This window comes from Scomber japonicus, chromosome 17 (genome assembly GCF_027409825.1).
Source record: "Scomber japonicus isolate fScoJap1 chromosome 17, fScoJap1.pri, whole genome shotgun sequence".
Taxonomy (NCBI): Eukaryota; Metazoa; Chordata; class Actinopteri; order Scombriformes; family Scombridae; genus Scomber; species Scomber japonicus.
The window spans coordinates 1,226,660-1,298,748 of NC_070594.1; the positions used below are offsets into that span (position 1 = coordinate 1,226,660).

Sequence of the window (72,089 nt, forward strand, 5' to 3'; positions counted from 1 at the left end):
CAGATGATAAACTGCTGCTGTGTTGTTTCTTCTTCTCTTCATCAGATTTCTGCGAACTCACACTGGACACAAACACAGTACACAGAGAACTCAAACTGTCTGATAACAACAGGAAGGTGACAGAGGTGGAGGAGGATCAGTCATATCCTGATCATCCAGACAGATTTGACCCCTACCTTCAGCTGCTGTGTAGTAATGGTCTGACTGGTCGCTGTTACTGGGAGGTCGAGTGGAGAGGAAAAGTTGCTATATCAGTGAGTTACAGAGGAATCAGCAGGAAAGGAAACAGTGATGACTGCAAGTTTGGATGGAATGATCAGTCCTGGATTCTGTTCTGCTCTGATGATGATGATGGTCGTTACTCTGTCCATCACAATAAGATAGAAACATCCATCTCCCCCTCCTCCTCTTCCTCCTCCTCTTCCTCCTCCTCCTCCTCGGTCTCTAACAGAGTAGCAGTGTATGTGGACTGTCCTGCTGGCACTCTGTCCTTCTACAGAGTCTCCTCTGACACACTGATCCACCTCCACACCTTCAACACCACATTCACTGAACCTCTGTATGCTGGGTTTGGGTTTAGGTCTGATTCTTCAGTGTATCTGTGTCCTCTGTCTGAGTGAGAGTCTCTTCCTGTGTGTGAAGATGTAAATAAATAACTTTGAGAAGTTTGAGTAACATTATTTTCATTGCTGGTTAAAATTCAAGCAGAAGCAAACACAACGAGCTTCTGTAACATTGATCTGATTATTAAAATAAAAACCAGTTTGAACTTGAAGCTTTTGGTTTTCTGTTTGTTTTTGACACCAGCAGGACTCCGTACATCTCAGCTCTCTGTTTTTACTTCATTGAACAACAGCAGAATATACAAACATACAGGTAAACAATATCATTTAAATATGTCTTATTGCTCCCAGACATCATCACATTGGCTGGGGGACGAGCAGAAGTGAAAGAGTTTAACTCTCTGAAAGGAAAATAGTGTCCAGACATAAAGTGTTCATATTACTGAATCATCACTCACATTATGAATCATCTCTTTGAAATCAATCGTCTTGTGAGCTTGAGGAGCTCGATGTCTCCACCTTGCTATGGGAGTGATGAAAATACGGGAAAATTGGCATGGCCGACGACTTCCTGATGCAGCTAGGACTTGGAGCTGGAGTGGTGTACCATCTTCTGGAGCTGCTGGATGAGAGGAAAATTCATGCTGCTGGGACAGCAAGGGTCTCTCACTTTGCCAGGCCTCCTCTACAGTCTGACAAAGAGATGGCCAAAAAGCTGCAGGGAAGCTATGATGAAGTTGTAAGCCATGATGGTAAGGTGGCACTGGTCAAACGGTATGACAAAAGACAAAGCCCAATTTCTGATGGTGGTTGAGCTATACAACGAAGCAATGGGTGGCGTTGACCTGCTTGATCAACTGGTCAGTCTGTACCGTACAGAAATTAGGTCAAAAAAGTGAACCCTGAGAATGATTACACATGCTTTTGACATGTCTGTGGTCAGCAGTTGGTTGGAGTACAGGCTGGATACCAAGAGGGCCAATATCTACACCAAAGTCCTCCAGGATCTCCTCCACTTCAAGATGAATGTGGCCCAGTGTCTGGTGAGAGTCCATAAAACGTGGAAGACCCAGCATGTCTCCAGAACCACAGCGTGTCCACCAAAGACGAACTCACAGACCAGTTCAGGATGTAAGGCCTCTCCCTGAAGTGCAGTATGACATGGTTGATCACATGCCAAATTATGATGAAAAGAAAGAGGCTACCAGATGCAAGATGCCATACTGTACAGGAATGACACACGTCTTTCGGCACAAGTGCAACATCCACTTGTGCTTTGTGCAAAACCGAAACTGCTTCAAGGCTGCTCATCGAAAATGAGAATACATGAAAACATCCACAAGCTGATGTCTTCTCCAGTTCCAGTTCCATTCCAAGTAAACGTGCTATCAGTTCATTAGAAGAGGGGTAACATACACTACTTAAACAATATTTCTAGCATAGAATTTACCTTTGAACAAACTCCAGTGTCTTTGCAGCTTCTTCTTACTAAAAAAGCAGCAGGTACCAGATACTATCCCTGATGGAGACGAGTCAAGCTAGAACTGTATAGAGGAAAAGCTCCATAACAACATTGTCAAATTTGCTGACTCCACCACCAGAGTAGGACTGATATCAAACAACAAGGAGACAGCCTTCAGAGAAGAGGTTCAGCATTTGACAAACTGGTGTCTTCACAATAACCTGGACTTAAACACCTCTAAAACCAAGGAAACGATAGTGGACTTAAGAAATCAAAGCACACTCTCCATACACTGGGAGGACAGAGAGCTTCACATTCCTCGGTGTCCACGTCTCGGCCGACCGCACCTGGACCACGCACATCTCACACAAGGTGCAGAAGGCCCAACAGAGACTGAACCTCCTCAAGAAGTTAAAACACGCCCACCTCCCTCATCACCTGCTCACCTACTTCTAGCGGTCAGTGATTGAGAGCTTACTGAGCTGTTGCTGCACTGTGTGGTTCTCCAGCTGCACAGTGGAGAACAGAAAAGATGTGCAGCGGGTGGTGAGGACAGCGGAGAGCGTCATCGGATCATCACCGTCCTCACTTACAGACATTTACACGGGCCGACTGAAAAAGAAAGCCAGTTGTTTGTCCAGAGACGACACACACTCTCTGTTCTCTCCTCTGTCCTCTGGGAGAAGATACAGGACAATAAACACCAGAACAAAAACAGCTTCTTCCCACCAGCTTTCACATCCATCACTCCATACTGTTACTGACTAATGATTGCTCTACACTCACCGGACTGACTTCTATTCTATTTTATTCTATTTCTTTATTTTAGTTGATGAATGAATGCATGTTATTTAACTTTGTCTATGTTCTGTTTTTATTGTACTGCCATGCTGAAACTGCCAAACTGTTTTTTGTTGGTTTTAACAATGACAATAAATTCTATCTAACATCACTTTTAACTTCATTTTTAATGTTATTTCATTTTTAATTTCAATTAATAATTTGTTTTTTTATTTGTCTTTTCTGTATTTCAGCTGTTCCTTTATAACAACTTAATAATCTTGGTGTCATGATGTTTGTATAAATAAAAACTGTTGAATAAAAAAACTCCAGAGACTTCCTGGTTAAATAAAGATTAAAAAAAACAAAACCCTCCCACTGTCACTGTTTTTTCTTCTTCTGGTTGGTTTCCTGCTTGAAGCTGCGGATTAATTTCACCTTCACTCATCAGCTTGATTCACATGATTTTCAGCATCTAAATGTGACGTAAGCAACAGTTTCATCATGTTTGTGTCAGCAGTTGTTAAAATGATCTGATAACAGTACAGATGGAAGTTATACTGATGACTTATGTTCATTTCTTAACTGTATTCTTAAAAAGTCTCCAATAATCTGAATTTTATGCTTTAAAATGTTTGAACCACGATTTATTTTTTCAACAAATTGATTCGATTATAAAGTTAATGTTACTTCTATAAAGTTATTTTAACTTCAGTTAAATGTGTGACGCAGCAAATAATCTAAAACGCAATAACAGGAAGTGAACAGGAAGACATGACTATATATGGGGTTGAAACGTGTCTGCAGCCAGTGAAACGTGACTACATGAATGTGTACGTGACAGGCTGAACTCTTGTGGTAGCTGCTGTTTGTGGAGATTGAAAGTATGAAATGTTTGTGTGAGCTGTTTCCAGACTGCAGGACAGAAAAGAGTCTTAACTGGCTCCAAAGCAGTGGCGGGTCGAGCTTCAATGTGCGTCATTTTGTCAGAAAGTCGAGGTGTGCCCGTTCCAGCAGGGGGGAACAGGCAGGGGCGCGTGCACACCACAGTGATAGATTGACTTGACGTGCAAATAATAGAAAACATACATACATAACAGATGTAAATAACCCAGAATACAGGAAATGACATATATTCTGTTAAAAGTCTTGTGGGGGAGGGGCATTGGCTTTTTCAGTGCTTTTGCAAAGAGAGCATTTATAATTAAAAGGGAAGAGCAGCTGTATGATTAGAATTAACAGAAAAGAGGAAAACTGTTGAGAGGCTGCAGTTGCTGTTTTCTCCGGACTAGGGATGCAACGGTATGTGTCCTCAACTCCATAAAACCTTAAATTAAAGGGAGGAGGAAATGTCAGCATTTGACTGATCCTGCAAAAATGTTTGTATCATAGTTTAATAAAAAGTTTCAGCCTTATTTTAATAACATAGTGTGAAGTGTTGATGTGAAAACTGTGAAAGACATTTGTTCAGTGTGTGTTCAGTTCTTTGGGGTTCTGTTTCCATCAGACAGACAACAGTGACATTAGTTTGTGGACAGATGAACATGAGTTTCCAGTGAAATCTGTCAGATTGGTTCATGTCCTCACAGAGAGTCTTGGCAGGTTCCTCCTGTGTGTTTGGAGCTGAACTCTGCTGCAAGCTTCACTGCTTTAATATCATCTTGATGCTTTTGGACTTTGACTGTGAAGTTATGAGAGTGTGACAGCGTCCTCAGATTGATGATGAAGGACTGATGAAGGAGAATCAGCTGCAGCTTCTCTCTGTGTTTCCTCTACAGGTGAAGGTAGAACCACTCTGTGATCACATGTGGATCTGAATTCACCTGGTGAGTATTTTCTTCTTTCTGACACACAGCTGGATGAAAATAGATGCATGTCATCAGTTTTTAAACACAAGTGAACTATAACTTGCTGCATATGAGCTCTGTAGTGGACAAAAATACAACTGTATGAAAAGGAATCTAGTTAATGCAGTTTCTTCAACATGTATCCACAGTGGAAATCTCACAGTAATGACTAACTGTGGCGCCATCTGGTGGTAGAATAAAGAATGACAGTGTGATAGACAGCAGTGTGTGTGTGATGTGCAGCTGGTTGTAATGAATGAGCATGTTGTTGTGTTTGTGTGAAGGTGTTTCTCTGCTATGGATCAGAGTGAGGACAGAGAGGAGGGAGTCCCTCCCTCTAAAAGCTCTCTGTGTGGGGAACATGACAGCCAGACCAAAGCTCAGAGGTGAGATGAGGATCTCTAACTGTCCATCACTGTTCTCCACTCACATCACTCCACCATCATTATTCACACTCAAAACTCTGTGTGTGTTGTGTTGAAGGACAGAGAAGCAGCACAGACCAGACTCTGATGAACTCAGCCTACCTGAACCTAAGAAGTTCAAACATGAACATAAATCTGCTGATCAGAGGTAAGAATGTAAAATCTTTGTTTCTGTTAGTTTCCATCACACCTCAGAAAATGTTGAAGTCTTTGTCATGAAGTCATGAACCACTTCTCATTCTTTCTCTGTAGTGTTAAAAACATGAAGTACAGCACCACATCATCAGATCTCAGTATGTTTTAAGGTTGATATGATCGTTCTGACTGATTGTCTGACTGCAGGTTTCTTCTTACTGATGTCACTGTGGTCCCACATTTCAGAGTTAATGTAATGAGCCCAGTGTTGTTAGTTCTGATAGAAATGAGACCAAACTCATAGCAGGAGATCATGTTTGAGCAGACTGTGTCCTGGAAGATCAGAGATGCATCTGTGCTCTCTAAGCTAGTTAGCCAAGCTAACAATGTCAGTTAGTTGTAGCTGTGTGGATCAGTTTCTTACTGCAGATTTATGTAGAAACACCTGATGTGTCGTAGCTGTCGTCCAACAAAACACACAATCTTCAGGATCAACACTGTAGTTACACTTGTTTTATCTCTTCTCTGTTTCCATCAGGATCCATCAGCAGAGACCAGATTCTCCTGAACCCAGCTGTGTGTCCATGAAGAGTGACTGGTCTAATGGTCGACTTATTAACTTCAAACATGGACATCAGTCAGCTGATCAGAGGTCAGACTGTAAAATGTTTGTCTGTTATTATCCAACTCTCATAAGAAGAAGTTTGATTGACTGAAACAGTTTTTACACACAATGTCCTCATAAACACAAACACACACACTCCTCCTACAAACACTTTTCTAGAAACCACAAACTTTATGTGTATAACAGTTTTTAAACAGAGGTACAAAGTCTTTACAGAGACAAATGATCAGAGGTCAGACAGAACAGCCGAGTGTTTTACCTGGATCCACTGTGATAGAACACAACACCTTTAACACTGAGTGTCATTATTTATTCTGAGACTTCATCTTTTCTTCACAGAGTTCATCAGCAGAGCTCAGAGGTTCTCAGTGGTCAGTCTGTCCAGCAGCATCAAACACAGCTGGACTCCATATTTATGGTGTGTAAATGTAAAGCACAGCTACTACTGCTAACTACAACAGCCACAGACTAAATACTAAACTACCACTCTGGTCCTAACAGTCTCCATGCTGCACTCTGTAGACCAGCAGCTTTTCAGTCTGTCACTGATCATCTGATGTTGACTTCTACCAGTTACATTTACATTTGATTGTGTTCCAGCTGCTGGAGGAGAACATCAGCAGGTTTGTGAAGAACGAGCTGAAGAAGATGCAGAAGGCTCTGAGTCCAGATTACCCAGAATGCTTAGAGAGTCAGAGTGAGGATGAGGAGGTGTTGGACGGTGAGGAGGAAGAGCAGAGGAGAAGCAGCAGAGAGGCATTTCTGAAGATCACAGTGCACTTCCTGAGGAGAATGAAGCAGGAGGAGCTGGCTGAGCGTCTGCAGAGCAGTAAGAGGATTTTAACAGATTTAACATGATGGAGAGGAAATGGAGGCAACATGGGAGAGGTTTATATTTCAAACTCTGCTGTTAATTTAATTAATTTAAATCCAATGCCTTTCTTGTCATTGCACAGCAGTACAACAAATTGTGTGTCCCCATAACTAATACACATAAAAACAGCAACAGACAATAAATATAAAAGAACAGACAATAAAACACTATGGATAAAAAAAGAGAATATAAAATTGGCACTAATAAATATAGAAGCAGTAATAAATAAGAACAGTTGTTACTTAATTGTACATCCGAGGTGCATTTGGAGGGTGTTCAGGTTTCTGATAGTTTTGGGGGAAAACTTTTGCAGAATCATGTAGAGCGTGTATGGATACTCTGGAGCCTCCGTCAGATGGCAAGGTGGTGAGAGGTATCGGATGGGTCAGTTATTATCTTGGTGGCCTTTCAGACACACCAGTCTGTGTAGATGTCTTCTATGTAGAGAAAAGAGACATCTATGATCCTTCCAGCTGCTCTCACTGTTTGGTCAGCAGCTGTATAGTTCCTGTACTACTGTACCAGACAGTGATGCACTGAGTTAAAATGCTCTTGATGGTTCCTCTGTAGAATATTGTCATGATGGATGGAGGGGAGTTCACAGGAAGTGGAGGCACTGCTGGACTTCCTTAGTGAGGGCTGTGGTGTTGATGGACCAGTTCAGATTGTCTGCCATGTCCACTCCCTAAAACTTGGTGATGCTGTCTCGTTTGACAGTGGCCCCATTGATGGTCAGCAGGGCCTGGACATGATGGCCTTTTCTGAAATCAACAACCATCTGCTTGATTTAATTTGTTGTTTGTTCATTCAGGAACTCCTGCTGAAAAGTGTCAACGTGAACTCAAGTCTAACCTGGAGAAGAAGTTCCAGTGTCTGTTTGAGGGGATCGCTAAAGCAGGAAACCCAACCCTTCTGAATGAGATCTACACACCGCTCTACATCACAGAGGGAGGGACTGCAGAGGTCAATGATGAACATGAGGTCAGACAGATTGAAACAGCATCCAGGAAACCAGACAGACCAGAAACAACAATCAGACATGAAGACATCTTTAAAGCCTCACCTGGAAGAGATGAACCAATCAGAACAGTGATGACAAAGGGAGTGGCTGGCATTGGGAAAACAGTCTTAACACAGAAGTTCACTCTGGACTGGGCTGAAGACAAAGCCAACCAGGACATACACTTCACATTTCCATTCACTTTTAGAGAGCTGAATGGGCTGAAAGAGAAAAACTACAGTTTGGTGGAACTTGTTCATCACTTCTTTACTGAAACCAAAGAAGCAGGAATCTGCAGGTTTGAAGAGTTCCAGGTTGTGTTCATCTTTGACGGTCTGGATGAGTGTCGACTTCCTCTGGACTTCCACAACACTGAGATCCTGACTGATGTTACAGAGTCCACCTCAGTGGATGTGCTGCTGACAAACCTCATCAGGGGGAAACTGCTTCCCTCTGCTCGCCTCTGGATAACCACACGACCTGCAGCAGCCAATCAGATCCCTCCTGAGTGTGTCAGCATGGTGACAGAGGTCAGAGGGTTCACTGACCCACAGAAGGAGAAGTACTTCAGCAGGAGATTGATAGATGAGGAGCAAACCAGAACCATCATCTCCCACATCAAGACATCACGAAGCCTCCACATCATGTGCCACATCCCAGTCTTCTGCTGGATCACTGCTACAGTTCTGGAGGATGTGTTGAAAAGAAGAAAGAGAAGAGAGCTGCCCAAGACCTTGACTGAGATGTACATCCACTTCCTGGTGCTTCAGTCCAAACTGAAGAACGTCAAGTATGATGGAGGAGCTGAGACAGATCCACACTGGAGTCCAGAGAGCAGGAAGATGATTGAGTCTCTGGGAAAACTGGCTTTTGAGCAGCTGCAGAAAGGCAACCTGATCTTCTATGAATCAGACCTGACAGAGTGTGGCATCGATATCAGAGCAGCCTCAGTGTACTCAGGAGTGTTCACACAGGTCTTTATAGAGGAGAGAGGGCTGTACCAGGACAAGGTGTTCTGCTTCGTCCATCTGAGTGTTCAGGAGTTTCTGGCTGCTCTTCATGTCCATCTGACATTCATCAACTCTGGAGTCAATCTGCTGACAGAACAACAAACAACATCTCAGGCACATTTCTACCAGAGTGCTGTGGACGAGGCCCTAAAGAGTCCAAATGGACACCTGGACTTGTTCCTCCGCTTCCTCCTGGGTCTTTCACTGCAGACCAATCAGACTCTCCTACAAGGTCTGCTGACACAGACAGGAAGTAGCTCACAGACCAATCAGGAAACAGTCGAACACATCAAGAAGAAGATCAGTGAGAGTCTGTCTGCAGAGAGAAGCATCAATCTGTTCCACTGTCTGAACGAACTGAATGATTGTTCTCTAGTGGAGGAGATCCAACAGTACCTGAGATCAGGAAGTCTCTCCACAGATAAACTGTCTCCTGCTCAGTGGTCAGCTCTGGTCTTCATCTTACTGTCATCAGAAAAAGATCTGGACGTGTTTGACCTGAAGAAATACTCTGCTTCAGAGGAGGCTCTTCTGAGGCTGCTGCCAGTGGTCAAAGCTTCACATAAAGCTCTGTAAGTGGATGAAACACTGGATATTTGAACAATATCAAATATGTTGAATAAAACATTTTGTGTTTGTTACTAACCCTTTCTTCAGGTTGAGTGGCTGTCACCTCTCAGAGGGAAGCTGTGCAGCTCTGTCCTCAGTTCTCAGCTCCCAGTCCTCTAGTCTGAGAGATCTGGACCTGAGTAACAACAACCTGCAGGATTCAGGAGTGAAGCAGCTTTCTACTGGACTGGAGAGTCCAAACTGTGGACTGGAAACTCTCAGGTCAGGATAGAGCAGCTATAATCTTGTTCTACTGAACAATGACAATAAAGTTGGTTCTGACTTTTTATACAATTGCTGTTTTACATTCAAATTAAAGTCAAATATTCTGTACAACATCTGTAGGATTCTGATACTTATATCATTAAACCATTGTGTTATCAACCTTTTTATATTTCCAGTCTGTCAGGATGTCTAGTCACAGAGGAAGGCTGTGCTTCTCTGGCCTCAGCTCTGAGCTACAACCCCTCCCATCTGAGAGAGCTGGACCTGAGCTACAATCATCCAGGAGACTCAGGAGAGAAGTTACTGTCTGCTGGACTGGAGGATCCACACTGGAGACTGGACACTCTCCGGTAGGTGTTGAGAACTTTAAAATATAGATAAATGTACAATAATGAAAGGAAGTGTGTTTTCTGTAAACTACAGATAAATTAATTCAAAGACTACATTTACCATGATCCTTTGTTTTCTTGTCGGTTTCTGTCCTGTTTGTTGGGTATGTTCAGTATGTTATGAGTGATGTAATCTAAACCAATCAGAGATCACTTTGGGGGAGGCAGACTGTAGCCACATGTGTGTGAGGAGAGCTGTGTGTGGGTGTGAAGGAGAAAACTAAGGGTGAGGCTGAATAGTGTTTTTTGTTTAGGAAGCTTCCTAACTGAGTGAAATGACCCAAAAGTATCTAAATGGCATCTATGACAAGAGCTGGTTGAATTCTCTAAATGCTAAGGAACCATGATTCAGTGCTTCCTTTCTAACCTCCTTTAGCACAGAGTACACCTGACCATCCTTTATGAAAGGAGAGGAGATAATACTGTCCCACAATTCCTTGTGGCAGCAATATTTAACACGACCAAGTGACGCGGCATTCACAAACTCAAACCATTAAACCCACATTAAATGTCCACAGTGTACTCTGTGTGCCCTCTGTCCAAAGCTGTGTTCAACATGTTTAATAACTGGATTAACTAATATTAGGGGAGGGGAAATATATCCATTATACGATGCATCACGATGCAGACGTAGTCGACTCTTCATCAATTCACAAAAGTCAAGAATCGATTATTTAAACGTTAGTTTATAACTTTATGTTGACGGTATGGACAGACAGGTCTCAGGTACGGACTAGGGCTGCAGCTATCGATTATCTTTGTAATAGATTATTCTATCAATTATTTAATCGATTAACCGAGAAATCTAATAAATGATTTTGCTTCATTAAATAGCAAAACTAAAAATGAGAAAAAGGACAAAAAAGACAATCAAGTGGGTTTTATTCCAAACTAAACCCATTTATTGCATTTAACTTCAGTACCTTCTGAAACAAATACATGAACTTACTTTTAGTGTGACTGATTTTAATTTTTGCATCATTAGGCCGCCGTACATTTTAACCCTGTAAGACCCAGATATAGAAAAAAATGAGGAAAACATTTTTTGACCCCTCAGATATTTTTTTAGGAGGCATCTGATGTAGAAATGAAAGAGTTTTCAAATTTAACATTTTAGTAAGTTTTTAGGTAAATGTTGGGAGCAGGATTTCTGTATTTGTCACTTTGTCTGAACAGATATACAGAACATTTAAGCATTCATTTGCAGGGTTGATTGCTTACTTAGCCCCATAACAGTATATATCATCAGTAATAATCACACATCAATCATAATTTTATGAATAAGCAGTTATTGATAAAAATACTGGAAAAAATGTTTTTACAAAACTTTTTTGCCATGTTCACTTTGAATGTGGTTTGAATGAAGGTTGTCTCAGTCCCAGTCTATGTTGACTAGCAGTGATAGTATTCTGCTCTCTACTTATCATACTAAAAGGAACACATGCATCCCCCCAGAGCACTTACAGGTTCACATTCAGGACCATTGGCAAGGTGCTACTTCAGCAAACCCTCAGAAAAATAGCTCAGGATCATTTAGAAGTTAAAAAATTGAAAATCACATTTAAAACTTGAATCATGAATCATCTAACACTTTAAATGTCTACTATAATTTGTTTCAATTAGTGAACGTGTGAGAAGTGCAGTGTCCTTATGTAATGTGTAAGGAGCACAGGCTAGTTTGACTACCACAACATAGACATAACAAGCTCTAATATTATGTGGAATAAAATACCAGATGGAGTTTGGTGCTTAATCCACTTTATTTTGAAAGTATTGTTTAAGTCAATAAAATGTAATAATTCAAATCCTTCTTTTTTAGGTGATGGTGTCATCTCTTTAAAAATAGAAATATCTTGTATGTTGCTGTTTAAAACCTGAAATGATATTAACTCTTCAACTCTCAAGCTAATTATTCCTTGTTTCATCGTTGTTGACATTTCTTCCTTATCGATACATTCAAGTAAAACTCAGTTAAACCATCAATCTCAGGTATGAACACACAGGTGGACACTCTCAGGTCACATTTAAGGGTTCATTTTAACAGTAAATGTAGTTTTAGTCATCATTGAGTCATGTACATTGTTTTAGTTTTAGTGGACTAAATATCATTAGATTATAGATTATAGTCTATATAATATAATAAAGTTTAAAGGATAATGCTTTTTTAAAGTTAGTGTTGAATGAGTGAAGTCATTATTCCTACTAGATGAAATGAATGTTATATTTATCTGTTATTGAATGGTAGGAAGGTTTGAATGGTTCATACACACAGACATATCTTTATTTACCTGGCTTGGCCATAAAAGAGCATCTCAATAACAATAATCAGCTGCTAATGTTGCTTCAAGTTTGAAGTGGAGACAGATGACAGAATAAAGTCCAGTGTGTCTCTCTGTTATATTTAGTTTTCTGATTCATCATCTAGTTAAAAATCTGTTAATTATCCGTCTGATCAACAAAAGAAACAGAAACAACTTTCTTCATTTATCAGACACATTTTTCTTTTCATGTTATTTCCTCCATTAACTGTTATTATGGATGGATATTATATGTTGTTATGGATCAAATGAACATAAGGAAGAGTTTGTCTGTCACATTTTAAACATATTTATATTTGACATAATGTGTCATCATTTCCATGTGAGCGTCTGGTTTGATATGAGTTTACTTAGTTTATTGAGTTACATCATATCAATTATTCCTCAAACATTCAACCTAATAAAACAAATCACTATTTAAAAACACTCTGGTCATATTCAGAGTTATTAAATAATTAATTCACAATCAGAATATCAATAAATATCCTTCAGATACAAATAATGAATAAATAACATTCTGCCAGTAGTAATGTTTCATATTATAAGCGCTATCTTTTCTTATAAAAGATTAGCTTGTTTCTCTCGGTTCACATACATCCATGTCTGATGCGCTCCATCATGTTCAAGACATTTTATTTCCACAAACTTATATGTTTCAGGGTTCTTACCACAGCTATGATTGATTGACAGACAGATCAAATCTGGTCATTTGTGTTTTTTCCATAAGCTCAAACCAAACAAAACAAAAAAACAAATACAACACTAGCCTGCAAACCGAGTGCCACACCAGCCCCAATAGCCAACACCAATATATCACAGGTGCTGCAGTCACCTGTCCATAAAGAGGAGGCGGAGGTGAGAAATGGCATCAATTATCCACTCAACTCATAATTCAAATCAGAATATTTCATGTTAATATCTCAATAAATCAGATAAATAATAATAGTAAAGAAGAACAAAAAAAATCAATATTAATCAAAACAAAAATCAAGCATTTGGCTCCAACACATATGTTTCTAAGCAATATAACATAATATAATATAATATAATATAGTTTAATGTAATATAATATAGTTTAATATAATATAATATCATATAAAAACTAGTAAGTGGACCTAAAGTTGTTGTTTAGTTAAATCTTCATGATCTCCTGGTGTCCCTGAACGCATCAGTTTCAGACTGCGGACCAGGACGTAATCTCCTGGTTGGAAAGTATGTGTGGGTGTGTCAGCTGGGGAGGGAAGAGAATCTATCACCTGCTGAGAATATTCAGAGACAAAAGAAAATAAATGTTTAACATAGTTTTGTTGCAGTTCCTGTAATTGTGTTAGGTCTTCTGCTGGTCTCGCATTCATCTGAACACCTAAAGGAAAAGGACGGGCCATTAGTACTTCATGTGGTGACAAACCAGTAGTTTTGTTAGGCATTGCTCTAATGGACAAGAGTGTAAGAGGTAAAGCTTCAATCCCAGTAATTTTTGTCGATTGATGAATCTTCATCAATTTGTCCTTTATGGTTCTATTCGTACGTTCCACCTGTCCTGAACTCTGTGGATGGTATGGAATATGGAAAGTCCATTTGATTCCTAATGCTAATGCTAATTGTTTAGTTACATGTGATGTAAAGGGCATGTCGTTATCTGAATCAATGCCTACAGGTATCCCGTATCGTGGAATGATATGTTCCATTAAGCACTTAACTACTGTTTGTGCATTTTCTTTTCTAGTAGGAAATGCTTCTGGCCATTTTGAAAATCTATCCACTATTACCAAAAGATACGGATAACCTCTACATTTTGGCATATGTGTAAAATCAATTTGCAATGATTGAAAAGGTCCTTCTGGCTTAGGCAGGTGGTCATGTTTTGGTCGATTTACATGTGGATTACATCGGGCACAGATCAAGCATCTTTGAATAAATCTTCTAACGTGTTCTTCCAATCCTATTGTAAAAAACAATTTAGAAATGTAGTCTGTTACTGCCTTGTAATTAACATGCGTTACACCATGTACATAGGAAATAAGAGAATCATATGCTAGTTTGGGTAAAACTATGCGATTATCTCTAAATTTCCATAGATTGTCAATGTCTTGGTGGTATCCTATTTTCTGCCACAATATTACTTCAGCATCTAGGGCTTGTTTCTGAAAGGTAATCAGATCGTCAATGGTAAAAGGTGGATCCGAAATCTGTGCAGCAATCACAACAGTATTTAGCCAAGGAGGGAAGGGAGCATTTATAGCTGCATCCTTAGCATATTTATCAGCCAAATTATTACCTTTTGCTACATCTGAATCTGCTTTTGAATGTCCTGCGCATTTTACTATAGCAATTTGGGCTGGTAACATCAAGGCTGACAATAATTCTTTGACTAATTCGGCATGTTGAATTGATTTTCCTGCAGTTGTGACAAAACTACGATTTTCCCAAATTTTGCTAAAATCATGCGCAACTGAAAAAGCATATTTTGAGTCCGTATAAATAGTGACAGCTTTATTTTTTGCGATTAATCATGCTCTTGTCAAGGCTATCAGTTCTGCAGCTTGTGCTGATGATACTGGTAACCTGTATGCCTCTACACATTGATCGTCGCCATTTACAATAGCATAACCTGATTGTCGGGGCGCATGGAAGATCCATCACAATATAAAATAAAGTCACAATTTTCTAAGGGCATTTGTTGTAAATCGGCTCTTATGGTTGATGTAGAATTGATTAATTCCATACAGTCATGAGTATAACCCTCATTTTCTTGGTCTTTACCATGCAGCAATGTTTTTAAATGTATAGCTGGATTTGTGTGGGTAGTAATGGATATGGTGAGGTTTTGGGTTCCTGTTAAAATGTGTTTGTAATTACTACGCCATTGACTAGTCATATGCTGTGTGCTTATAAAGAAGAAGAATGATGTGTCTGCATGTGTCGTATGAAGCGTTAATGGATGTCCTAAAACTATGGTTTGTGATTTTTCTACGATTATAGCAGCTGCAGCGACAGCTATTAAACATGGGACCATTCCTTGAACAAGGTTAAGGTAAAGGTAAAAAAGGTAAAGTTTTCGAGTAATATGCCACTGGTCTTAACCTGTCATCATGCGTCTGAGCCAAAACAGCAGAGGCAACAAGTCCATTTTCTGCGATGTATAGATGAAACGGCAGTTTGTAGTCAGGCAGGCCCAGAGCTGGAGCGGTACAGAGGAGGTATTTGATGTGACGGAAGGCTTGCTGCATTTCATCAGACCACTGAATATTGTCCAAAGAGCCTTTAATTGTTGCCTTCCGCAAGATGGAGTCATACATTGCATATTCTGCAAGCCAGGATCGACAATAATTTACAAGACCCAGAAAGGATAAAAGTTCTGTTTTTGTCTGAGGTCTTTTGATGTCCTGGATTGCTTTCACTCTGTCCGGTGAGAGGTACCGGCATCCGTCTCTTAATACATATCCCAAGTAGTTGACATCTGGTTGACAGAATTGGAGCTTAGCAAGGGATGATCTATGTCCACCCATAGCAAGGTGTGTTAGGAGAGCAAGAGAGTCTTGAACACAATCAGACTCTGTCGGTGAGGCCACTAGGATGTCGTCAACATACTGTAATAGCGTAGACGGGCCGGGTAAGGTTAATTGAGCCAGGTGCATATTAACTGCAGCAGAATACACAGCGGCAGAATCAACAAAGCCCATTGGTAATCTGCACCAAACATATTGTTCGTTCTTGTAGGTAAAGGCAAACAAATCCTGTGTATTTTCATGTACTGGATCAGTTTGTATCAGGTACAATTAGAGCTATGGGATAGACTGCTTCGTTAACCTTCCTTAAATCCTGTGTAAATCAATATTTATTTGTTCCAGGCTTTAAGATTGGGTTTATAGGAGTGTTATTTTGTGATTGTCTTTTGACAATTACACCTTGTTGTAATAAACTCTCAATAACTGGTTTAATTCCCTCTTCTTTTTCTTTTGACAATGGATATTGCTTCACGTATACAGGATACTTATAACTTTGGCCTGATAAGGCGCAACTTTCAATAAACCCACATGATTGGCATGTAGTGCCCATAAATCTGCGGGAACTGAAGGTGGTTTTAATGAAATCTCAGTGACATCTTTGATGTGAAGATGTGGTTTACTATTAATAAAAAAATGTGACAGTTGAAGTCCATACGACCAGTTGATGATGTTTTTGTTTTGATCCTCATTATCTGGGGTTTTATTAAGATGAACTTTACATGATTCCATTAAGAGATCAATATCAGTAAAATCTGTGCGTACTGCGCACACAAAGGATTCAATATTTTCAGACTGGACGGATTCTTTACTCAAAGGACATTTTAAGGGTAGAGCATAGCTCAGTGGGTAGAGCAACCGCCCCATGTGTTGAGGCTACAGTCCTCGCTGCAGGCGACCCCGGTTCAAATCCCGCACAGAGTGGTCCTATCCTGCATGTCATTCCCCCCTCTCTCTGCCTCCAGTTTCCTGTCTCTCTCTACTAATCTGTACAATAAAGGCAAAAAGCCCCAAAAAATATACTTTACAAAAAAAAGGGCATTTTAAATCCTTTTGTCTTTGGCCTGATATTTGTAAACTTAATTGCGATATTTCTGATGATTTATTAGAAATATGGAATTGCGGAGCGTTGATTATGAGTTAAAAGTTACCATCCGTGTCCCCCTGTCAGTTGTCCTATTTATTCCATAATAAATATACTGGTCTATTTTCAGAGGATACCTGAGGTTGTTGATGATTACTTGATGTAACCTGTTGTTGTGGCTGAAAGTTGGTGTTAGCCTGTGGGGAAAACGAAGCTCTATGCTGGACAGGAGTATGGGGTTGCGTTTGAGATCCTCCCATCATTTGATATTCATCCTGTCTCTTAATTATACAATCTCTGGCCCAATGTCCTATTTTCAAGCAATAATAACATGTGTTAGTGTCTGTCATGGGTCTGCGATTTCTTCTTCCCCTGTTAAAACCTCTACCTCTTTGGAAAGGGTAGCTAAAGCCTATTTTGGATGTGAGGGGCCCCATCTGACCTGGGCCTCCATACATCGTATTTCCACCCCTGCCTCTTGGTGGAATCTGTTGAAAAAGCACAGTGTTATTTCCATCGAATTCTGAAAGCATTTGTGATCCCTGTATCTTAGGTTTGACAGTTGTAAATAATCCCACAGCATCTAATTCTCTTATTTTCTTTAACAACTCACTCGGGCTAAGTGAATAAATGTCTGGTGTGGATAATTTTAAAGTGTAGGCAGCCGTTTGATCTAACCCGTTCAAGAACATTGATATGAAAAATGGATCTTCATCTTCTTTCATTTCCAATTTAGCTTGCTCCTTCCAACATCTCTGAAATCTGGATGCATATTCATACATTGGTTAATTCGGTTTACATTTACAGTTTAGAACTTGAGATACATCTCTATCATGTGCTGCATTTTTCTTTAAAAAGTCAGTTCTATTAAATTATCTGTTTTTAATATGTATAGATTTACATTATGAGGTTTTGCTAAATGTCTTCCACATTGTTAAATGTTATATACTAACAACATAAAAACACATGCATACATGTATAAAGCAAGAATTGGTATATACATTTAGTTTATGAATACCATTTCATAATTTGTGCCGTTTAAATTTATGGATTGGATTTAATTCTGCTGTGTTTCAAATGCTGCTCGATCGATCGAGACTTATACTTGCCATTGTTTATATAATTAAGAATAGTTATTCTATTTATTACCACTAGACAACCATTCTATCTTTCTCACAACATCTCAACACCTGTCACCAAAAACCGGGGCTGTCTGGTCAGTCCGTTTAAGAGCTTAACCTGCTTAACCAGGATCGGGGCCGTGTTGCGGTCAGTCCGTCCAAGAATAGCAGTGTTCACGCCCCACTCTCAATAGTGAACGTTTTTAAAGTCCCTTTGCCTGCAAAGTACTTTTTAATACATAATAGCGCATTCTTCCAACCGCTTTTTATTGTCCCGCCCGTAGCGTACAATTAGGCCTTTCATTATTTCCAACATATATATTACTTACAACATAGCCAACTATATCAATCACTTCAGTACACCAAATATTACTGTCTGCCTATCAAATGAGCATGCTCATATAGTGTGTGGCAACTTTTAAAACACAGCAATTATTTAAACTTTAAATCAAGTTCATCAATCCAGGTAGAGGTCAATTGTAAAATCATACACAGTTCACACTTTCCAGGTTCTTTCTTGTGCAACGTAAAAGTAAGCAGAAAAATCTATGCATCAAAATGTATAGGTAATTTGCTTACCTTAGCACATATCCTGTGTTCGTGACGCTATTTGATAGTGCGAAACTGTGTAGATAGACGGCAAAGATAAATCAAATCAGAAGTTCTTTCTTAATACATGTTTTAATACGAGCTTGGTTCATGTCTGCATGCTTGAGACACTGACAAAGATTCAGAAGTCTTATACAGTCACAGAGTGGGTCAAATATCTTCAGTACACAGTTTGAGCAGAATGTGATATCCTTTGTGAGGCACCTCAAGTTATTCTGGACTATATCAATCATTCTTTGGCATGTTTCTTCAGACCTTATGGTGCCCTGCTGAGTGGGGTATGTTAAGAGAAAATACATACTAACAATATTGAAGTGATGACTGGCTCTATCCTCAGGACAACATGCAGAGATCAATATTTAATCTAGTGATTTATCATGTGGGAGGACATATTTGTTCATCACATCTTCTTCTTCAGGTCTCTTCCTCTCAGACTTCAGTGAAAGAATCCAGCAGACAGTTGAGACATGAGTTTCAGCCTGTTTCTGTGTCACTCTGACAAACTGAGGAACACTGCTTCATGTTGAACAGCAGTTAGGACTCATGTTGGATAGAAAATCATTCTGACTGTTTCTTCCTCCAGGGTGGACCATGGTGGAGAGCAGTGGTTAAAACCTGGTCTGAAGAAGTGTAAGTGTGGATTGAATTTGATTCATGACAACTAAACAGCACACAGTCAGTTTCTCTTTAAATACAAAGTTGGTCTTTGTGGTATTTATTCATTAAAACATTACTGACAAAATGTGTCATCATGAAACTTTATAGAAATGAACAACAGATCAGAAGTTAAACAGAGAATAAATCCATCAGGTGTGTCAGATGATAAACTGCTGCTGTGTTGTTTCTTCTTCTCTTCATCAGATTTCTGTGAACTCACACTGGACACAAACACAGTAAACAGATTCCTCAAACTGTCTGACAACAACAGGAAGGTGACATACGTGAAGGAGGTTCAGTCATATCCTGATCATCCAGACAGATTTGACCCCATGGCTCAGCTGCTGTGTAGTAATGGTCTGACTGGTCGCTGTTACTGGGAGGTCGAGTGGAGAGGAAGAGTTATTATATCAGTGAGTTACAGAAGAATCAGCAGGAAAGGAGACGGTGAAGACTGTTTGTTTGGATGGAACGATCAGTCCTGGATTCTGTACTGCTCTAATGAAGATGGTTACTCTGTCTGGCACAATAAGAGACAAACATCCATCTCTTCCTCCTCCTCCTCCTCCTCCTCCTCCTCCTCTGTCTCTAACAGAGTAGCAGTGTATGTGGACTGTCCTGCTGGCACTCTGTCCTTCTACAGAGTCTCCTCTGACACACTGATCCGCCTCCACACCTTCAACACCACATTCACTGAACCTCTGTATGCTGGGTTTGGGTTCTGGTTTGGGTCATCTGGTTCCTCAGTGTCTCTGTGTCCTCTGTCTGAGGGAGAGTCTCCTCCTGTGGAGACAAACAGTCACACTGCTGACTAAAGACAGCTGCTGGAATCACTGTTCACTCTGTTCAGCAGTGAACAATAGAAACAGGAAGTGACAGCAGCTTCCTGTGTTTAAATGTTGATGGTGGACGAGGTTTCACTCTGGTTTCATTTGGATCACTGACTGTGCTTTAATGTCAGAATATAGTTTCTATTAGAAGTAGTGAAATGATCTCCTCTGGACTGAATTGATGTGTAAAAACTGTGTTGACTCTGATATTCACTTGAGTAAAGTGTTCTTGGAGCAGCATCTAGCAGCTGTTAGTGGCTGTTAGTTATTCCATTTTATCAGGATCTTAAAGTGAAGTTTTTCCTGAAAATGTCCACCAGACATCCCAGTCTGTTTGACATCAGCTCAGTTTGTGTTCAATCATTAACATCAACGTATGTTTCTATGTGATGTATGTATATAATAACATGTATGGGCTGCTTTCCTTTAGGTTTTCTTGCCTCTGCAGCTGATGTAAATATTGGGCCAGATCCAAGAACCACCCGTACGCACAGATTCGTTCTTAAACCATGCGTATAAGTGATTTACGAGGGTTTGCTGCATTCACCAATTTTCTCGTATTTTGGATTTTCTCTTAGGTACGAACAAAATTTAGGAGTGGTGCATACCTGTCGTACCTGTCACACACAACCAACCGGCAGTCCTCCAGAGCAATAAAACATGACTGTTACTATCTAATTGTCTGATGGCAGTGTGCCAACGATATTATGTCTTTTGGGGGAACTCAAATTTTCCAGGGTGGGGTGACATCATATACTAGAAAACAAGATATGATAATCAATTGATGAACACATAACACCTCCACACGGGTATCAAGACCAAACAACAACTGTATGATACAATACAGCCAAACACGTTACTGTAGCTATAATATGATGTAACCTACTGTGTCAGGACAAATAAGACACATAGAGGTCGAGCTGTTGAACTGTTACCCTCATCTCCAACTTCTTCTGCCAGCTTGCCCTGCCTTATCATCCCGGGTGTTAGCAGGTCCGTCAGCAGGTGTAACATCAGTGGTTGAGCTTCAGAGTCAACTGACATCACTGTATGCTGACTACCGCTTAACAGAGAAATTAATAATATATACAGTATATATATATATATATGTTGTCAGTATTTTAGAGACCCCTGAGTAATGGGTGTGAACTGCAGATGTAGGCATTGAGCAAGTATGTCCCGTTCATTAAATTGCACTTCTGAAACCATAATCATGATGACATTATTCTGTTTGTAAATTATTAGGTTATTTAGTATAAAGAAGTAGGCTATAAACTGACAATTGAAACTGATATAATGCAAGTGTAGCGAAACATCTGGCTGATTCAAAGGAGACAGAAGGTCTGAATGGAATGCCCTTATCTGGTTAAGGTGGCACCTCAACCACATGTGGATTCACTGAAACATAAATGAGCTATGGTCCTCCCCAATATACGTCTGCTCTGAGACGTACCTTTAGAGATTGTGAGCGACATGTTAAATCCGTTCTGTCATTTTTGAAGCAAAACATGAACATTTGTTGCTCAAAAAAACATTCCTTTACCTTCCCCTCCAAATGAACTCTTATTTCTGCCCCTAATGCAGTGGACAATCAAAACACCTCTTTGAATAAGTAATAAGCCACTTGATACATGTAATAATGTTTTTAACTCATTACATTTCTTTGATGTCTGTTTTAACTCTGTGATTTTATATTAACGGAGCCATGCTTAAGACTATCATCTTCTGTAAGTACAAACAGTGTTAAAAGTCCGACAGGAATTCAGAAAACGTAATATCGTTAAGTTTGTTAAACCTGCTAAGGTAAACACTGTATAATCTTGTTTGGGAAGATCAGAAGGCCGTTAATAACTATTTCTCAAATATTATATGTGTTCCAATTGATTGTAAGCTTGTGACCTAAGAACATTTATATAAGATGTCAATTCATGTCTGTTATACCTGTACTAAAATGAAGGATGCATTTTTGTTTAACTTGTACAAATGTGACAGCAGTGATGAGACATTAAAGAATTAGGTTTTACTATTTTAATTAAAATAGACAACTAATTCAACTTTCACCCCCTTTTTCCTCTCTCTCTCTGTGGGAGGGGAAGAGGCGCTCACACACAGGAGGGTGGGCGTGTCTCTCCGCCTCTCTGAACAAAAAGCGCAAGCGTTCAAACTCTCCTCAGAGTTTATCAGAGTTTTATTACAGTTTTATATAGTGAGAAGTTTTCGGAGTTTCAGAGTTTATCCAGATTTTTAGTAGAGCTTATATCAGTAGTATTGTGCATTCATCAGTGTGCTTTGTTTCAAGTCAGTCAGTTATATTTCAGTTAACTTTTTGTTACCCTTTTTACTCTATCCTTGTTTTAGTCTATTTGATTTTTGTCTGCTTATTTTTATCTTATTATATTTTTCTTACCCAGACTACAATTCTCAGTTTAATACCTTGATTCAAAGACTCATCACGGCCTTAAAGATCTTTTCTCTTGATAATTCAAGCTGAATTCAAGAGACCCGTTTTGATTCTTTTTCATTAAATCAGTTACGTTGATTAGCTTTGACTTTGCTGGCCAGCCTTAATCGAAGTTATTAGACGGTAACTGAGTCAGCTACTGCTCTTCTTCACCGCCTGAGTACAACACCTCCAGAAGAAGCTTCACAACCGGCAACTCCGAGGGCCAGCTGGACCGAGCCATACTGCAGCCGAACCGGGGATCCTGAGACGAAGTCTACCGAGACAAACCACCTGCTAGTCTTCGCTAAACGGGCCACCTGTCAGTGCTGACGATCCAAAATCTTCTGCAAAGTAGGGTGAAACTATATCTAATTACCAGGCTGGTGACCAGGGCTGACTACCCACATTCCACTTTTGCATAATTTTAGTACCAATAGAATAATCTTAATATTACCTAGACGTTTAGACCTCTCATTTATCACTGCTGTGACATGAGTAGAGCCTGCTATTAACCTTCATTTGTGAATATTTAACCTCTATAGTGCTCATGACATAATCTTGATTGTTCATTAATTCATATGCTTAAATAAATAGTCTGTTAGTATTATTGACAAACTGTGTGCGTGTACAAGTTATTTCTGGTGTGAATACATTTTTGGTGCCCTGATGCCTAGAATTCATGAACTTTAAGATATTTGACTGATTCAGTAAATTGACTTTAATTAAGTCTATTAAATTGAGTTACGGTATTAAATTGTGTCTAATTAAGTATCATAATTTCCGGATCTTGCGTCTGGTGGTGCCCCTGATAACGAGTGTTTATTCAAATTTCGCTACACAAGCTTACCAGTGCAAGGGAACCAGTCTCCTCGAGAGGGGTTGGACTCTCTTCCACGCTGGAGTTGCAGGTTGTCCATAATGAACACCATGTTCAAGCATAAGGGTGTCCATATGTGCACTTGGCACCAGGACACCTTAGGTCGCAGCTTGATGATTGGCATTGTAGTCGTGTCGTCGGACTTGCGGCTGCATGTCTTGGACACTCGGGTGAAGAGAGGGGCGGAGCTGTCAATTGATCACCACCTGGTGGTGAGTTGGCCACGATGGTGGGGGAGGATGCTGGTCAGACCTGGCAGACCCAAACGTATTGTGAGGGTCTGCTGGGAACGTCTGGCAGAGTCTCCTGTCAGAGAGAGTTTCAACTCCCACCTCCGGGAGAGCTTCAACCATGTACCGGGGGAGGCGGGGGACATTGAGTCCGAGTGGGCCATGTTCCGTGCCTCCATTCTTAAGGCGGCCGACCAGAGCTGTGGCCGCAAGGTGGTCGGTGCCTGTCGTGGCGGCAATCCCCGAACCCGCTGGTGGACACCGGCGTTGAGGGATGCCTTCAAGCTGAAGAAGGAGTCCTATAGGTCCTTTTTGGCCTGTGGGACTCCAGAGGCAGCAGGCAGGTATCGGCAGGCCAAGCGGAGCGCAGCTAAGGCGCTCGCTGAGGCAAAAACCCGGACATGGGAGGAGTTCAGTGAGGCCATGGAGAACGACTTCTGATGGCTTCGAAGAGGTACTGGACCACAATCCGGCGTCTCAGGAGGGGGAAGCAGTGCACCGTTAACACTGTGTACAGTGGGGACGGTGCACTGCTGACCTCGACTCGGGACGTTGTGGATCGGTGGAAGGAATACTTAGAAGACCTCCTCAATCCCACCGACACGCCTTCCGGTAAGGAAGCAGGGCCTGGGGGCTCGGGTGTGGGCTCTCCTATTTCTGAGGCTGAGGTCGCAGAGGTGGTCAAAAAGCTCCTCTTGGGGAGTCCTGTGGGGGGTTCTCCAGGAGTACGGGGTATCAGACACCCTGATAAGGGCCATCCGTTCCCTGTATGACCAGTGTCAGAGCTTGGTCCTCATTGCAGCAACCGGAAAAGGGTGGAGTGCACTCTCCGGGTCGGGGATGAGATCCTGCCCCAAGTGGAGGAGTTCAAGTACCTCGGGGGCTTTTTCACAAGTGAGGGAAGGATGGAGCATGAGATCGACAGGCGGATCGGTGCGGCGTCTGCAGTAATGCAGACTCTGCACAGATCCATCGTGGTGAAGAGAGAGCTGAGCCGAAAGGCAAAGCTCTCGATTTACCAGTCGATCTTGGTTCCTACCCTCACCTATGGTCATGAGCTTTGGGTCGTGACCCAAAGAACAAGATCGCGGGTACAAGCGGCTGAAATGAGCTTCCTCCGTAGGGTGGCTGTGCTCTCCCTTAGAGATAGGGTGAGAAGCTCAGTTATGCGGAGCGGGCTCGGAGTAGACCCGCTGCTCCTCCGCATTGAGAGGAGCCAGATGAGGAGGCTCGGGAATCTAGTCAGGAATGTAAAGTGCTTTAAAAGAGCTCAATCATAAGCTCAGGAGAAGAGAAGTGTTTTTAACCTGGATTTAGAAATGATTCAGTTCTGCTGGTAGTTTGTTCCAGTTGTGTAAAAGCTTCTTCACCATGTTTAGTTTGAACATGTCATTCATGTATTCTGGACCTAAACCATTCAGTGATTTGTAGACCAGTAGCAGAACTTTAACATCTATTCTATAGCTGACTGGGAGCCAGTGTTAAGAACTTGAGAACTGGAGTAATGTGCTCTGATCTCTTCACTGAACCTCTGTATGCTGGGTTTCCTCCTCTTCCTCTTCCTCCTCTTCCTCTTCCTCTTCCTCCTCCTCTTCCTCCTCTTCCTCCTCCTCCTCCTCTGTCTCTAACAGAGTAGCAGTGTATGTGGACTGTCCTGCTGGCACTCTGTCCTTCTACAGTCTCCTCTGACACACTGATCCACCTCCACACCTTCAACACCACATTCACTGAACCTCTGTATGCTGGGTTTGGGTCATGTCAGTCTGGTTCCTCAGTGTCTCTGTGTCCTCTGTCTGAGTGAGAGTCTCTTCCTGTGTGTGAAGATGTAAATAAATAACTGAGAAGTTTGAGTAACATTATTTTCATTGCTGGTTAAAATTCAAGCAGAAGCAAACACAACGAGCTTCTGTAACATTGATCTGATTATTAAAATAAAAACCAGTTTGAACTTGAAGCTGTTGGTTTTCTGTTTGTTTTTGACACCAGCAGGACTCCGTACATCTCAGCTCTCTGTCAGTTAAATATGTCTCTGGATTAAGGACTTCCTGTCTGACTGCTCCCAGACATCATCACGTTGGCTGGGGGACGAGCACAAGTGAAAGAGTTCAACTATCGGAAAGGAAAATAGTGTCCAGACATAAAGTGTTCATATTACTGAATCATCACTCACATTATGAATCATGTCTCTTTGAAACTATTTAGGACACAATAAACATTTGTGTCTGTTTGTGAGCTTGAGGAGCTTGATGACATCATGTTTACTATTTAAAGTGTTGTAGGGTTACATTAATTGGTCTCCACCTTGCTATGGGAGTGATGAAAATGCCAAGAGTCTCCATCTACTGGGAAGCTAGGATAGACATTGGTATTTTTGAAAACACGATGCCCCATGACAGATTCTTCCACCTCTGGTCACATTTGCATTTGATCAACAATTCAAGAAGTCAGCTGAGAACAATGATGTGTTTTTCAAGGTACGTCCTCTCTATGATGCCATACGCAGTAGCTGCTTGGAGCTTCCACCAGAGGAGAACTTTTGTGTTGATGAACAAATGGTGCCATTTCGCAGAACTCTGCCTGCCAAGCAATTCATCAAAGGCAAGCCACATCCATGGGGGGTGAAAATATACTTCCTGTGTGGGAAAATTGACATGGCCGACGACTTCCTGATGCACCAAGGCACTACAATGGAGCTATCACAAGAGCACAGGAAGCAGCTAGGACTTGGAGCTGGAGTGGTATACCATCTTAGCCAACGAATCACCGAGGCCAACTACAAGTTGTATTTTGACAATTATTTCACAACATACAATCTTCTGGAGCTGCTAGCTGAGAGGAAAATTCATGCCGCTGGGACAGCAAGGGTCTCTCACTTTGCCAGGCCTCCTCTACAGTCTGACAAAGAGATGGCCAAAAGACATGATGGTAAGGTGGCACTGGTCAAATGGTATGACAACAGACCAGTTGTTGGATGAAGTGCAGTGGTGGGTCAAAAAGAAAGCCCAATTTTTGATGGTGGTTAAGCTATACAACAAAGCAATGGGCGGCGCTGACCTGCCTGATCAACTGGTCAGTCTGTACCGTACAGAAATTAGATCAAAAAAGTGAACCCTGAAAATGATTACACATGCTTTTGACATGTCTGTGGTCAACAGTTGGTTGAGGTACAGGCTGGATGCCAAGAGGGCCAATATCCAGACCAAAGTCATCCAGGATCTCCTCCACTTCAAGATGAATGTGGCCCAGTGTCTGGTGAGAGTCCATAACATGTGGAAGACCCAGCATGTCTCCAGAACCACAGCGTGTCCCCCAAAGACCAGCTCACAGTCCAGTTCAGGATGTAAGGCCTCTCCCTGAAGTGCAGTATGACATGGTTGACCACATGCCAAATTATGATGAAAAGAAAGAGGCTACCAGATACAAGATGCCTTACTGTACAGGAATGACACACGTCTTTTGGCACAAGTGCAACATCCACTTGTGCTTTGTGCAAAACCGAAACTGCTTCAAGGCTGCTCATCGAAAATGAGAATACATGAAAACATCCACAAGCTGATGTCTTCTCCAGTTCCAGTTCCATTCCAAGTAAACGTGCTATCAGTTCATTAGAAGAGGGGTAACATACAGTACTTAAACAATATTTCTAGCATAGAATTTACCTTTGAACAAACTCCAGTGTCTTTGCAGCTTCTTCTTACTAAAAAAGCAGCAGGTACCAGATACTATCCCTGATGGAGACGAGTCAAGCTAGAACTGTATAGAGGAAAAGCTCCATAACAACATTGTCAAATTTGCTGACTCCACCACCAGAGTAGGACTGATATCAAACAACAAGGAGACAGCCTTCAGAGAAGAGGTTCAGCATTTGACAAACTGGTGTCTTCACAATAACCTGGACTTAAACACCTCTAAAACCAAGGAAACGATAGTGGACTTAAGAAATCAAAGCACACTCTTCATACACTGGGAGGACAGAGAGCTTCACATTCCTCGGTGTCCACGTCTCGGCCGACCGCACCTGGACCACGCACATCTCACACCAGGTGCAGAAGGCCCAACAGAGACTGAACCTCCTCAAGAAGTTAAAACACGCCCACCTCCCTCATCACCTGCTCACCAACTTCTAGCGGTCAGTGATTGAGAGCTTACTGAGCTGCTGCTGCACTGTGTGGTTCTCCAGCTGCACAGTGGAGAACAGAAAAGATGTGCAGCGGGTGGTGAGGACAGCGGAGAGCGTCATCGGATCATCACCATCCTCACTTACAGACATTTACACGGGCCGACTGAAAAAGAAAGCCAGTTGTTTGTCCAGAGACGACACACACTCTCTGTTCTCTCCTCTGTCCTCTGGGAGAAGATACAGGACAATAAACACCAGAACAAAAACAGCTTCTTCCCACCAGCTTTCACATCCATCACTCCATACTGTTACTGACTAATGATTGCTCTACACTCACCTGACTGACTTCTATTCTATTTTATTCTATTTCTTTATTTTAGTTGATGAATGAATGTATGTTATTTAACTTTGTCTATGTTCTGTTTTTATTGCACTGCCATGCTGAAGCTGCCAAACTGTTTTTTGTTGTTTTTAACAATGACAATAAATTCTATCTAACATCACTTTTAACTTCATTTTTAATGTTATTTCATTTTAATTAATAATTTGTTTTTTTATTAGTCTTTTCTGTATTTCAGCTGTTCCTTTATAACAACTTAATAATCTTGGTGTCATGATGTTTGTATGAATAAAAACTGTTGAATAAAAAAACTCCAGAGACTTCCTGGTTAAATAAAGATTTAAAAAAAACAAAAACCCCTCCCACTGTCAGTCTCATGTTTGTTCCTCTTTTCTTAGTTTCCTGCTTGAAGCTGTTGATTCATTTCACCTTCACTCATCAGCTTGATTCACATGATTTTCAGCATCTAAAGGTAACGTCCTCCATCCTCCCTCCTTTCCTTCCCTCCTTTCCTCCTTCCTGCATCTAAAGGTAACGTAAGCAACAGTTTCATCATGTTTGTGTCAGCAGCTGTTAAAATGATCTGATAACAGGACAGATGGAAGTTATACTGATGACTTATGTTCATTTCTTAACTGTATTCTTAAAAAGTCTCCAATCCGATCATCTGAATTTTATGCTTTAAAATGTTTGAAACATTCAAACACGATCAAACTCGATATGAAGAAAACGTTACTTCTATAAAGTTATTTAACTTAAGTTTCGCTTTTGAATGTGTTTTTTTTTAAAATATTTTTATGACAGTAATAACACGCAGCAAATAAACTTCTTATCAGAAGTGACTGTTAGAAAGAGGAAGTGAACAGGAAGACATGACTCCATATATGGGGGTGAAACGTGTCTGCAGGCAGTGAAATGTGACTTTACATCAATGTGTACGTGACAGGTTGAACTATTGTGGTCGCTGCTGTTTGCGGAGACCGAAAGTATGTCAGTGAGGAATATTCACTGTCCACAGTCCAGTACAATGCATACCCTGCTTTATCGTCACATATAAAATCAGGGAGGCCAAAATGTCCCAAATGAACATCATACTGCATTGAAGAAGGCTTTAAACTAGCGATTGAGACCATAAACACATTTTGAAAACGTTTACTGAGGTTAGAAATCAAGTGAGAAGTTGGTGAATTCTCCATTGACTTGTATAGAGACGGTCGCCCCCTGGTGGCGACTTAGTTACTTCATACATTTGACATGAAAATGTTTACTGTAGCTCTGCATTTACTGTTTAGTTTCACACATTTTACATTTTACATCAACATTATGTTGGTGAAGACACCAAAGAGGAGGAAATATTTAATATTAATGTCAGACGTCCAGTCTGCTGTTAAAGTCAGTCACTGATGTCCAATGTAAAGCTGCTCACTGCTCCCTGCAGTAAACAGCTGATACTGAGACTAAAGGCTCACTGTCCCATCATTCACTGAACCTGCTGATACTTAATAAACTAGCTGGCAGCTCATTTGTTCACCTCATCATGTTAGAATCATGTTTGAGTATCAAGTTACTTGTTCCATGGAAACATCATCATATTCTCCACATAGATAATAATCAGAACCAGGATATGGATGATATGTGTCCTCAACTCCATAAAAGAGCCTGATGATAAACAAACATCTACATTCTGAAAATAAAGAGAAATCATTTATTTACTGAGCCAATCAAATCAAAGCATTTTGATGATGTCAACATTTAACCCATACTGCAAAAATGTTTGTCATAGTTTTATAAAAAGTTTCAGCCTTATTTTAATAACATAGTGTGAAGTGTTGATGTGAAAACTGTGAAAGTCATTTGTTCAGTGTGTGTTCAGTTCTTTGGGGTTCTGTTTCCATCAGACAGACAACAGTGTGTGTGTGATGTGCAGCTGGTTGTAATGAATGAGCATGTTGTTGTGTTTGTGTGAAGGTGTTTCTCTGCTATGGATCAGAGTGAGGACAGAGAGGAGGGAGTCCCTCCCTCTAAAAGCTCTCTGTGTGGGGAACATGACAGCCAGACCAAAGCTCAGAGGCTCAACACCTAGCTGTGTACTAACAGTCACTAACAGGCTTGTCCTGATATCTCCTCACAATATTATAAAATAAACATATGATTGAAAAGATCAGTTGTCAGCTATTCTTGATTCTATCCAGCACACAAATAACAGAGAAACAAACAGTACTCAGGTGGAAGACAGAGAGATTTTAACTCCTGAAACCTTTTGTTAAATGTGGAGCTTTATTTAGCTTCTTTCCCCTCTAGCATGTCAGAGTGATAGCAGTGGATGCTTTAGGTTTTCTAGTTTCATTCAGCACCATGGTCTTCTATCTACCTGCAGAAGTGAGCTCGCTATGATTACCAGATGAAATATGGCCACCTGTGATTCATTTTTAATGTGTTCATTTATTTATTTATTTATTGTTCCGTATGAACTTGACGGTAAAATTTAACACCTTAGTTTTAACAGCACTAAACAGCATGATATTTTCATCATCATATCTGCAAACCCGGTTGATTAAAGCTGACTATGTCGTTTCCTAAGAGAGGGCTCAATGTGATCTGTAATAAATGCAGTCTACTGTTTGTGTCCCTGTTACTTCCCAGTCCCTCTGCTGTCTGTCCCTCATCATGTCCAGCCTGTAGATGCTCATCAAGTTCAACTTCCACCTGCTTCTCAACACTTTTGCTGGATGATTCAGAGCTTTGGCCAACATCTCAGACTACATTACTGCTGCTGCTGCTGCTGCTGCTGCTGGCAGTAACTGCAGCCAGAAAGCTTTGTGAGCTTTTTACAGTTTAATGCAATCTCGAGACTTGGCTTTCTTTTCTTTGAACTTTTCCCATCCTTCTTTCTCCTTACGTGTTCTGCTTGACATTATTACCACAACTAATGATTCACTCTTCTTTGTTAGTTCTTTTTTTACACTTGGCAAACAAATGATCATTAGCGCCCCCTTCTGATGGCTGTTAGTGTTGCTTTATCTAACTTTTTGGTTGATGAACTAGGATGGCTGTTCCAGTCTGCCCCTAGATAAGGATCTCTAACTGTCCATCACTGTTCTCCACTTACATCACTCCACCATCATTATTCACACTCAAAGCTCTGTGTGTGTTGTGTTGAAGGACAGAGAAGCAGCACAGACCAGACTCTGCTGGACCTGAACCTGATCCTGGACCTGGACCTAGACCTGAACCTGAACCCAGCTGTGTGTCCGTGATGAGTGACGGGTCTATGGATGATCAGTGGTCAGAATATACTTTTCTTTGTCTGTTTCTCTCCATTTCTCCTGAGAAGAGGTGTGATGTCTTTGTCATGATCACTTCATTGATTTTTCACTATTGACTCTTTTTTATTAATTAATGTCACATTTGCAGATCTCAGTACAAATAGTTGAGACAGTTGAGTTTCAGCCTGTTTCTGTGTCACTCTGACAAACTGAGGAACACTGCTTCATGTTGAACAGCAGTTAGGACTCATGTTGGATAGAAAATCATTCTGACTGTGTTTCTTCCTCCAGGGTGCACCATGGTGGAGAGCACAGGTTAAAAGAAGAGCTGATAATGCGTAAGTGTGGATTTAATTTGATTCATGACAACTAAACAGCACACAGTCAGTTTCTCTTTAAGAGGAGCTTATTAAGCAGGAGCAGGACCGTGCCACAACTGCCCCGCCTCCGGCCATTCCTATAAATACCACCTAGATTTCTCCTCCCCTTCCGCTCTCATATTCTGGGTTTTGACGCTACGATTACTACTCCAAGAACCAACTCACCATGGATCACGAACTGCAGATCAACCGTCTGACTTGACTGAAGGTCAACCAGCAGCAGACCCCAACCAAGCGTCTTGGCCAAGCCGCTGCACTGCCTTGACGTGACACTCCCAGGAGATCTGTGTCTTCCTCTCCTCCATCAGTGAGGCCAAAAATCCAGGGAAGGAACGGGCATAGCTGCTGGAGCAGCAGCTTCAACTCTCCCCTCCAACCTCAGCTACATTTAACTAAAGCGTCATACTCCGCGGCAAAAATAGCTACTGAGTCTCCTGCGCTTCCGGTTTTTCACCAAAGCCAATCACCGCCCGTATCGGCACGCCTGACATCACAGCCCCCCCCCTGCTGGGGCCAGGTCACTTCGGCGATGTCTTTTTCCGTTCACCAGCTGCAAGCTCCTCGTGCAGCTACTTACATGCAGTTGAACATAACGAACACCTGGTTGCACGTTGCTAGTACATCTGATCAATCATCATTTCAGCATCATCTGACATTAAATTCATCAAGTTGCACATTACTAACAATTTATCGCAAATCCAACTAACCTAAAATCGTTTCCATATCATCCGTGGTAGAAACACCAGGTTGCATGCTACTCACACAACTTATCACACATACAACTAATCACTTCTGCATTATAAGCACCTGCTCCAACCGCAGCACTTGACTTAGACCAGAACATCGGCCTCAATCCAACCTTGGCTCCTTGCTTTGTTCGACAGTATGCAGCTTTAATGGGGACATCCAGCTCCAGTTGCCACAGCAGCCTTCTTCTCTTGTGAAGGCTCCTGGCATTGAGGGCTGCCAGCACTCTGCTTCAGCCGGGACATCCAGCACCGGGATACCAGCGCCCCCGTTGTCTCCTCATCGAGGAATCAGGATCACCCATATACACAGCTCCACTGATCCCTGCAGCTCATTTCTCCCGATGTCATTGGCCCAAAGTGCCACTACTGCAACTTCAGCTGGAACCATGCAAACCAGTTTTGACGGTTTCCATGGTGGATGATGGTTGTCCGCCTAATGGCCAGCTGAGTTAGTTCTTGCTTGCGACATTGTCGAAAGGTCTCCACCTTCATGAGATCAACCATCCATTGCTTTCACACTAAGTTTAACTTAACCTACCTGTCGTTCTATCTCGTCACTTTGACTATTTCATTGTCGATGCCTCTTAGAGCCTCTCTTCATCTCCGATTTCAGACAAGTGCCTAATCTTTGCCGGCTGTGCCAGCTCTTTCTCAACGTATCATTGTCACACAATTCTAATGATCCGCTCAGTCTTTACTGGAGGTTTTTGGGGGTCCTCGCTGCCCTGACCTCCTACGAGCCTCTCCAAAACGCAGTTGGCAACAAAAGAACTATGCTCATCAATCGATTTCTTAATTAATACAAAGTTGGTCTTTGTGGTATTTATTCATTAAAACATTATTGACAAAATGTGTCATCATGAAACTGAAATGAACAACAGATCAGAAGTTAAACAGAGAATAAATCCATCAGGTGTGTCAGATGATAAACTGCTGCTGTGTTGTTTCTTCTTCTCTTCATCAGATTTCTGTGAACTCACACTGGACACAAACACAGCACACAGATACCTCAAACTGTCTGACAACAACAAGAAGGTGACATATGTGGATGACAAGCAGTCAGATCATTGTCACCCAGAGAGATTTGACCACTGGGTTCAGCTGCTGTGTAATAATGGTCTGACTGGTCGCTGTTACTGGGAGGTTGAGTGGAGAGGAAGCGTTTATATATCAGTGAGTTACAGAGGAATCAACAGGAAAGGAAAGAGTAGTGACTGTTTGTTTGGATGGAACAATCAGTCCTGGAGTCTGAGCTGCTCTGATGATGATGGTTACTCTGTCCGTCACAATAAGACTAAAACATCCATCTCCTCCTCCTCTGTCTCTAACAGAGTAGCAGTGTATATGGACTGTTCTGCTGGCACTCTGTCCTTCTACAGTCTCTCCTCTGACACACTGATCCACCTCCACACCTTCAACACCACATTCACTGAACCTCTGTATCCTGGATTTGGGTTTAGGTCTGGTTCCTCAGTGTCTCTGTATCCTCTGTCTGAGTGAGAGTCTCCTCCTGTGGAGACAAACAGTCACACTGCTGACTGAAGACAGCTGCTGAAATCACTGTTCACTCTGTTCACCAGTGAACAATAGAAACAGGAAGTGACAGCAGCTTCCTGTGTTTAAATGTTGATGGTGGACGAGGTTTCACTCTGGTTTCATTTGGATCACTGACTGTGCTTTAATGTCAGAATATAGTTTCTATTAGAAGTAGTGAAATGATCTCCTCTGGACTGAATTGATGTGTAAAAACTGTGTTGACTCTGATATTCACTTGAGTAAAGTGTTCTTGGAGCAGCATCTAGCAGCTGTTAGTGGCTGTTAGTTATTCCATTTTATCAGGATCTTAAAGTGAAGTTTTTCCTGAAAATGTCCACCAGACATCCCAGTCTGTTTGACATCAGCTCAGTTTGTGTTCAATCATTAACATCAACGTATGTTTCTATGTGATGTATGTATATAATAACATGTATGGGCTGCTTTCCTTTAGGTTTTCTTGCCTCTGCAGCGGATGTAAATATTATCTTGTAAGTCCATGTTTACTGGGCAGCTTTGGCTGTTTTATACTTCAATAAAAATATTAATTCACTGCTTATTCAGAGTACATCTCCATAACTTTGTTCACATTAATTCTATAATCTTCATTCATGAAGCATCAGTGCAGTAACTTTGCTCTTAAACCAGCATCTAGTTCTGTTTACAGCTTAATCAGATTATTGTGCTGCAGATCACAACCTCTAGACTTTGTGTTACATCATAAATCTCAAATTTCAGTGCAAAACATGATCACTGTTGTTCAACATTGGAGCCATTTCTGAAGAAAGGTGAGCAAACTCTTCATAATGAAACGTGATCCAGTGCAGCGCTGTGGCTCACTGACATGTTTTTAATAGTTTCAGACAACAGCAGAAGAATAAAAAACACTAGTGACACTCTGTACACTCACTCTTCTTTATCAGATATATCTGTGCAATCTGATTCAATCTAATACAACAGCTCTGCTGTAGATTCTACATTTATTAAGTTTTTTTTTTGTATTTTATACATTTAGGGACAAAATCCAGGAAATAATGAAGTTGGTCATAATCATATATTCTGCCAAAAACTATAGTAGCACCTACCTAGACTGGTAAGATCTGGACTGGATTATCTCAGAGAGGCCAAAGTCTCTTTCAAACACAGTTTCAGAATTGTGAAAGTTTTATTCTATTGGTGAAAATGCAAGAAAGGCAGATTTTGTTGAGATTATGCCATGTCGCCCCGTACGCAGTGGAAATTACATCAAAGCATATGAAGTCCTTAAACAGAGGCGTGATATCAGTGATATCAGCTTCCTGTAATACTCACTGCTGAAATACTGTCCGAAGGTAAAAATCTACCTATCAAACACTCTTCATCCACCTCCAATAAACATCTCAAACAATTAACTTTTCACCCCAAAAAAAACCCTTAAAACCCTGCAAGATTCTGTTAAACACTGATGATAAAAACTCTCTATTTAACCCAAAATTGAGAAAAAGTATTAAGTATAGTATTGTAACGGCTCAGAAGACAGGGAACCCAAAAGCACGACAACAGGAAGATTCCACAGATATTTAGTAGGAGTCAAAATCAGGCAGACAAATCCAAAAACCGGGAACCAGGCAAGACGGGCAGGAATGACACAGGCAGAATAACACTGGAAAGTTAGGCTGTGTCCCAATCTGGTCCCAATTGCGAGGCTGCATCCTTCGAAGTACGCAGCCTTTGAAGGATGCAGCCTTCTGAGGAACCTCCGAAGGATGCATCAACCGTTGTTAAATGAGACGGTCTAGCCTTCGAGGCATTTCCTGGTTGCGTCACCAGCTCTTCCCTCCCATAAGACGAGAAAGACGTCTCGACCGACACACAGTGAAAAAGCTGACAAAATTATAGAGAAGAAAGAAGGAAAACACACAAGAGAAAGAATAATAAAATAATAATAATCTCTCTCTCTCTCTCTCTCTCATAAGTCAAGTAATAAAATATAAGTAATTAGTAAAAGTATAAGTAGTAATAAGTAAAAATAATTAAATAAAACAAACCAATACTTACACTTGAATGAAAAGTCTTCACCTGTTGGTGTCGCCATTGTTGTGTTTTCACGGCACTGCACAGCGCCGCGCAAAGGATCTTGGGATCTGGGAGCATCTGGGAGGCCGCGAAGGATAGTAGCGATGCATCCTCGAAAAAGAGGGAAAAGAAGGCCGCATTTCAAGGCTGCATTTGAAGGAGTCTTCGAATTGGGACAGCCTTCGCGCGGCGTTGTGACGTAATCGGCCTCTAAATGCGTACTTCGAGGATGCAGCCTCGCAATTGGGACCAGATTGGGACACAGCCTTAGGCATGAAAACAGTCGACAATCTGGCAGAGGACAAGTGGAAATGGGCCTGTATATGAAGGGGAACTGATGATGATTGCAACCAGGTGTGGAGATGGGCGGGGAAGCACAGGTGAGGAGAGTGAGCTGATGAGGGTGACAGGATCTGAAATGACAGGATAATTAGTGAAAAAACATAACCACAACTGCTCAACCCATGACAAATATACACTACTGACACTAAAATACAACCCAGTCAGTATAAAATGAATAATGAGTAAATATTGCTCAGCTGTAAAAACAAACTGTCGGTGGCTTCAGCTCTGATCTGAACACATCACATAGAGACTCAAAGCAATAACACACAAACACGGTGACTGTTCAAATGTCCCTGCTCTTATATTATTTGCAGTAGGTGTAATGCTCTGTTGTTAGCTTGATCATTAGTTCATTAGCAGCACCTAGTCATAAATTATTTGATTTGACTAGCCAATAGTGTAAACCTTACTTATTTGGTCCTAGTTTTCATACTATAACTGATGCCTGAATTCAATGTGCTGTCTATCCTTTGGTTGCAGTAGACAGACCTCTAGTGGACATTTGGAGTGTTACTTGTACTAATGTCCATTTTCAGCAGCAGTGCTATTATTGTCATTATTTCTTTGTTTATTCAGACCATTATAACTAATTATATATATTCTGTTGTTGTTTAATATCCTTCAAATAACCACAACTTCAAGAAGTCATAATTGGCTGATTATTCATATTGGATAAGTACGATGTACCAGCTGATCAGGGTGACTTTTGAACAATTAAAACATGTACTCGTCCCGGCAGCAGCCCTGTGCCACTCAAAATTTCCCTGGAATTTTCTCATATTATTATTTTCTCCTTTAATTGTTTAGTTGATCAGTGATTCCCAGCTTGTAGTGTCTTCTCAGCATATTTTCATGAATTACAGACACTTGTTTCTGTCAGTGGTTTCTGACTCACCACACTTTGTTTCAACAGATCTTTGTTACATTTCATCACATCCATTTATTTCCATAATGCTGCGTTCAGGATCACAAAACATCACAGATCTCCTCATCATGAGTTCAACCCACCTGTCTCCAATCACTCATTCATTCATAGCATCTGTCACTCCCACCTCTCTACCACAGATGTAATACTTATTAATGGACAGCAGGGGGGGACCTTCAACCACACATATCCATGAATAATATCAGAATAATTAGGTGGGTCTCTTTCAGCCATCAAGGTTATTAAACAAACTATAATTCTTCTGTTTTTTTTTAACTTATGGGGTCATCTCTTATAACTCAGTTGATAGCAGATCATGGACACAGGACAGTATAGAATGATTCTGATTCATTAACATACACATGGTGGTGAAAACTAAATCATCCAGTGTGCACGTCATGAATCTGGCTGTGATTTTGCGCAAGCACTTATTTTGGGAGGAAAGTGAGAATATTTCTGCGCTCATATTAGTGAATGAGGCCCAATGTTGCAGTTTGTCTGGTGGACATGAAATGAAGGAAGAAACAGAAACGTTCAGAATAAACATGATGATTTTAAGAAGTGGTTGTTAGAAGGAGGAACTGAATGTAAGAACAGGAAGCTTGACTCCATCTATGGTGGCGCAACAGGTCAGTAGACAGTGAACTGTTACTGGACATGATGAACTAAACACTTGCGTTAACGGTTGTGTTGGGCGGTGGCTGAAAGTAACCCTAATGTGTGTGTGTGAGCTGGTCAGTGTGTCTCTGTTGCTGCAGAGGTCAGGAAGATTCACTGAAGGCTGTCGGACTGCAGAACATAGAGTCTCAGGTATTTAATCACCTTTCTCACCTAACGAGGCAAACTGATATTTAAGCTGTAATAACCTGTTATTGATGATACAGTGTAAGTGACTTCCTGATATGAGTTATTAAGGCAAGGCAGCTTTATTTATAGAGCGAGTTTCATACAGGAGCAACTCGTTGTGCTTTACATAAAGACAAACATTTAACAGCAAGAATTGGAAACATTAGTATAACTGAATATTGATGACAGTGTTATGAGATGAGGGTTGAAGTCTCCCTCTATAATAAAGCTTTATTAATACAATAGAACAATAGAAGCATATTTTGACAGTCTGGTTGCTTTGGACTGTATGAACACTGACTGTAGACCATCAGTGTAAATATATAAATACACTGTTTGCTGAAGTGAACACAGCGAGCTGGAAGATGTAAAGATGTGGAGGGAAAAGATTCGATATGCATCACAGAGACGTAGCAGGTCATCAGAAACATAGAGGGACTAAATATATCTTTAGAAATGTTTTTGAAATAGAGAACATCAGAAATATTTATATACTGATCATTTATTAACTGTTTATGTACCAAACAGGAAGTTTAAACCTAACCCTTTGAAAGGAGAAAACGTTTAACTGTTTATAAAACAGTTATGAATGCTTCATTAAGAGTTGTAGTTGTTAATAAAGACACATTTCCTTCAATCTGTTTAACTACATTACAATGTGTTTAATAAATGTTTATATTACCAACATTGAGATTAACAGAAAGTGTTTTAAAGAGATCAAACTATAATAATTATCATTATTATTAATATGCAGTCAGTTTAAATGGTTTTAAATTCAGTTGAACTTCTGCTTGACACTGAAACAGCTGTCAGATATGATTTACTGAAGATCATTTTATCCCACAGACTTGTTCTCTGCTGTCATCAGATGGTTGAATATTGAAGGTGAGAGTGACAGCAGACGTTCAGCAGCACAGAGACACAGAGGCTTAACGTCTGCAGATGGATGAACAGGTAAGAACGTCACAGCTGTTTGATGCTTTTAGTTTTTGTCGAGCTCTTCTTTTCTTCTGTAGTGTTTTCAGCCTCTCCCTCTGCTCATGCACTTGCAGGCCCAACATGCGTGGAGGTGCGAGGGCCCATTCATCACTACTTGCAGCTTTAATTCATAATTATCCTTAATAATTATTAACTATTGTGAATAACTAAACCAGCTCCTAACTGAGCTGTTGATTTGACAAGCTGCTATCAAAGCCCTACCTTAGTGTTTGAAGAGTTTCCTGGTATAAAATGATGAGAAGTCAACAGTTGGGATTACTGTAAAGTGTCCTGCATTTCATTTATTTTTAAGAAGATCTTTGTTTTCTAAAGTGCTTCTGCTGAACTCAGCACATCCTTCATGTTGATCTGTTGTGTGATGAAGTCAGGTTAATGTCCATTTCCAACAACAGTCGTGTTCTTCTCACTGCTCTGAAGGTTCGCTGATTAATTCAAGCCACTGTAACGCTGCCGTCAATAAAAGTCGACAAAGTCCTACACACATGTTCAACAGATGTTTTTTGGAAACTTTTAATGGAAGAGTGAGCAGCAGAGTGATGAGATGGGATGTGATGAAATGTATGTTTGTTTAAGGTTTAAAAGGATTTCTTTGTTTCTGACAGGGAGGAAAAACAGTGGACTCTATCCCTAAAGAGGATCTCTTGAGAACTTTACAGAATTTGGGAGAAGATGACTTTAAAACATTTAAGTGGTACCTGGAGCAGCCTGAGGTCCTAGAAGACCTCCCAACAATCCCAAAGAGTCGACTGGAGAAGTCGGACCGGTGCGACACAGTGGATCTGATGGTCCAGACCTACAGTGAATACACTCTGCAGGTGACCAAAAAGGTTCTGGGGAAGATGAATAAGCAATGGTCACACACCATCTCTAAACGTAAGTCATGATTAAACTGATAAGTCTCACATGACAGGGAGATCCAGGCACTGAATGATCTTTTTAAATATAAAAGTGTTTCTGCACAAATATGAAATGTTTTTGTTAAATGTAGTGAAATTAAAGGGCAGCACAGCGAGGCATCATGTGACATACACCTGTCACACAGAAGTTGTCAGGCAGGCTCGAAGTACATGTGATAAATAGGACAGTGGTGTATCCTGAGATGTTTGTGTCGCCTGCAATGAAACACAGTGACCATAGAGGTTCAGGTCTATAGTTTGTCCGGGTTGGCAGTGTGACCCTGCAATTAATTTAAAAAACTCTTTATCATAAGTTGGCTATCTCCCTTCTGTTTTACGTGTCCCATGTATATGAACGGTCTAGAAGCATACATTCCTGTAAGTCCAGGTGGAGTAACAGATTATTGCATTTAAAGGTTGGGTCTGCAGACACCTGATTGTGTGTTGTATGAAACCTTGTTTCATGGGCAGGTCCTTTTCGGAAGTCCCAGTTTTTTCCCAGGCTGACAGGCATGGGTGTGGGATTCCTCATGAACCTATGTTGAGCACTGCTGTGTTTTCCGACAGTTTGGGGGGATTTGGCACATATGACATTGGACATTTTCAAAGCCTCCATTGCAGGAGCAGCTGTCCTGAGTTCGGGCCAGAAGGCTGTTGGTTCCTACCTGAGGGGTCAGTCCATTTGGTGAATCCTCTATTACGTCCAGAGGATTCCCAAAGAGGCTGAAGGGTACCGGGAGGACAGACGGACTTAAGCTTCTGTAGTAAAGGAAGGAAAACTGTTGTGGGATGGTTCTGAGAGATCATGGAGAAGTTGACCTGAATGATGTTCTAGCAAGCAATTGGAAGATATTACTTGACAAAGGCAGCAATGATTTCACAATCTCCTGACCCTGACTGACACCTCTCTACAGAGGAGACTGAGCTGAAACGTTTGAGGGAAGTCTCATCCAGCTCTTGGTTACAGGTACAGGTTATTAAAGTGCTCAGAGAGGTTCACAGTGGTAAGGTGCCAGAGGTGGATGAGGTTTGTTCTGATATGTTGAAGACTCTGGACACTGTAATGTTGTTTTAGGTGACACATGGGACCAGATGTTGTGTTCCAATGATTTGGGAGGCACATTGCTCAGACTATGCCAGAAACCAGTGTGAGAGTAATGAAGAGGAGGCTTAAACCAAACTTTAAATTCAGGAAAATGTTGTAGTGGTTTTTTGACTGTTAAGTGATTCATCACAGTATGAAAAATGTTTTAATCTAAGTTAACATTTTGTTATAAATCAGAAATCTGCACAATTACCAATTATCACTTACTGTAACATTACTCTCTTGTGTATTTTGTCTCTTGCATTCTTTCAGATACTCTTGCCATGTGTCAGCATAAAGTCAAATCCAACCTGAAGGAGAAATTTCAAAATTTGTTTGAGAAAATCACAAAAGCAGGACATTCAAAACTTCTACAAGATGTCTTCACTGAGATCTTCATACTAACACAAGAAACTGGAGAGGTGAACATGGAACATGAGGTCAGACAGATTGAAACAGCATCCAGGAAACCAGTCAGACCAAAAACAACAATCAGACATGAAGACATCTTTAAAGCCTTACCTGGAAGAGATAAACCAGTCAGAACAGTGATGACAAAGGGAGTGGCTGGCATTGGGAAAACAGTCTTAACACAGAAGTTCACTCTGGACTGGGCTGAAGACAAAGCCAACCAGGACATAGACTTCACATTTCCATTCACTTTCAGAGAGCTGAATGGGCAGAAAAAGAAAAAGTACAGCTTGGTGGAACTTGTTCATCACTTCTTTACTGAAACCAAAGAAGCAGGAATCTGCAGGTTTGAAGAGTTCCAGGTTGTGTTCATCTTTGACGGTCTGGATGAGTGTCGACTTCCTCTGGACTTCCACAACACTGAGATCCTGACTGATGTTACAGAGTCCACCTCAGTGGATGTGCTGCTGACAAACCTCATCAGGGGGAAACTGCTTCCATCTGCTCGCCTCTGGATAACCACACGACCTGCAGCAGCCAATCAGATCCCTCCTGAGTGTGTCGCCATGACAGAGGTCAGAGGGTTCACTGACCCACAGAAGGAGGAGTACTTCAGGAAGAGATTCAGAGATGAGGAGCAGGCCAGCACCATCATCTCCCACATCAAGACATCACAAAGCCTCCACATCATGTGCCACATCCCAGTCTTCTGCTGGATCACTGCTACAGTTCTGGAGGATGTGCTGAAAAGCAGAGAGGGAGGAGAGCTGCCCAAGACCCTGACTGAGATGTACATCCACTTCCTGGTGGTTCAGGCCAAACTGAAGAATGTCAAGTATGATGGAGGAGCTGAAAGAGATCCACACTGGAGTCCAGAGAACAGGAAGATGATTGAGTCTCTGGGAAAACTGGCTTTTGAGCAGCTGCAGAAAGGCAACCTGATCTTCTATGAATCAGACCTGAAAGAGTGTGGCATCGATATCAGAGCAGCCTCAGTGTGCTCAGGAGTGTTCACCGAGGTCTTTATAGAGGAGAGAGGGATGTACCAGGACAAGGTGTTCTGCTTCGTCCATCTGAGTGTTCAGGAGTTTCTGGCTGCTCTTCATGTCCATCTGACATTCACCAAGTCTGGACTCAATCTGCTGGCAACATCCTGGTGGCCTGAAGTGTTCAGAGGCAAATCATTTCATTTCTACCAGAGTGCTGTGGACGAGGCCTTAAAGAGTCCAAATGGACACCTGGACTTGTTCCTCCGCTTCCTCCTGGGTCTTTCACTGAAAACCAATCAGACTCTCCTACGAGGTCTGCTGACACAGACAGGAAGTAGCTCACAGTTCAAACAGGAAGCAATCGAGTACATCAAGAAGAAGATCAGTCAGAATCGGTCTGCAGAGAGAAGCATCAATCTGTTCCACTGTCTGAATGAACTGAATGATTGTTCTGTGGTGGAGGAGATCCAACAGTCCCTGAGATCAGGGATTCTCTCCACAGTTAAACTGTCTCCTGCTCAGTGGTCAGCTCTGGTCTTCATCTTACTGTCATCAGGAAAAGATCTGGACGTGTTTGACCTGAAGAAATACTCTGCTTCAGAGGAGGCTCTTCTGAGGCTGCTGCCAGTGGTCAAAGCTTCACATAAAGCTCTGTAAGTGGATGAAACACTGGATATTTGAACAATATCAAATATGTTTAATAAAACATTTTGTGTTTGTTACTAATCCTTTCTTCAGGTTGAGTGGCTGTAACCTCTCAGGGAGAAGCTGTGCAGCTCTGTCCTCAGTTCTCAGCTCCCAGTCCTCTAGTCTGAGAGATCTGGACCTGAGTAACAACAACCTGCAGGATTCAGGAGTGAAGCAGCTTTCTGCTGGACTGGGGAGTCCACACTGTACTCTGGAAACTCTAAGGTCAGGATAGAGCATCTATAAACTAAAATATTATTTCAGTATTTAAGGCAGACAGCAGATGTAAGCAGTATGCTCACATGATGTATGTGTTTTGAATGTGTGACTCTGAATGTCAATAAAAAGTAAATTACAAAAAAAAAACATTTACAGGATACATGTTTATGTTAAAAATTTCATCCTGCTTTAGGTCCATGTTGGTAAAGATTGTAAACATTTTTTTATGTTTCCAGCCTGTCAGCATGTCTGATCACAGAGGAAGGCTGTGCTTCTCTGGCCTCAGCTCTGAGCTGCAACCCCTCCCATCTGAGAGAGCTGGACCTGAGCTACAATCATCCAGGAAACTCAGGAGAGAAGTTACTGTCTGCTGGATTAAAGGATCCACACTGGAGACTGGACACTCTCTGGTATGTGTGGAGACGTTTACAATGTAAATAAATGTACAAAAATGAAAGGAAGTTTGTTTTCTTTAAACTACAGATAGATTCATTCAAAGACTACATTTACCATGATCCTTTGTTTTCTTGTGGGTTTCTGTCCTGTTTGTTGGGTATGTTCAGTATGTTATGAGTGATGTAATCTAAACCAATCAGAGATCACTTTGGGGGAGGCAGGCTGTAGCCACATGTGTGTGAGGAGAGCTGTGTGTTGGTGTGAAGTAGAAAACTAAGGGTGAGGCTGAATAGTGTTTTTTGTTTAGGAAGCTTCCTAACTGAGTGAAATGACCCAGAAGTATCTAAATGGCATCTATGACAAGAGCTGGTTGAATTCTCTAAATGCTAAGGAACGATGATTCAGTGCTTCCTTTCTAACCTCCTTTAGCACAGAGTACACCTGACCATCCATTATGAAAGGAGAGGAGATAATACTGTCCCACAATTCCTTGTGGCAGCAATATTTAACACGACCAAGTGACGCAGCATTCACAAACTCAAACCATTAAACCCACATTAAATGTCCACATTGGTCTCTGTGTGCCCTCTGTCCATAGCTGTGTTCAACATGTTTAATAACTGGATTAACTAATATTAGGGGAGGGGAAATATATCCATTATACGATGCACCACGATGTGGAGGTAGTCGACTCTGCATCAATTCACAAAAGTCAAGTTTCTGTCACTTTGACAAACCGAGGAACACTGCTTCATGTTGAACAGCAATTATGACTCATGTTGGATAGAAAATCATTCTGACTGTGTTTCTTTCTCCAGCGTGGACCATGGTGGAGAGCACAGGTTAAAACCTGGTGTGAAGAAGTGTAAGTGTGGATTGAATTTGATTCATTCAATATGTGTCATCATGAAACTTTATAGAAATGAACAACAGATCAGAAGTTAAACAGAGAATAAATCCATCAGGTGTGTCAGATGATAAACTGCTGCTGTGTTGTTTCTTCTTCTCTTCTTCAGATTTCTGTGAACTCACACTGGACACAAACACAGTACACAGAAACCTCAAACTGTCTGATAACAACAGGAAGGTGACATATGTGAAGGAGGTTCAGTCATATCCTGATCATCCAGACAGATTTGACTACTGGCCTCATCTGCTGTGCAGTAATGGTCTGACTGGTCGCTGTTACTGGGAGGTCGAGAGGAGAGGAAGTGTTGATGTATCAGTGAGTTACAGAAGAATCAGCAGGAAAGGAAACAGTGATGACTGTATGTTTGGATGGAACGATCAGTCCTGGAGACTGACCTGCTCTGATGTTCGTTACTCTGTCCATCACAATAAGACAAGAACATCCATCTCTTCCTCCACCTCCTCCTCCTCCTCCTCCTCCTCCTCTGTCTCTAACAGAGTAGCAGTGTATGTGGACTGTCCTGCTGGCACTCTGTCCTTCTACAGAGTCTCCTCTGACACACTGATCCACCTCCACACCTTCTACACCACATTCACTGAACCTCTGTATGCTGGGTTTGGGTTTTATCCTGGTTCCTCAGTGTCTCTGTGTCCTCTGTCTCAGTGAGAGTCACACAGCTGACTGAAGACAGCTGCTGAAATCATTGTTCACTCTGTTCACCAGTGAACAGTAGAAACAGGAAGTGCCAGCAGCTTCCTGTGTTTAAATGTTGATGGTGGACGAGGTTTCACTCTGGTTTCATTTGGATCACTGACTGTGCTTTAATGTCAGAATATAGTTTCTATTAGAAGTAGTGAAATGATCTCCTCTGGACTGAATTGATGTGTAAAAACTGTGTTGACTCTGATATTCACTTGAGTAAAGTTTTCTTGGAGCAGCATCTAGCAGCTGTTAGTGGCTGTTAGTTATTCCATTTTATCAGGATCTTAAAGTGAAGTTTTTCCTGAAAATGTCCACCAGACATCCCAGTCTGTTTAACATCAGCTCAGTTTGTGTTCAATCATTAACATCAACGTATGTTTCTATGTGATGTATGTATATAATAACATGTATGGGCTGCTTTCCTTTAGGTTTTCTTGCCTCTGCAGGTGATGTAAATATTATCTTGTAAGTCCATGTTTACTGGGCAGCTTTGGCTGTTTTATACTTCAATAAAGATATTAATTCACTGCTTATTCAGAGTACATCACTTGTGTTTTACATGGTAATTGTTTTTTCTCTTTGCTGTAATTGATGTGTCGCGATAGTCTCTGGAAGATTGTGAGAAGCTACGGAATTCCCTCCCACATAGTTAACATTATACAACAATTCTATAACAGCTTCACATGCACAGTAGGAACAAACACCACCAGCTTTCTAGTTGAATCCGGAGTTCGCCAAGGATGTGTGATGTCAGCGCTACTCTTCAATCTTTCTATAGACTGGGTCATGAGAAAAGCAACAGCAGACAAGTCAAGAGGGATTCGATGGACCCTCCACTCCAGCATCGAAGACCTTGACTTTGCGGATGACCTAGCCCTTCTATCGCACACGCACACACATCTGCAGGAAAAGACAGACAGATTACAACACTATGGTCAACAAGTTGGACTAACCATAAATACCAATAAAACTAAAATAATGGCTATCAACACCAATACACCAACACATATAAAAATTGAGGATCAGATCCTAGAAAATACTGACAACTTCACTTACCTGGGAAGTATCATCCACCATGATGGAGGAACAAATGAAGACATTAAAAACCGGATCAACAAAGCACGTACAGCCTTCATAAAACTCAAGCAAATATGGAAATCAAGCCAATACAAAACAAAAACAAAACTCAGAATATATCAAAGTTGTGTACTGTCAACGCTACTGTATGGTGCAGAATGCTGGAAGACCACAGAAAGCGACAAACGCAAACTATCCACCTTCCACACATCATGCCTGCGAAAAATCCTGCATATATTCTGGCCCAACACCATCTCAAACAATAAACTTTTCAACATTACCAAACAAGACAACATGTACAATATAATCACAAAGCGAAGATGGTCCTGGATTGTCCATGTCCTCAGGATGGACGCCGACGCTATCCCAAGAGTCGCACTCCATTGGATCCCAGAAGGCAAAAGAAAGAAAGGGAGGCCTAAAACGACGTGGCGTAGGACCATAGAGAAGGAACTCCAACAGCACCACCAGAGCTGGGGAACCATTGCAAAGACAGCTAAAGACAGACAGAAGTGGAGGGACTTTGTTGCTGCCCTATGCGACAACCGGCGCGACGGGGATAAGTAAGTAAGTAAGTGATTGATGTGTAATGTTATATTCTACATTTCTCTAATTAGAACATTTATTACAGATTCAATTCAGTTAAATTCTAAACACATCATTTGTCCCTGAGAGGCAATACTTGTATAAAAGGCATGAGGAGCAGCATCATTAAAAAAGGACAAACCGAACATCAAACAACATAAAATCATATAAAGTGCAATAGTCAGTATTTTCAGTGAACATCACAGTCAAGGTGCTCTGTGCTTCATGCTAAAGTGCTGTGTGCTGTGTGCATTCAGTCAGTCGAGAGGCAATGATGTTGGGACAGGGAGGGGTCAGAGTTCAGGAGCTGGACAAAGGTGGCAGGGTCAAAATCAGGAAAACAGTCCGTGAATAATTGGTGACAGGTCTGGCATGTAGAAATACAAAATGACGATCTGGCAAAGAGTGAGTGGATCACAAGAGTATATATGCTGGCTTGATTACAGATGGGGTGCAGCTGAGAGTCCAAGTGATTACTGATGAAGCCCAGGTTGGACTGTGGAGACAAAGGTGGTCCCTACTTTGTGTTCTGCAGCGTGGACAGTGCAGCCTGATGGGAGCCACTCAAACACTGAGTGTAGAGTGTGTGAGGAGTCATGTAGGATCCTGTGAGCAGTGCGGATTGTTTGTTGGTCACAGAAAGCAGACAGAGCAGGGTGTCCAATGATTTTAGAGCAGACTGATCTCGAGGCCACACTCTGGATCTGGTTATCGCTAGGTGTTGATATTTCTTCTGTTGATGTTAAGGACTTGGCTCTTTCTGATCATTTCTGTGTGTTCTTTGACTTACAGATCATTGTGTCTGTTAGGAGAAGGTACATAAATGAGAATACCAGTGCAAAGTTTATGGAGGCTATAGCTATGTCACCAACTGTGAGTGCAGAGTCAGTTGATGAACTCCTGGATAAATTGAACAGGAAAATCTCAAATGTCATGGATGCTGTTGCACCTATTAAAACTAAGACAACCTTGAGCAGAAAGAAAACACCATGGAGGAACACTATGATGGTAAAGGCTTTAAAAACAATGCAGCAAAACATCATGGTGTAACAGCTGGTGAGTGTGGACCCAGTTGCAAGAAGGGGAAGCGAGGCAGAGGTACAAAGTCCAGTAAGGCAAGTTCTTTTATCCAAAGAGGAGGCAGGTGGTCATACATAAAAAGGCTAGCAGGAATCAGGCAGAAAATCTGAGGTCAAAAAACAAACCGGTCTTACACAAAGAACCAAACATGAACAACGCTAGGAAGACATGGTGGGGAGGGGTTATATACACAGGGAGGCAAGACACAGGTGAAACAAATAGGTAATCAACTAAGGCGGGAAAAAGAACAAAGAGGGGAAGTAAAATTGACAGCACAGACTAGACTTTCAAAATAAAACAGGAAGTGTCCAACACAACATAAAAACACACAACACAAAATACAGAGTCTGACACATAGAGGAACACTATGATGATAAAGGCTTTAAAAACAGAAAGCTGGAAAGCAGAGCGTAAGTGGAGAAAAACTAAACTTCAAATTCACCTTGACCTCTACAAACAAAGTCTCTGTAATTTTAACTGTGAGTTCCTCAAAGCGAGACAGCAAGGAAGGAAGGAAGGAAGGAAGGAGGGTGCACCGGGAAGAATCCACCAGTAGCCGTGATCTCATGATAAGTTCGTGCACAGTGCAGCGCTCCCACTCATTACTGCCACCTGCTGGCACAAAATGTAAAGTGCATCAAAGTAACGTAAAATGGCCCAAACATAGGCTGTGTCCCAATCTGGTCCCAATTGCGAGGCTGCATCCTCGAAGTATGCATTTAGAGGCCGATTACGTCACAACGCCGCGCGAAGGCTGTCCCGATTCGAAGACTCCTTCAAATGCAGCCTTGAAATGCGGCCTTCTTTTCCCTCTTTTTCGAGGATGCATCGCTACTATCCTTCACGGCCTCCCAGATGCTCCCAGATCCCAAGATCCTTTGCGTGGCGCTGTGCAGTGCACAGCGCGGCACAACAATGGCGACACCAACAGGTGAAGACTTTTCATTCAAGTGTAAGTATTGGTTTGTTTTATTTAATTATTTGTACTTATTACTACTTATACTTTTATACTTTTACTAATTACTTATATTTTATTACTTATTTTTATATATATATATATATATATATATATATATATATATATATATATATATATATATATATATATATATATATATGTATATATATATATATATATATATATATATATATATATATATATATATATGTATATATGTATATATATATGTATATATATATATACATATATATATATATATATATATATATATATATATATATATATATATATACTAAGATGAAGAAATTTAGATTTTAATAAAGAGTTACGTTTGGGATTGTCACTATTATATGTTATACTTCATTATTATGATAATTTTTTGCTATATTAGAACCCTTTTGTCTGTTAACATAGCATCCCTGTGTTTACCTTTTCTCTTGCTTCCCTCTGTGTTTAGAACAATACTGGAAAAGATGGGCATGGAGGGGAAGGTCCAGCCCCACCAGGCCAAAAAGAAGTGGTGATTTTATGTTAATGTTATAAAATAAAAAATATTGTCAATTGTTACACGTTAATAATAATAATAATAATAATAATGCATTTTATTTAAAGGCGCCTTTCAAAGCACTCAAGGTCACCTTACAAGGCACACATAACACAAAAACAGTACATCAAACAATATAAATCAGGTGACATTTAGTTGTCTATTCCATTTAGTATTTACAACTTCAGTACAATTTATAACAGGGTTGCATAAAGTGCTACTGTTCAGGAAGAACAAGGGATTAAATATTTTCTTTTATTATCAAGTGATGAAACATTTAACTATTTACAAAAATTACATCAGGAATAACTATTTACAGATTATTATTATTTTATTATTCTTTCTCTTGTGTGTTTTCCTTCTTTCTTCTCCTTTCCTTTATTCTTCTCCTTTCTTCTCTCTTATAATTTTGTCAGTTTTTCACCGTCTTTTCGGTCGAGACGTCTTTCTCGTCTTATGGGCGGGAACAGCTGGTGACGCAACCAGGAAATGCCTCGAAGGCAGTCTCATTTAACAACGGTTGATGCGTCCTTCGGAGGTTCCTCAAGGCTGCATCCTTCGAAGGCCGCAAAGGCCGCGTCCTTCGAAGGACGCAGCCTCGCAATTGGGACCAGATTGGGACACAGCCATAGAAAACAAGGTGCCAACAGTCAAGACGTATGTCTTATAATACAGGTTCAAACAAAACCAGACTAATCCGGAAGGAAGGAAGGAAGGAAGGAAGGAAGGAAGGAAGGAGGGAGGGTGGGAGGGAAGGCAGGAGCTTGAAGTCAGAGCCTCAGAGACTAATCCTTACAATATGGGAGCATATCAAAACTAATGATGATAGAAGTTAAATGTGATGTCAATAATATGGTTGATGAGAGCACATAACTTAACAATCATAATGAACACAAAGAACTATTTATTCATCAGGTTTTATACAGCGGGTAGGAAGGAGAGAGGGAGGGTGGGAGGGAAGGTGGAAGAGAAGGAGGGAGTGAAGGAAGGAAGGGAGGTGGAAGAGAGGGAGGGAAGGAAGGAAGGTAGGAAGGAAGGAAGGAGGGAGTGAAGGAAGGAAGGGAGGTGGGAGGGAGAAAGGAAGGAGAGAAGGAGGGAGTGAAGGAAGGAAGGAAGGTGGGAGGGAGGAAGGACGGAAGGAAGGAATGAGGAAAGAAGGAAGGAGAGAGTGTGGGAAGGAAGGAAGGAAGGAAGGAAGGAAGGAAGGAAGGAAGGGGAGAAGACCAAACTTTGTGATCCAGCTGATAAAGATTTGTAGTGTCTGTTAATGTTTGACTCTTGTTCCAGATTGTTGGTTCCAGAGTTCAGAGCTGCTGTTCTGTGATCAGATTCCCTTAAAGAAGACTTCAGGTTAAAGATGAATACAGAGAGTTGACACCTTAAAAAGCTCCTGTAAAGTAAAAATTAATTTTTACACCAATAACACACACAATACCTCTTTTGATAAAGAAAAGTTCTCAGCAGATAAAATCAGAGAGTTTTCCTCTTTAGTTAAAAACCTGCACTTACACACCTGGACAATGTTAACACCTATGTCAGGATGCTGTTTGTGGATTTCAGCTTTTAATACTGTTATTCCTCACAAACTGGCACAGAAGTTGAGCAACCTTGGCCTGGGCCGTTCACTGTGCTCTTGGATTCTGGACTTCCTCAGCAACAGACCACAGAATGTCCGGATGGGAAAGTCCACATCATCAACCCTCATCCTCAACACAGGCACGCCTAAGGGTTGTGTCCTCAGCCCCGACTGTTCTCCCATACAACCCTCTAAGAAACCTCAGGCAGAACCAGACTCAGAAGTGGGCGGACATCTGCCTCGACCGGTTGGGTTGAGAGGAGAGAAAGGAAGGATAGAGGAAGGAGAGAGAGGAAGAGGAGAGAGAGGAAGGATAGAGGAGGAAGCACAATGAAATCATTGACATTGACAAATCATCAACAATGAAGCTAGAAGGTCCGGGACTGGTATCCGTCATCCGGACGTCTACAGGCCCAGATTACCTGTGAGGCGAGAAAGCACAGACAACTCCGGGGAAGAAGTTTAGCTTATTGAAGCATTAATAGAACATGAATGTTAATGGATATAGATGGATGGATAGAGAGAGAGAGGGAGGAGGAGAGAGGAGCCCAGTGCATCATGGGGGTCCCCCGGCAGTCTAAGCCTATAGCAGCATAAGCTAAGAGCTCAAAGAGCCCCAACTATAAGCTTTATCAAAAAGGAAGGTTTTAAGCCTACTCTTAAACGTAGAGAGGGTTCTGCCCCCCGGACCAAATCTGGAAGATGGTTCCACAGGAGAGGAACCTGAGAACTGAAGGCTCTGCCTCCTGTTCTACTTTTAGAGATACTAGGAACCACAAGTAGGCCTGCATGCTGAGAGCGCAGTGTTCTAGTAGGTACATAAGGTACTATCAGTTCTTTAAGATATGATGGAGCCTGACCATTGAGAGCTTTAAATGTGAGGAGGAGGATTTTGCCACTGCCATGCTGAAGCTGCCAAACTGTTTTTTGTTGGTTTTAACAATGACAATAAGTTCTATCTAACATCACTTTTAACTTCATTTTTAATGTTATTTCATTTTAATTAATAATTAGTTTTTTTATTAGTCTTTTCTGTATTTCAGCTGTTCCTTTATAACAACTTAATAATCTTGGTGTCATGATGTTTGTATGAATAAAAACTGTTGAATAAAAAAACTCCAGAGACTTCCTGGTTAAATAAAGATTTAAAAAAACATAAACCCCTCCCACTGTCAGTCTCATGTTTGTTCTTCTTCTGGTTGGTTTCCTGCTTGAAGCTGCGGATTAATTTCACCTTCACTCATCAGCTTGATTCAGATGATTTTCAGCATCTAAAGGTAACGTAAGGTATGGAGTTAGATTTGTTTCATAATGTTGTGTGTGTGCAGATCGACAATCTGTGTGTAAATGTGCCCACAGGCATCCTGGTGCCTTTCATACTCAAACAGAAATGTATATGAAAGTGTGTGCTAGATAACATACATAGAACAAATAAACACACTAATAATCACTGTATGACATTAACATGAAACCATGAATGCTTATGAAGCATGAAACACTTATGGCTGATAATTTTTTTTAAAAAGCTCATAGAAAGACTGCGTGCTCTTACTTTGATATGCGGAAATGACGTCACCAGTAGGCGATCATTTGCTATCCGAAAAATGTCCGAGTGATACGAGTGGATTTTCGTTCGGACAGGCGGAAAGTTTGTTTCAAAACTCCGTGTGTGTAAAAAGCAAATCCACAAGCGTAGAACTGAGATCCACAAATGTTTTTTCCATTCACAAATAAAAACAGAGTTCACAAATGCCTGTTTGAAAGCTGTAAATGTTAGGAAGATATTCACAAATGCTTTTCATTTATTTGTAAATTAATTTAATGTATTTTTTATATTTGTGGAATTAGTTTGTGTATTTGTAGATCCGTTTTATATTTGCAAAATATTTTTGTGAGTATACAAATCTTTTTTTTGTATTTGTGGAAGGTGTTTATATTTACAGATTACACATTTACACACAGATTGTCGATCTGCACACACACAACATTATGAAACAAATCTAACTCCATACTGTCATATCTCTGAGTGTAACATGTAGAGTCAGGACTGGTTGTGTAGCAGCTGGAAGACACCAAAGAGGAGGAAATATTTAATATTAATGTCAGACGTCCAGTCTGCTGTTAAAGTCAGTCACTGATGTCCAATGTAAAGCTGCTCACTGCTCCCTGCAGTAAACAGCTGATACTGCGACTAAAGGCTCACTGTCCCATCATTCACTGAACCTGCTGATACTTAATAAACTAGCTGGCAGCTCATTTGTTCACCTCATCATGTTAGAATCATGTTTGAGTATCAGGTTACTTGTTCCATGGAAACATCATCATATTCTCCACATAGATAATAATCAGAACCAGGATATGGATGATATGTGTCCTCAACTCCATAAAAGAGCCTGATGATAAACAAACATCTATGAGCTGAACTCTGCTGCAAGCTTCACTGCTTTAATATCATCTTGATGCTTTTGGACTTTGACTGTGAAGTTATGAGAGTGTGACAGCGTCCTCAGATTGATGATGAAGGACTGATGAAGGAGAATCAGCTGCAGCTTCTCTCTGTGTTTCCTCTACAGGTGAAGGTAGAACCACTCTGTGACCACATGTGGATCTGAATTCACCTGGTGAGTATTTTCTTCTTTCTGACACACAGCTGGATGAAAATAGATGCATGTCATCAGTTTTTAAACACAAGTGAACTATAACTTGCTGCATATGAGCTCTGTAGTGGACAAAAATACAACTGTATGAAAAGGAATCTAGTTAATGCAGTTTCTTCAACATGTATCCACAGTGGAAATCTTACAGTAATGACTAACTGTGGCGCCATCTGGTGGTAGAATAAAGAATGACAGTGTGATAGACAGCAGTGTGTGTGTGATGTGCAGCTGGTTGTAATGAATGAGCATGTTGTTGTGTTTGTGTGAAGGTGTTTCTCTGCTATGGATCAGAGTGAGGACAGAGAGGAGGGAGTCCCTCCCTCTAAAAGCTCTCTGTGTGGGGAACATGACAGCCAGACCAAAGCTCAGAGGTGAGATGAGGATCTCTAACTGTCCATCACTGTTCTCCACTCACATCACTCCACCATCATTATTCACACTCAAAGCTCTGTGTGTGTTGTGTTGAAGGACAGAGAAGCAGCACAGACCAGACTCTGATGAACTCAGCAGACCTGAACCTAAACCAAGATTTAAACCAAATCCTGAAGTTAAACCTGGACCTGGACCTAAACCTAAACCAAGACTTCAACCTAAACCTGAACCCAGCTGTGTGTCCCTGGAGAGTGACTTGTCTCTGGATGATATTATTTTCTTTAAACGTGAACATCAGTCTGCTGATCAGAGGTCAGAATATAAAGGGTTTTTGTCTGTTTCTCTCAATTTCACCTCAGAAAAGTGTGATGTTTTTGTCATGGTCACTTGATTGATTCTTTACTATTTAGTCTTTATTATTAATTAGTGTCACATTTTCAGGTCTCAGTACAAATATCAAACCCAGAATTAAAATCCACAAACAGAATCATGTGACACATTCACAGATCTCAGCATCCATCATTTAAAGTTTTTGTATGTTAGGGCCCCATTTTAAAGATCTATAGGGCTTGTGCAAATCTACTGTGAGTTAAAGGTACTACTTCCTTAAAGTTAGGCCACCCTCATCATCATGACAATAATAATAACCACAGGATTAAAGGTTAGGGGACGATCATAGTTACACTTTATAAAAACTGTCCCGACTCATTGTTGGAAACAGGAAACAAAGTCCAGTGTTGGGTTAATGCCTCCATCCATCCCTCCTCCTCTGAATGAGGACATCTGTCCACATATATACTTCATCTGAACTGCTCCACTGCGCCACCTCACTGTTACTACGGCAACTAGATGGCAGCTGTCACTCAAACTAACTACAGGTTGTGTTCAGTGAAGACCAGCTGTGTGGTTTTTCTTGGTCTCCACCAACATCACTGAGACCTGATGTTGTCCTGCTGTCAAAGGCCTCATAGCAGGAGATCATGTTTGAGCAGACTGTGTCCTGGAAGATCAGAGATGCATCTGTGCTCTCTAAGCTAGTTAGCCAAGCTAACAATGTCAGTTTGTTGTAGCTGTGTGGATCAGTTTCTTACTGCAGGTTTATGTAGAAACACCTGATGTGTCGTAGCTGTCGTCCAACAAAACACACAATCTTCAGGATCAACACTGTAGTTACACTTGTTTTATCTCTTCTCTGTTTCCATCAGGATCCATCAGCAGAGACCAGATTCTCCTGAACCCAGCTGTGTGTCCATGAAGAGTGACCGGTCTATGGGTCGACCTGTTGTCTTCAAACATGGACATCAGTCTGCTGATCAGAGGTCAGACTAACTCTCATATCTAAGAAAACATATGATTAATGTAGAAATTAATTATTGATCTCAATGGCAGATAACTGGTAAAAACTGTTTTACTAACTTAGTTCATTCCAGAACTTTCTGTTGTATCCCATGGTCTTCCTCAGTGAATGGGACTTACTCAGGTATCATCAAGTCAGATGTGAATGTCCTCTTTGATCTTTCTCTGGCTGTTCACTGAGTCTTGGTCGATGACCTCTGACCTCTTCCTAGTGGAGACTGTAACTGGTTTTGTTCTGGTTTTCAAAGACTAGTTCTACTATTAGTTGATTGAAGTTCTTTGTTTAAAGGATCATTCTGCCGGTGTTTTATATTTGTCTTCATATTTGGATCCAAACCAACAAACTGATCTACTAACAAGTATTGTTTGTGTATTAAAGTCTGATATATCTTATTCTTCCACTGTTGTCCAAAAACTATTAAAACAGGTCAGTGAGCCACATCATTTCATTATTAATGACTCAAGTGTTGTTAGTTCTGATAGAAATGAGACCAAACTCAGAAAATAATACCAAACTTGTAATAAACTAGAGTTATCCTTGATGTACAAACTACAGAGTCTCACAGGGGTCAATTATTTGAAGAAGAACATTGAGGAGGAAATCCTCACAAACAGATAAACTGTTCCTGTTTAACACCGAGACATTAAACTTCTGTTCTAGCTCGTCCTGATCTCTGTGATCAAAACTGTGTTTTAACAAAGCTCAACTCATCATATATGAAGTTGTTCTTCTGCTGTATAGTATCTTAATACTCGAGCACATTGGTATTCTTGCTTCTTCATTTCATGAGGAAACATACCAACATGTTGGTCAACATCAACTTCTTCAGAGCTTTTAATCAGATATACTCTGAGAACCTGAGGTGAACAAAGGTTCATTTATTTCCCAGCAAAACTTAATCCAGATGTCCCAAAATGGTTCAAAAATATTTCCACACTGAAAGTTGTGCCAATGTCCAAGAGATTACCTGGAAGTTCCAGCAATGTAAAATATGTTGTTACCATCATCAACTAGAATATTGTCATGGAAATTCTGTGCTCTTGGTGAAGAATGAAAGAGACTTCCGTCGGCCGACAAGGTTTTATTTTCTTTGCAAAGAAAAGGTCAATCAACATGCGAGCGGTTTCAAAATGAAGAAAGACCCCGAGCATGGGGAAACTTGAACATTTATACCTGAGGGAAAGGCCCACCTCTGGGGTGTGTTCAACGTCCTTTGTCTGCTGTGGGGTCGGCCTCTTACCTACGGTGGGCTTTCACACTCTTCTGTCTTTCGCAGGTATCGGCACCGACCCCCTGAAGTGTGAAATTAAGAGGTCTAGACAACATAATTTAAAATACACAAGGGCTTGAATGGGTGTCTCAGGTAGTAGAAATGCAAAGGAATTGAATTTACAATTATATTTAAAAGATAATAGATATCTTGGTGAGAAGGTGGGAGGTTGGGTATTTTACAAAGGAGTTGAAATTACTATTACAATATTTAACTATCTGCTGATGTTTCTGTTAACAGTGTTCATTCTGATATATGTTGAGATCAACAACATTAACTTAGTATTTCCTTAGTTAGGCCACCTTTGTCGTCATGGCAACAATAATAACCACAGGGTTAAAGGTTAGGGGACGATTGTAGTTACACTTAAAAAAATAATAATAAGTGGTAAAATGTATTTATATTCCACATAAAAAGTTAATGTAACAGTCCAAAAATAAAAATAAAGATTAAAAGCTGAAAGCCTGATGTCAATAAGTTAACCTAACACCTGTCTAAACAGATGTGTTTTGAGCTGTTTTCTAAATTCATAAAATGAATCTACAGACCATATGAGTACAGGCAGAGCATTCCAGAGTTTTGTCTAGTACAGCAGATGAGTGGTAAAACTTTTAAAAATAGAGAGAAAGGTAGTAGTGCTCTTATTTTGCACAGACAGTGTTTACATTTGGAAAGCCATGTTGTATTCATCTTTGCATCCAGTGGAGACTCACAATATTCAATTAGGCATAATGTGTTAATTCCACAATAGGAGATATGTGATGTTGTTACCGAACAGTTTTAGTGTAAAAAGCCTGCATATATCGGTATCGGGTAATTTCGGTATCGTAAATTAAGAGTTGGACAATATAAAAAAAACAATATCGAGCATCCCTAGTCACCATGTAAGGAGAGATCAAATAAAATACATTTATGAACACTGATCAGGAGGTCCCTCCCAACGGATATCATCAACATCCAGCCCCAAAGTAAATACAAGGTCCAATGTGTGACCTCCCATATTAGTGGGTTTGCCAACCGTCCCTTGGGAATGGACGGCCCGTATCAGGGGGTCCGGTACCCCGTACTCCCGGAGAACCCCCCACAGAATTTCCCGAGGGACACGGTCGAATGCCTTCTCCAAGTCCACAAAACACATGTGGACTGGTTGGGCCCCATGCACCCTCAAGGATCCTGCAGAGGATATAGAGCTGGTCCACAGTTCCACGGCCCGGACGAAAACCACACTGCTCATCCTGAATCCGAGGTCCGACTATCTGATGGACCCTCCTCTCCAGCACCCCCGAATAGACCTTACCAGGGAGGCTGAGGAGTGTGATTCCCCTATAGTTGGAGCACACCCTCCTGTCCCCCTTCTTAAAAAGAGGGACCACCACCCCAGTCTGCCAATCCAGAGGCACTGCCCCCGATGTCCACGCGATGCTGCAGAGTCGTGTCAGCCATGACAGCCCCACAACATCCAGGGCCTTGAGGAACTCAGGGCGGATCTCATCCACCCCCGGGGCCCTCCCACCGAGGAGCTTTTTAACCACCTCGGCAACCTCAGCCCCAGAGATAGGAGAGCCCACACCCGAGCCCCCAGGCCCTGCTCCCTTACCGGAAGGCGTGTCGGTGGGATTGAGGAGGTCTTCGAAGTATTCCTTCCACCGATCCACAACGTCCAGAGTCGAGGTCAGCAGCGCACCGTCCCCACTGTACACAGTGTTGACGGTGCACTGCTTCCCCCTCCAGAAACGCTGGATGGTGGTCCAGTCGTTCTCCATGGCCTCTCGGTGTCCACCACCGGGTTCAGGTACTGCTGCCACGGCAGGCACCGACCACCTTATGGCCACAGCACCGGTCAGCCGCCTTAACAATGGAGGTACAGAACATGGCCCACTCAAACTCAATGTCCCCCGCCTCCCCCGGGACATGGTCAAAGCTCTCCCGGAGGTGAGAGTTGAAAGTCTCTCTGATAGGAGACTCTGCTAGACGGTCCCAGCAGACCCTAACAATGCATTTGGGTCCCTTTGGCCCCTCCTGCAGGTGGTGAATCTGCAGTAAGGGGGTCCCATGTTGCCTCTTCGGGCTGCGCCCAAGGGGCCCGGCCACCAGGCGCTCGCCACCGAGCCCCACCCCCAGGCCTGGCTCTGGCCCTGGTGACCCACGTCTGGGCGAGGGAAACGTAAGACCATCTATTGTACTCATCATAAAGGGTCTTTGTGAGCTACACTTTGTCTGGTCCCTCCCCCCAGACCTGTGTGCCATGGGTGACCCTACCAGGGGCATAAAGCCCCCGACAACTGAGCTCCTGGGGTCATTGGGACACGCAAATCCCTCCACCTTTATAGCTTTTGTTATTCTCATCGGATGTGCATTGATCTCATATAATAAGGACTTTCAGCAGCCCAATTGACGGAAATCCGTCATAGCAATGGAAAACTTTAATGTCAGAGCATCATCTACATGCAGGTTAAAATCCGAGTAACAAAACTTTGTACAATTTATAAATAGAGGTGAAGTCAGGAAAATCAGTTTAAAAACTGACCTGCTGGACCAGGAGGTCAGTAAATTAAAACACAATAAAATGCTTTAGCCAACAAACATTACTGAGTTGCAATTCGAAAGTGGTGAATTGATCTGTACTCTGTATTAATTAGCAGGCATAATAATTTTCTCCGGACCCCACAGCCTGATAAATGTGGAGGCCTAATATAAGAAGTCCATAGGGCACAATTCATTTAAATGAAACTCCTTACTTCGTTGCCAGGTTTCAATCAGAAATAGAACGTTAATTGTTCTCTCATCAACAAATCGTTCAGTACATGAGCCCTTGATCATGTGATGATGCCAGCGTGTGGGTTAAAGAGGTAGTCGAGCTGCAGGCAGTGAATTTGGTAAATTTAAGTCACATCAGTATGTAAATGAGTGGTAAAGGACGACCAACCAGAGCAACAGCTCAAAGACGGTGATCCACCAAACAGTCGGAGCATAGCAGACAAAGACAATGTTGGTGACACACATGATAACCCCTAATTGCGCTCACCATTTGCTCTCTGAAATGCAAAGTATTAGAGACACCGGCAGTACAAGATGTACTCTTTTAAGTTTGCCTCTTGTCTATTCAACATTTCCACATAAAATGACTTCTGCTGTTCCATCATGTCTCTCATGGTCTCCATAGAAACAAAGTCCTTATCATTCATAATGTCACACTGTCTTAAAAAATTATTGAATTGAAAAAGATTAAAAATATATTATTAATTAGTGTCACATTTTCAGGTCTCAGTACAAATATCAAACCCAGAATTAAAATCCACAAACAGAATCATGTGACACATTCACAGATCTCAGCATCCATCATTTAAAGTTTTTGTATGTTAGGGCCCCATTTTAAAGATCTATAGGGCTTGTGCAAATCTACTGTGAGTTAAAGGTACTACTTCCTTAAAGTTAGGCCACCCTCATCATCATGACAATAATAATAACCACAAGATTAAAGGTTAGGGGACGATCATAGTTACACTTTATAAAAACTGTCCCGACTCGTTGTTGGAAACAGGAAACAAAGTCCAGTGTTGGGTTAATGCCTCCATCCATCCCTCCTCCTCTGAATGAGGACATCTGTCCACATATATACTTCATCTGAACTGCTCCACTGCGCCACCTCACTGTTACTACGGCAACTAGATGGCAGCTGTCACTCAAACTAACTACAGGTTGTGTTCAGTGAAGACCAGCTGTGTGGTTTTTCTTGGTCTCCACCAACATCAATGAGTCCTGATGTTGTCCTGCTGTCAAAGGCCTCATAGCAGGAGATCATGTTTGAGCAGACTGTGTCCTGGAAGATCAGAGATGCATCTGTGCTCTCTAAGCTAGTTAGCCAAGCTAACAATGTCAGTTTGTTGTAGCTGTGTGGATCAGTTTCTTACTGCAGGTTTATGTAGAAACACCTGATGTGTCGTAGCTGTCGTCCAACAAAACACACAATCTTCAGGATCAACACTGTAGTTACACTTGTTTTATCTCTTCTCTGTTTCCATCAGGATCCATCAGCAGAGACCAGATTCTCCTGAACCCAGCTGTGTGTCCATGAAGAGTGACCGGTCTATGGGTCGACCTGTTGTCTTCAAACATGGACATCAGTCTGCTGATCAGAGGTCAGACTAACTCTCATATCTAAGAAAACATATGATTAATGTAGAAATTAATTATTGATCTCAATGGCAGATAACTGGTAAAAACTGTTTTACTAACTTAGTTCATTCCAGAACTTTCTGTTGTATCCCATGGTCTTCCTCAGTGAATGGGACTTACTCAGGTATCATCAAGTCAGATGTGAATGTCCTCTTTGATCTTTCTCTGGCTGTTCACTGAGTCTTGGTCGATGACCTCTGACCTCTTCCTAGTGGAGACTGTAACTGGTTTTGTTCTGGTTTTCAAAGACTAGTTCTACTATTAGTTGATTGAAGTTCTTTGTTTAAAGGATCATTCTGCCGGTGTTTTATATTTGTCTTCATATTTGGATCCAAACCAACAAACTGATCTACTAACAAGTATTGTTTGTGTATTAAAGTCTGATATATCTTATTCTTCCACTGTTGTCCAAAAACTATTAAAACAGGTCAGTGAGCCACATCATTTCATTATTAATGACTCAAGTGTTGTTAGTTCTGATAGAAATGAGACCAAACTCAGAAAATAATACCAAACTTGTAATAAACTAGAGTTATCCTTGATGTACAAACTACAGAGTCTCACAGGGGTCAATTATTTGAAGAAGAACATTGAGGAGGAAATCCTCACAAACAGATAAACTGTTCCTGTTTAACACCGAGACATTAAACTTCTGTTCTAGCTCGTCCTGATCTCTGTGATCAAAACTGTGTTTTAACAAAGCTCAACTCATCATATATGAAGTTGTTCTTCTGCTGTATAGTATCTTAATACTCGAGCACATTGGTATTCTTGCTTCTTCATTTCATGAGGAAACATACCAACATGTTGGTCAACATCAACTTCTTCAGAGCTTTTAATCAGATATACTCTGAGAACCTGAGGTGAACAAAGGTTCATTTATTTCCCAGCAAAACTTAATCCAGATGTCCCAAAATGGTTCAAAAATATTTCCACACTGAAAGTTGTGCCAATGTCCAAGAGATTACCTGGAAGTTCCAGCAATGTAAAATATGTTGTTACCATCATCAACTAGAATATTGTCATGGAAATTCTGTGCTCTTGGTGAAGAATGAAAGAGACTTCCGTCGGCCGACAAGGTTTTATTTTCTTTGCAAAGAAAAGGTCAATCAACATGCGAGCGGTTTCAAAATGAAGAAAGACCCCGAGCATGGGGAAACTTGAACATTTATACCTGAGGGAAAGGCCCACCTCTGGGGTGTGTTCAACGTCCTTTGTCTGCTGTGGGGTCGGCCTCTTACCTACGGTGGGCTTTCACACTCTTCTGTCTTTCGCAGGTATCGGCACCGACCCCCTGAAGTGTGAAATTAAGAGGTCTAGACAACATAATTTAAAATACACAAGGGCTTGAATGGGTGTCTCAGGTAGTAGAAATGCAAAGGAATTGAATTTACAATTATATTTAAAAGATAATAGATATCTTGGTGAGAAGGTGGGAGGTTGGGTATTTTACAAAGGAGTTGAAATTACTATTACAATATTTAACTATCTGCTGATGTTTCTGTTAACAGTGTTCATTCTGATATATGTTGAGATCAACAACATTAACTTAGTATTTCCTTAGTTAGGCCACCTTTGTCGTCATGGCAACAATAATAACCACAGGGTTAAAGGTTAGGGGACGATTGTAGTTACACTTAAAAAAATAATAATAAGTGGTAAAATGTATTTATATTCCACATAAAAAGTTAATGTAACAGTCCAAAAATAAAAATAAAGATTAAAAGCTGAAAGCCTGATGTCAATAAGTTAACCTAACACCTGTCTAAACAGATGTGTTTTGAGCTGTTTTCTAAATTCATAAAATGAATCTACAGACCATATGAGTACAGGCAGAGCATTCCAGAGTTTTGTCTAGTACAGCAGATGAGTGGTAAAACTTTTAAAAATAGAGAGAAAGGTAGTAGTGCTCTTATTTTGCACAGACAGTGTTTACATTTGGAAAGCCATGTTGTATTCATCTTTGCATCCAGTGGAGACTCACAATATTCAATTAGGCATAATGTGTTAATTCCACAATAGGAGATATGTGATGTTGTTACCGAACAGTTTTAGTGTAAAAAGCCTGCATATATCGGTATCGGGTAATTTCGGTATCGTAAATTAAGAGTTGGACAATATAAAAAAAACAATATCGAGCATCCCTAGTCACCATGTAAGGAGAGATCAAATAAAATACATTTATGAACACTGATCAGGAGGTCCCTCCCAACGGATATCATCAACATCCAGCCCCAAAGTAAATACAAGGTCCAATGTGTGACCTCCCATATTAGTGGGTTTGCCAACCGTCCCTTGGGAATGGACGGCCCGTATCAGGGGGTCCGGTACCCCGTACTCCCGGAGAACCCCCCACAGAATTTCCCGAGGGACACGGTCGAATGCCTTCTCCAAGTCCACAAAACACATGTGGACTGGTTGGGCCCCATGCACCCTCAAGGATCCTGCAGAGGATATAGAGCTGGTCCACAGTTCCACGGCCCGGACGAAAACCACACTGCTCATCCTGAATCCGAGGTCCGACTATCTGATGGACCCTCCTCTCCAGCACCCCCGAATAGACCTTACCAGGGAGGCTGAGGAGTGTGATTCCCCTATAGTTGGAGCACACCCTCCTGTCCCCCTTCTTAAAAAGAGGGACCACCACCCCAGTCTGCCAATCCAGAGGCACTGCCCCCGATGTCCACGCGATGCTGCAGAGTCGTGTCAGCCATGACAGCCCCACAACATCCAGGGCCTTGAGGAACTCAGGGCGGATCTCATCCACCCCCGGGGCCCTCCCACCGAGGAGCTTTTTAACCACCTCGGCAACCTCAGCCCCAGAGATAGGAGAGCCCACACCCGAGCCCCCAGGCCCTGCTCCCTTACCGGAAGGCGTGTCGGTGGGATTGAGGAGGTCTTCGAAGTATTCCTTCCACCGATCCACAACGTCCAGAGTCGAGGTCAGCAGCGCACCGTCCCCACTGTACACAGTGTTGACGGTGCACTGCTTCCCCCTCCAGAAACGCTGGATGGTGGTCCAGTCGTTCTCCATGGCCTCTCGGTGTCCACCACCGGGTTCAGGTACTGCTGCCACGGCAGGCACCGACCACCTTATGGCCACAGCACCGGTCAGCCGCCTTAACAATGGAGGTACAGAACATGGCCCACTCAAACTCAATGTCCCCCGCCTCCCCCGGGACATGGTCAAAGCTCTCCCGGAGGTGAGAGTTGAAAGTCTCTCTGATAGGAGACTCTGCTAGACGGTCCCAGCAGACCCTAACAATGCGTTTGGGTCCCTTTGGCCCCTCCTGCAGGTGGTGAATCTGCAGTAAGGGGGTCCCATGTTGCCTCTTCGGGCTGCGCCCAAGGGGCCCGGCCACCAGGCGCTCGCCACCGAGCCCCACCCCCAGGCCTGGCTCTGGCCCTGGTGACCCACGTCTGGGCGAGGGAAACGTAAGACCATCTATTGTACTCATCATAAAGGGTCTTTGTGAGCTACACTTTGTCTGGTCCCTCCCCCCAGACCTGTGTGCCATGGGTGACCCTACCAGGGGCATAAAGCCCCCGACAACTGAGCTCCTGGGGTCATTGGGACACGCAAATCCCTCCACCTTTATAGCTTTTGTTATTCTCATCGGATGTGCATTGATCTCATATAATAAGGACTTTCAGCAGCCCAATTGACGGAAATCCGTCATAGCAATGGAAAACTTTAATGTCAGAGCATCATCTACATGCAGGTTAAAATCCGAGTAACAAAACTTTGTACAATTTATAAATAGAGGTGAAGTCAGGAAAATCAGTTTAAAAACTGACCTGCTGGACCAGGAGGTCAGTAAATTAAAACACAATAAAATGCTTTAGCCAACAAACATTACTGAGTTGCAATTCGAAAGTGGTGAATTGATCTGTACTCTGTATTAATTAGCAGGCATAATAATTTTCTCCGGACCCCACAGCCTGATAAATGTGGAGGCCTAATATAAGAAGTCCATAGGGCACAATTCATTTAAATGAAACTCCTTACTTCGTTGCCAGGTTTCAATCAGAAATAGAACGTTAATTGTTCTCTCATCAACAAATCGTTCAGTACATGAGCCCTTGATCATGTGATGATGCCAGCGTGTGGGTTAAAGAGGTAGTCGAGCTGCAGGCAGTGAATTTGGTAAATTTAAGTCACATCAGTATGTAAATGAGTGGTAAAGGACGACCAACCAGAGCAACAGCTCAAAGACGGTGATCCACCAAACAGTCGGAGCATAGCAGACAAAGACAATGTTGGTGACACACATGATAACCCCTAATTGCGCTCACCATTTGCTCTCTGAAATGCAAAGTATTAGAGACACCGGCAGTACAAGATGTACTCTTTTAAGTTTGCCTCTTGTCTATTCAACATTTCCACATAAAATGACTTCTGCTGTTCCATCATGTCTCTCATGGTCTCCATAGAAACAAAGTCCTTATCATTCATAATGTCACACTGTCTTAAAAAATTATTGAATTGAAAAAGATTAAAAATATATTATTAATTAGTGTCACATTTTCAGGTCTCAGTACAAATATCAAACCCAGAATTAAAATCCACAAACAGAATCATGTGACACATTCACAGATCTCAGCATCCATCATTTAAAGTTTTTGTATGTTAGGGCCCCATTTTAAAGATCTATAGGGCTTGTGCAAATCTACTGTGAGTTAAAGGTACTACTTCCTTAAAGTTAGGCCACCCTCATCATCATGACAATAATAATAACCACAAGATTAAAGGTTAGGGGACGATCATAGTTACACTTTATAAAAACTGTCCCGACTCGTCGTTGGAAACAGGAAACAAAGTCCAGTGTTGGGTTAATGCCTCCATCCATCCCTCCTCCTCTGAATGAGGACATCTGTCCACATATATACTTCATCTGAACTGCTCCACTGCGCCACCTCACTGTTACTACGGCAACTAGATGGCAGCTGTCACTCAAACTAACTACAGGTTGTGTTCAGTGAAGACCAGCTGTGTGGTTTTTCTTGGTCTCCACCAACATCAATGAGTCCTGATGTTGTCCTGCTGTCAAAGGCCTCATAGCAGGAGATCATGTTTGAGCAGACTGTGTCCTGGAAGATCAGAGATGCATCTGTGCTCTCTAAGCTAGTTAGCCAAGCTAACAATGTCAGTTTGTTGTAGCTGTGTGGATCAGTTTCTTACTGCAGGTTTATGTAGAAACACCTGATGTGTCGTAGCTGTCGTCCAACAAAACACACAATCTTCAGGATCAACACTGTAGTTACACTTGTTTTATCTCTTCTCTGTTTCCATCAGGATCCATCAGCAGAGACCAGATTCTCCTGAACCCAGCTGTGTGTCCATGAAGAGTGACCGGTCTATGGGTCGACCTGTTGTCTTCAAACATGGACATCAGTCTGCTGATCAGAGGTCAGACTAACTCTCATATCTAAGAAAACATATGATTAATGTAGAAATTAATTATTGATCTCAATGGCAGATAACTGGTAAAAACTGTTTTACTAACTTAGTTCATTCCAGAACTTTCTGTTGTATCCCATGGTCTTCCTCAGTGAATGGGACTTACTCAGGTATCATCAAGTCAGATGTGAATGTCCTCTTTGATCTTTCTCTGGCTGTTCACTGAGTCTTGGTCGATGACCTCTGACCTCTTCCTAGTGGAGACTGTAACTGGTTTTGTTCTGGTTTTCAAAGACTAGTTCTACTATTAGTTGATTGAAGTTCTTTGTTTAAAGGATCATTCTGCCGGTGTTTTATATTTGTCTTCATATTTGGATCCAAACCAACAAACTGATCTACTAACAAGTATTGTTTGTGTATTAAAGTCTGATATATCTTATTCTTCCACTGTTGTCCAAAAACTATTAAAACAGGTCAGTGAGCCACATCATTTCATTATTAATGACTCAAGTGTTGTTAGTTCTGATAGAAATGAGACCAAACTCAGAAAATAATACCAAACTTGTAATAAACTAGAGTTATCCTTGATGTACAAACTACAGAGTCTCACAGGGGTCAATTATTTGAAGAAGAACATTGAGGAGGAAATCCTCACAAACAGATAAACTGTTCCTGTTTAACACCGAGACATTAAACTTCTGTTCTAGCTCGTCCTGATCTCTGTGATCAAAACTGTGTTTTAACAAAGCTCAACTCATCATATATGAAGTTGTTCTTCTGCTGTATAGTATCTTAATACTCGAGCACATTGGTATTCTTGCTTCTTCATTTCATGAGGAAACATACCAACATGTTGGTCAACATCAACTTCTTCAGAGCTTTTAATCAGATATACTCTGAGAACCTGAGGTGAACAAAGGTTCATTTATTTCCCAGCAAAACTTAATCCAGATGTCCCAAAATGGTTCAAAAATATTTCCACACTGAAAGTTGTGCCAATGTCCAAGAGATTACCTGGAAGTTCCAGCAATGTAAAATATGTTGTTACCATCATCAACTAGAATATTGTCATGGAAATTCTGTGCTCTTGGTGAAGAATGAAAGAGACTTCCGTCGGCCGACAAGGTTTTATTTTCTTTGCAAAGAAAAGGTCAATCAACATGCGAGCGGTTTCAAAATGAAGAAAGACCCCGAGCATGGGGAAACTTGAACATTTATACCTGAGGGAAAGGCCCACCTCTGGGGTGTGTTCAACGTCCTTTGTCTGCTGTGGGGTCGGCCTCTTACCTACGGTGGGCTTTCACACTCTTCTGTCTTTCGCAGGTATCGGCACCGACCCCCTGAAGTGTGAAATTAAGAGGTCTAGACAACATAATTTAAAATACACAAGGGCTTGAATGGGTGTCTCAGGTAGTAGAAATGCAAAGGAATTGAATTTACAATTATATTTAAAAGATAATAGATATCTTGGTGAGAAGGTGGGAGGTTGGGTATTTTACAAAGGAGTTGAAATTACTATTACAATATTTAACTATCTGCTGATGTTTCTGTTAACAGTGTTCATTCTGATATATGTTGAGATCAACAACATTAACTTAGTATTTCCTTAGTTAGGCCACCTTTGTCGTCATGGCAACAATAATAACCACAGGGTTAAAGGTTAGGGGACGATTGTAGTTACACTTAAAAAAATAATAATAAGTGGTAAAATGTATTTATATTCCACATAAAAAGTTAATGTAACAGTCCAAAAATAAAAATAAAGATTAAAAGCTGAAAGCCTGATGTCAATAAGTTAACCTAACACCTGTCTAAACAGATGTGTTTTGAGCTGTTTTCTAAATTCATAAAATGAATCTACAGACCATATGAGTACAGGCAGAGCATTCCAGAGTTTTGTCTAGTACAGCAGATGAGTGGTAAAACTTTTAAAAATAGAGAGAAAGGTAGTAGTGCTCTTATTTTGCACAGACAGTGTTTACATTTGGAAAGCCATGTTGTATTCATCTTTGCATCCAGTGGAGACTCACAATATTCAATTAGGCATAATGTGTTAATTCCACAATAGGAGATATGTGATGTTGTTACCGAACAGTTTTAGTGTAAAAAGCCTGCATATATCGGTATCGGGTAATTTCGGTATCGTAAATTAAGAGTTGGACAATATAAAAAAAACAATATCGAGCATCCCTAGTCACCATGTAAGGAGAGATCAAATAAAATACATTTATGAACACTGATCAGGAGGTCCCTCCCAACGGATATCATCAACATCCAGCCCCAAAGTAAATACAAGGTCCAATGTGTGACCTCCCATATTAGTAGGTTTGCCAACCGTCCCTTGGGAATGGACGGCCCGTATCAGGGGGTCCGGTACCCCGTACTCCCGGAGAACCCCCCACAGAATTTCCCGAGGGACACGGTCGAATGCCTTCTCCAAGTCCACAAAACACATGTGGACTGGTTGGGCCCCATGCACCCTCAAGGATCCTGCAGAGGATATAGAGCTGGTCCACAGTTCCACGGCCCGGACGAAAACCACACTGCTCATCCTGAATCCGAGGTCCGACTATCTGATGGACCCTCCTCTCCAGCACCCCCGAATAGACCTTACCAGGGAGGCTGAGGAGTGTGATTCCCCTATAGTTGGAGCACACCCTCCTGTCCCCCTTCTTAAAAAGAGGGACCACCACCCCAGTCTGCCAATCCAGAGGCACTGCCCCCGATGTCCACGCGATGCTGCAGAGTCGTGTCAGCCATGACAGCCCCACAACATCCAGGGCCTTGAGGAACTCAGGGCGGATCTCATCCACCCCCGGGGCCCTCCCACCGAGGAGCTTTTTAACCACCTCGGCAACCTCAGCCCCAGAGATAGGAGAGCCCACGTCCCCCGGCCCTGCTCCCTTACCGGAAGGCGTGTCGGTGGGATTGAGGAGGTCTTCGAAGTATTCCTTCCACCGATCCACAACGTCCAGAGTCGAGGTCAGCAGCGCACCGTCCCCACTGTACACAGTGTTGACGGTGCACTGCTTCCCCCTCCAGAAACGCTGGATGGTGGTCCAGTCGTTCTCCATGGCCTCTCGGTGTCCACCACCGGGTTCAGGTACTGCTGCCACGGCAGGCACCGACCACCTTATGGCCACAGCACCGGTCAGCCGCCTTAACAATGGAGGTACAGAACATGGCCCACTCAAACTCAATGTCCCCCGCCTCCCCCGGGACATGGTCAAAGCTCTCCCGGAGGTGAGAGTTGAAAGTCTCTCTGATAGGAGACTCTGCTAGACGGTCCCAGCAGACCCTAACAATGCGTTTGGGTCCCTTTGGCCCCTCCTGCAGGTGGTGAATCTGCAGTAAGGGGGTCCCATGTTGCCTCTTCGGGCTGCGCCCAAGGGGCCCGGCCACCAGGCGCTCGCCACCGAGCCCCACCCCCAGGCCTGGCTCTGGCCCTGGTGACCCACGTCTGGGCGAGGGAAACGTAAGACCATCTATTGTACTCATCATAAAGGGTCTTTGTGAGCTACACTTTGTCTGGTCCCTCCCCCCAGACCTGTGTGCCATGGGTGACCCTACCAGGGGCATAAAGCCCCCGACAACTGAGCTCCTGGGGTCATTGGGACACGCAAATCCCTCCACCTTTATAGCTTTTGTTATTCTCATCGGATGTGCATTGATCTCATATAATAAGGACTTTCAGCAGCCCAATTGACGGAAATCCGTCATAGCAATGGAAAACTTTAATGTCAGAGCATCATCTACATGCAGGTTAAAATCCGAGTAACAAAACTTTGTACAATTTATAAATAGAGGTGAAGTCAGGAAAATCAGTTTAAAAACTGACCTGCTGGACCAGGAGGTCAGTAAATTAAAACACAATAAAATGCTTTAGCCAACAAACATTACTGAGTTGCAATTCGAAAGTGGTGAATTGATCTGTACTCTGTATTAATTAGCAGGCATAATAATTTTCTCCGGACCCCACAGCCTGATAAATGTGGAGGCCTAATATAAGAAGTCCATAGGGCACAATTCATTTAAATGAAACTCCTTACTTCGTTGCCAGGTTTCAATCAGAAATAGAACGTTAATTGTTCTCTCATCAACAAATCGTTCAGTACATGAGCCCTTGATCATGTGATGATGCCAGCGTGTGGGTTAAAGAGGTAGTCGAGCTGCAGGCAGTGAATTTGGTAAATTTAAGTCACATCAGTATGTAAATGAGTGGTAAAGGACGACCAACCAGAGCAACAGCTCAAAGACGGTGATCCACCAAACAGTCGGAGCATAGCAGACAAAGACAATGTTGGTGACACACATGATAACCCCTAATTGCGCTCACCATTTGCTCTCTGAAATGCAAAGTATTAGAGACACCGGCAGTACAAGATGTACTCTTTTAAGTTTGCCTCTTGTCTATTCAACATTTCCACATAAAATGACTTCTGCTGTTCCATCATGTCTCTCATGGTCTCCATAGAAACAAAGTCCTTATCATTCATAATGTCACACTGTCTTAAAAAATTATTGAATTGAAAAAGATTAAAAATATATTATTAATTAGTGTCACATTTTCAGGTCTCAGTACAAATATCAAACCCAGAATTAAAATCCACAAACAGAATCATGTGACACATTCACAGATCTCAGCATCCATCATTTAAAGTTTTTGTATGTTAGGGCCCCATTTTAAAGATCTATAGGGCTTGTGCAAATCTACTGTGAGTTAAAGGTACTACTTCCTTAAAGTTAGGCCACCCTCATCATCATGACAATAATAATAACCACAAGATTAAAGGTTAGGGGACGATCATAGTTACACTTTATAAAAACTGTCCCGACTCGTTGTTGGAAACAGGAAACAAAGTCCAGTGTTGGGTTAATGCCTCCATCCATCCCTCCTCCTCTGAATGAGGACATCTGTCCACATATATACTTCATCTGAACTGCTCCACTGCGCCACCTCACTGTTACTACGGCAACTAGATGGCAGCTGTCACTCAAACTAACTACAGGTTGTGTTCAGTGAAGACCAGCTGTGTGGTTTTTCTTGGTCTCCACCAACATCAATGAGTCCTGATGTTGTCCTGCTGTCAAAGGCCTCATAGCAGGAGATCATGTTTGAGCAGACTGTGTCCTGGAAGATCAGAGATGCATCTGTGCTCTCTAAGCTAGTTAGCCAAGCTAACAATGTCAGTTTGTTGTAGCTGTGTGGATCAGTTTCTTACTGCAGGTTTATGTAGAAACACCTGATGTGTCGTAGCTGTCGTCCAACAAAACACACAATCTTCAGGATCAACACTGTAGTTACACTTGTTTTATCTCTTCTCTGTTTCCATCAGGATCCATCAGCAGAGACCAGATTCTCCTGAACCCAGCTGTGTGTCCATGAAGAGTGACCGGTCTATGGGTCGACCTGTTGTCTTCAAACATGGACATCAGTCTGCTGATCAGAGGTCAGACTAACTCTCATATCTAAGAAAACATATGATTAATGTAGAAATTAATTATTGATCTCAATGGCAGATAACTGGTAAAAACTGTTTTACTAACTTAGTTCATTCCAGA

General features: G+C 41.6%; 3 protein-coding genes across 3 annotated transcripts in view; all 3 read left to right on the forward strand.

Annotated features, from left to right (window-relative positions):
* Positions 1–620, forward strand: part of LOC128377454 (NLR family CARD domain-containing protein 3-like) — a 7,730-nt gene extending 7,110 nt beyond the window's left edge. Inside the window, exon 8 of the mRNA XM_053337405.1 lies at positions 63–620. Coding sequence (XP_053193380.1) covers positions 63–620 — 558 coding nt within the window. The remainder of the gene's footprint in view (positions 1–62) is intronic.
* A 5,554-nt stretch (positions 621–6,174) lies between these two features.
* LOC128377455 (NACHT, LRR and PYD domains-containing protein 4C-like) lies at positions 6,175–34,240 on the forward strand (the record flags this gene model as incomplete). Its single annotated transcript, XM_053337406.1, has 12 exons — positions 6,175–6,255; positions 6,438–6,666; positions 7,523–9,293; positions 9,379–9,552; positions 9,732–9,905; positions 19,166–19,212; positions 19,444–20,024; positions 26,016–26,566; positions 26,775–26,871; positions 31,246–31,364; positions 31,637–31,683; positions 33,439–34,240. Coding segments are annotated over 12 exons (4,407 nt in total), but the record flags the coding sequence as incomplete, so codon positions are not given.
* A 4,850-nt stretch (positions 34,241–39,090) lies between these two features.
* On the forward strand, positions 39,091–45,480 carry LOC128377358 (NLR family CARD domain-containing protein 3-like). Its single transcript, XM_053337302.1, has 8 exons — positions 39,091–39,132; positions 39,780–40,054; positions 40,844–40,857; positions 41,431–43,210; positions 43,296–43,469; positions 43,700–43,873; positions 44,678–44,724; positions 44,876–45,480. Exons 1-8 carry the CDS (start codon positions 39,121–39,123, stop codon positions 45,433–45,435), a joined length of 3,036 nt encoding a protein of 1,011 aa, XP_053193277.1. The 5' UTR covers positions 39,091–39,120; the 3' UTR covers positions 45,436–45,480.
* The last annotated feature ends 26,609 nt before the right edge of the window (positions 45,481–72,089 follow it).

Bases quoted from the DNA above. Each gene is read 5' to 3' on its own strand.
- LOC128377358 (XM_053337302.1), top strand. The intron at 43,470-43,699 runs GTCAGGATAGAG...TTATGTTTCCAG, and splicing joins TGTACTCTGGAAACTCTAAG to CCTGTCAGCATGTCTGATCA. The intron at 43,874-44,677 runs GTATGTGTGGAG...TTCTTTCTCCAG, and splicing joins TGGAGACTGGACACTCTCTG to CGTGGACCATGGTGGAGAGC.